A 72,089-nucleotide genomic window follows, 5' to 3' on the forward strand; every position below is an offset into this window, starting at 1 on the left:
GTCGTTGGATATAGGAACGGATGTCGCCGGAGAGAGTGATAGATGGAGATGGAATGAGTTGCGATTTAGGGATTTAGGTTATGAGTTGTTGCTGTTGCGTAGTTATATACCCAAAACATTTGTGTTACGAAACTAAAACATATTGTGAATTCAGAAATCGAGTTGCGAATTTGAAATTCAGTATTGCGATAGTCAGAATCTTGTTACGATTTACAGATTCGCATTGCGATTTACGTATTCGCATTGCAATTTACGTATTCGCATTGCGATTTACGTAATCGCATTGCGATTTTCCAAATTCACGTTTCGATTTACGTATTCGCATTGCGAATTAGGAAAATCGCAACGCGAATTTGGGAAATCGCAATGCGATAGTCAGAATCGCATTGCGAATCTGGAAACTAATTTGCGATACCGGAGATCGCGTTGCGAATTATCGATCGCATTGCGATTTAGTTGGTCATTTTGGCAAATCCAAAAAAAGTTTGTTAAAATCGTATATTATAAGACATTTTTTTGTCACTGAGGTTATTTTCTCTTTATTTTATGAGATATAAACTTATAAAATTTTAAAAGGGTGAATTTATAAAATTTTAAAGATAGAAACATATCATCAATGAAAAATACAAATAAAATATTTAAATTATATGATAATTTGGAATTTTCAGGAGACTGGCCGCCTCCACTTGTTTTCTTTGATTTATCTCTATCTATAAAAGAGCTCATGGAGGATTTAACTAAATTCGTGGACGGAGATTGGTTTACCATCTTGAGAGGTTGGAGGCCTCATGTTACTAATGATAGATGGTACCAGACCTTTTAACCCTAAATAGGTATGGATTACAAAGGAATATAGGACAACTACCTACAATTTCAAGGCATTCACTTTACCTTCAATAAAGTATATCTTCAAGAATTTAGGCATATTTCGAAGTGTATCTCTATCGAAGGATCCTGGGGAACTTTTGAAACTACACATGAAGGTACCCTTAGAATGTTATACTTGCAGATGCTTACATCCAAGTTCGGAAATCCTTTTTTTTAATAGAAGCCACTAATTTTATTAGAAAAATAAAATATTCAAAATTACAATAAATGTTTACGATCATAAACATAAACTAATCACATAACTAGGATATTTTCTTATAACCATTAACACAAAAACTATTTACTTAAGATCACACAAGAAAATATAAGGAAAAGGTTAAAAACCTAACCAAAGAACTCGAACAAATATAGATACTAACAAATTTGAATGCATCGACAAACGAAACACAAAAGAGAATAAATTTATTGAAAAACCACCGACAAACTGCAAATCATAATCGAGTGAAGTGAATAAATAGTCACGATCGCAAATGGTGTATCCAAATTTCAATCTGAGAATCCAAAGCAGGAAAGATCAACATGACAACAAATAAGTGTCATCTTGATTAGCGTGGCGATATCAAATCCAACCATAAGAAAAATATAAACTAAAACAACGGCCAAATGATAAAATGTGCCATAAAGACATAGAAAAGCATGCCTCAAAGACAAAGAAAAATATACCACAAAGATAGTTGACCCGTATTCCCATTTGTAATGGGGTAAGGAGGAGGTAGGATAGTAGGCTGCACCCAACGCCAGGTTGAGAGCAGCTTCCGTGGGAGACCTCCGAATTATGAAATGCCCTCCGTGAGACTCGATCCCACAACCTCAAGGTTAAGAACCTTGTGTTCTACCAACTGAGTTGGACGGTCATTTCATATACCACAAAGATAGAATTGTTAAAAACTAAAAAATAAAATATAACTGGTGATTGTCGGTGGTAGGCGAATAACACTAAAACTGATGCGACCATCGACGTTGCAAAAATTGAGAAAGAAAAAGTTTAACGGCGTAAAGATAAAAAAAAATTAGGGTTTTAAGAGACTGACTTTTTCCCTCAAGTTTGAAAATCTAAGAATGCTTGAATGGGAAAGTATTTATGAATTTCATGTTGAACATAAAAAGAAAATGTTCATACTTATACTACATCTTGCTTTGGTTACTATCTTTTTGATGTTTTTTCATCCATTTCAACTAATATCAAATTATATTAGTGTTTTATTTTGACATAAGAATCATATAATAATAAATCTATTTACTAGCCTCAATGGTTAAAGGAAATATTGGTTTTTTTCCTATATAAGAAACTAGAACCGCAACTCTTTCAACGAAAGGAATACACCATCTTTGAATCGAACACACCACGCTAAAAACATGATTGGTATAGAATTATAGACAGGTATATATTAAAATATAAAAATATTATAAATAAAAAATTTATACATTTGATTATCGTATAAATTTAGATTTTTCTTATCATTATTTTAAAGGAATATAAAGATATTTTATTATTATTTTTAATTTTAAAGAAAATCGAAGGATTTTAACATGATTTATTGATTTCGAGATATTTTTTAGTGAAACAAATATCATAATCGCATCTGGAGATCAAAAAGGAATGAACTAGAAATTTTCTACTCCAATAATTGTGACGGTCTGATTAGCGATGAGTGACAACTAGAGACATGAGACTTTGGTCAAATTCATGAGTTAAATTAATGTTTAATCTAACGTTTAGAAGTTAAATAAGTATGTCATCTAAAGTTGATGGATCAAATTAAAAATAACTCATTTTTTTAACATATGACATCATTAAATTAATCGAACTTAACTATTAAGTGACTAAAATTTAAATGTCAATGACAAAATGTATTTATTTATAATTTAGTGGGTGAAAATGTAAAAACATGAAAGTAAAATGATCAAGATAATTTACTCATAAATATTTTTATTCTAATTGAAAATAAAAGAAAAAGAAAGAAAGAAGAGGGGAAATCGGAACTCCATCGTTGATGCAAATGAAGAAAGGCTTTACAGATAGAAACTGTATTTTGGACAACTGATTTAATGCCTATAATTAAATGACGAGGACCTGAGAGTCTGAAAGCTTCCCTTCATACGCCAACAACAAGGACGTTTTACTCGATTAGTTGCCACGTCGTTTTATTAATTGAGTGGTTATGGCTGAGCCATCGTCGTCTTTATCGTCATCCACAGACGAGCTTATTAACTTATCAAGCGCCGCAAAACCTATCTCACCCTCAAGATGTCCAATCTCTTCTCAGTCTCTCTCCAAAAATTGGTTCTTTTCTTTCCCTTATAATTTCTCCTCTCATTTTTCTTTTTCGGTGGATCTGATATACTATGATTTAGTTGTTGAATGCGAAATTTGATTCTTTTTTTCTCGTATTATTTATTTATATGATTTAGGCGTTTATTAGTGATTGTGGATGAATATTGATTTGGTTTTTGATGCTAATTTCGTCATACTAAGTTTTTTGGGTGGGAAATTTATCTTGTTGCAACTTTAAATTTCTAATGTTTATTATTAAAAGTAGAGTAATTCTCTGTAAAACTCATGTATTTTATGTAAGATTTATTACATATTTATGTACAAGCTATACCTTAACTTAGGAAACTCTTAAGCTAAGAAAGTAACTAATTCTAGGGAAAGATACAATCCCTTAAAGTTAAGGATTGTAACTACTAAAATATATTCACATAATCCTATCTAATAACTCATAATATTTCTAATTTAGGAATATATTTTTGACTCTCCCCCTCAAACTGGGGAATGGATGTCCTTCATCTTCAGCTTGCTTGCTAACTTCTGAAAAAGCTTTCCAGGTAGCCCCTTGTTAAGTATATCTGCAACTTGATCTCCAGTGGACACATAGGGAGTACAAATTAGTCAACTGTCAAGTTTCTTTTTTATGAAATGTCTATCCACTTCGACATGTTTTGTCCTATAATGTTGAAATAGATTATGAGCAATATTGATTGTTGATTTATCATCACAGTATAACTTCATTAGGCCTTCTCATTCGATCTTTAAATCGTCCAAAATAATCTTTAGCCACAACAATTCACAAATCACAAGTGTCATTGCTCTAAACTCAGGTTTTGTATTGGATCTAGCCATAACATTTTGCTTTTTTGCTTATCTATGTCACTAAATTTCCTCCTATAAAGGTATAGTATCCTAAAGATGATCTTCTATCAACCATAGACCCTGCATAGTATGCATCAATATAGGCTTTCAAAGTCAAATTTCCTCCACTTTTAAATACAATTCCTCTATCTGGTATGCCCTTCAAATACTGTAGAATTTGAGTCACACACCTTAGGTGTGATTCTTTAGGGTTGTGCATAAATTAGCTCACAACTTCAATTGTATAGGTAATGTCTGGTCTGTGATAAGTAAATTAGTCTTTCAACAAGTCTCTGATATGAGCTCTTGTCAACTGTTGCATCCTTTATTGTATCTCTAAGCTTATGATTAACTTTTTATTGATATTTCTGTTGGTCTAGACCCTAGTTTGCCAGTTTCTTTTAACAATTCTAGGGTGTATTTATGTTGAGATATGAAGATCCCTTGTTATGAATGTGCCACTTCAATACCAAAGAAGTATTTAAGTCTTCCAAGATTTTTGACTTCAAACTCCTTCACCAAACGCTTCTTTAGGTCATCAATTCCTTTCAAATCATCCCATGTAACTATGATATCATCTACATAGACCAATAAAGCAGTAACTCCTCCTGTAGAAGAATGTTTCACAAATAAAGTATGATCACCTTGGCTCTATTTGTAGCCTAGTTTCAACATCACTTTGGTAAACTTTCCAAACCAAGCTCTTGGAAATTGCTTTAACCCATACAGAGCCTTTTCTAATTTGCACACTATCTGCCCAACACTTAAACCAAATCCAGGTGTGATTTCCACATAAACTTCCTCCTCAAAATCTCCATGCAAGAAGGCATTTTTAATGTCATGTTGTTGTAATTTTCATCCTTGATTGGCAGCTGAAGACAACAAAATTCTCACAATTTTTATCTTTGCAACAGAAGCAAATATCTCAAGGTAGTCTATCCCATAGGTTTGAGAGTACCCCTTAACCACTAACCTTGCTTTTTACCTCTCTAAAGAACTATCTGACACTATAAACACACATATGTACCCCGTTGTTTTCTTCCATTCTAGAAGTTTCACCAAGTCCCATGTATTGTTCTTTTCAAGTGCTTTCATCTTAACTTGCATGTCGCTTTTCCAATTCTCATTTTCTAATACCTCGGACAAAGTTTTAGGAATGGTAATGGTATTTAGGGCAGTAAGGAAGGCATTATGGTTGTGAGATAAGTTCTTGTAGGACATAAATAAGTAAAAAGGGTTTTTTTGTGGTGCAAGTTCTTTTTTCTTTTCTAATTGGATCGAAGATAGGTTCAGTAGTTACCTCAATTTGTATAGGAGAGGAAGAGAATGATTACATATGCACTAGTGCCTTCTTCCTTGAGTAAACTAGCAAAGGACGAGTAGTGACTTGATTCTTTGGCTGAGGGGTGTTAGGATTAGATTGTAAGGTGGTGGGTTGGTAAAAAACAAGTTGTTGAATAAGAATAGGTTGCTGAGCTGGTGCATGAAAGTCAATGAGAGGCTGAAGTAGGAAACAATCTATTTTCTTATCTTCATTGAATGAAATCTCCCCCTAAATATAAGGGCAAGTAAAATAGTTTTCCTTTCCTAAAAAATTGACGTCAGTAGAAATTGTAGGTGGATAATAGCACTTGTACCCCTTATGAGTGGAAGAGTAGCCAACAAAGATATATTTTAATGCCTTTGAATTAAGCTTACCCCTATTTTTAGAGTGTATATGAACAAAGGTAACGCAACCAAATATTTTAGGTTTAAGGTTAAGTGAGGGACTAAAATTTGGGAAGAAATTCATTAGGATTTGAAAAGAACTTTGAGATTCAAGAAATTTAGTGGGTAATCTGTTTATCTTATAGGCGACAATTAACACAACTTCTTCCCAATACTGTTTAGGGACATTTTTTAAAACAAAGGGACTCTTGTTATGGCAAGGATATTGTCATTCTTGCTTTCTACTACACCGTTCTGTTGAGGGGTATTCACACAAGAAAACTCATGTATAATGTATTTCTCTTGAAAATAGGGTAATAGGACATGGTTGAAATAGTCCTTAGTATTATCTGATCGAAACCTTTTTATGTTTGCCCCAAAATGAGTCTTAATCATGGTGCAAAATGTTTTAAAACTATAGCTTACACCAATTTCTATTTTAGAAGAAATATCCATGACACTTGAGTACAATCATCTATGAATGAGACAAACCATCAGGCCCTAGTTATATTTGGAATAGTGGATGGCCCCAACATCATTGTAAATGGCCCCAAACATCACTGTGAATGAGGGTAAAAGGGTTGGAGGCTTTTTTATCACTCACTGGAAAAGAAGTGTGTTTATGCTTTGCAAGTTCACATATGTCATAATGAAATTCTTCAATATTTAAGGATTTGAAAAAAAAGAAGGAAACATATGCTTTATAAATTTAAAGGATAGGTAACCAAGGCATAGACGTTGAAGCCATATTTGGTCTCTATTGGTTTTAGATTCTGATAAAAATGAAAGAGGTGGTGAGTTCAGGGCACTATCTTGTCCACCGGGGTCTTCAAGGTAAAATAGGTCATTTACTTCGTTAACAAGTCCAATTGTTAAGTGTATAAAAGTAATATATTTTCTACTCTTTTACTCATAATTGATGTTAGACTTAAGTCCATTTTAGTTGCATCATTAGTCATTCATGCATAATTTCATAGTTTTCCTTCACCGTTATGTTGATATTGCATTTTGGTTGGTTTTTTGTGGAAAAGATATTGTTGGTGTGTGTTAATTTGTGCAGGTTGGGGATTGTAATGGCAAGCAGGAATTACTGTGGTATTGGAAGTTGATTTCTGAAGGATCTGCTGAGTTGATTTCCACACGACAAATAAGGAAAAATTCTAAAAATTTTGATATCAACGTAGAATTTATGGAGATAAAGAAGCCTGATTTGCAAGGAGTTTGAGGATAAAGATAAGAGATTCATTACCTCTTTTATTCCAACTAAAACTCATCCTCATCAATAACCAATTTGACCTAATCATCTTCTATAAATATCAATCAAATCACAATCTACCGGGGGTGACTAGAGAGAAAAGTTCAGAGCTAATCGCACATCTTCTTCCTTGTTTATTTTCAATTCATGTTTGGGAATTTTTATCTTGTATTTCTTTTGAACTCAGTCATGAACTAAACTAAATTGTATTGGGTTATTAGATTTTTATGGTTGTAAAAATTCTTGGATTTGTTTAAGTTAATTGATTGCGATTTAAATTCAAAGTTTGTTCATTTTTTGTTCTTAATTTGATTTCGAGTGAATTGTGAGAGGATCTATAGAACTATACATTTATCTAATATTGAGAGAGTTAGATTCAAGAAACGAATGAGCATGATCTTCATTATAATGAACATTGGTGAAGGTTAATCTATCTTAAGGATAAGATTAAGATTTCAACGGCTAAAAGGAGCGCAAGATTGGTTGTTGTTCACCCATGGTTAACGTAGGGATGTATCACCATGGCATGCACAATTGATCAGTTCTTTTGGTTAGGGATCACAAGAAGGCATTGAAGAACGCTTCGTCAAGCTTTAAAGGGAGGAACCCAACTACTACGACAATTGAATCATTGTCACTGTACCAAGTTGCCTCGATAATCAATTACTCAGAGTATTCATACAGTCATCACACCATAGTTCACAATAACCTGGCCTACTCTCTTATTCAATCATAATCTTCTTTTAATTACTTGTACCTTTATTTTAATCGTTAATTCAACTTCTATTATCACCAATTTATTCCTTTTTATAGTGAAAAGAGTTAGAACGTAGAGTTACACTAATCATGTGGAGATGATACATATTCTATACTATAACTTGCGACATGTATACTTGCACCAATTGTGAAGCACTCAAATCACGCAACAAGAGTTTAGCGCTATTGTCCAGGATTGGAAATAGTGACTTTGATTTTTATTTCTTACACCTTAATTATTAGTATTATTTTTCTTATTGTTTTTTCTTTTCAGATTTAAGGGCTTATAATTTGTGGTTTTGCATATATATATGACCAAGTCGAGACCAATGTCACTAGAATATTCGTTTGAACTTGAAATAGAGTTAGTTCTTCATAGAAGAAGACACAAGCAACAAGTAATAATAGGAGACCAACTTGTTGATCCGATTGACGACCCAAACACAGAAGCAAGAGGAGGGGGAGCTTTACTTGAGCGACTTGTTCAAGTAAGGAACAGACACATTCAAGACTATTCAGAGGAAGATCTCAATGATATCAATCTAGGAGCTGTCACACTTGAAATAGAAGTTGCCTACTTCAAATTAAAACCAATAATGTTCAATATGATCAATATAATTGATCAATTTGGAGGATCGACAACAGAAGATGTCAAACAACATCTCAAATTATTTATGGAAATTTTCAACTCGTTCAAGCAACAAGTAGTCCATAAGGATATCCTAAGGCTAAAATTATTCCCCTGTTCACTGAGAGATAGGGTAAAATCGTGGTGGAATAGTATCTCATCTGGATCTCTAGAATCTTGGATGGATTTATGCCGTGATTTCCTTGCTAGATTTAGTTCTAAAAATATGAATGATAAATTGCGTAACGATATTACTTCTTTTTAGCATGCTGATGATGAATCCATGTACGAGGCTTGGGAGCAATACATGGAGGTTTTATGTAAATGTCCCATGCACAGATTCCCAGTATGGTCGCAAGTGACGATGTTCTACAACTCAGTTAATACGCCAACTAGGATGATGCTAAATGCTTCGACAAATGACATACTCCTCGTTAAGTCTCCAGATGAAGCAATGGAGATTTTGAATCATCTTTCCAAGAATAATTATCAGTTCCCAAATACAAAAAGAGAAGGAGTCAGATGTAATACCGCGATAAACAAGTTTGATTCAGCGAACATTATCTCTGCATAGTTGGCTACCTTAACCAACTTGGTTAAGAATATGCAGCGGCCAAATAATCCATAGGAGATTAAGATAGTAAATTCATTTTGCAAGTTGTGTAATGGTAACCATGATTATTTTGAGTTTCCACAAAACAAATAATCTGGCTTCTATGTTGGAAACTATAATCGAAATAACAATATGATGTCCAACACATACACTCCAGCTTTGAGAGAGCACCCTAATTTCTTATAGAGTAACCCGAACAATGCACTCAATTAGACCAATCAGAATTCACAAGCATCTGGATTCCATTAAAACATGCCAAGGTAACATATGTCACAATAACAATTAACAACATCTAGTTCTTTGGAAAATACTCTCAAATCTTTCATGTTAAAAACTAAATCTTACATGGTTGAGATTAGTATTTTCATGAAAATGACTGACGTTTTCATTAACAAGTAGTGAGATGAGACTGCAGAACCAAGAGGAAGCTTTGAAATCCTTAGAGACACATGTCAAACAACTTTCCCATAATTTGAACACAAAACCACTAGGTGGTTTACCTGGCGATACTAAGGTCGTAAAAGAAGTAGGCCACGAGTAGTGTAAGGTAATCACTGCCCAGAGCAAATGAAAGCTAACAGAGCAAATGAAAGCTAACCAAAACTCCTGAACAACCCACAAAGAAAACTCAACCAATAGAACAGACCCATATTTAGAAAGATTCATCTAGTAACAATAACTCAGTCGATATTAATGAATCAGTGATTGCCCATAAAAGTCCACATGCCTCGATAATTCCAGATACAGTGGCAAGTCCATCAATTAAATTCCAAATAGATGGAAATGTTGAAGAGATCTGAATTCAACCACAATTTCCTCGTTTAAGAAATTCTTGGACATCTTGAAGCAAGTTCACATCAACTTGTTGTTGGTTGAGGAGATTAAGAAAATGTCGAACTATGTTAAGTTCCTTAAGGACATTGTATGTAAGAGAACGAGGCTATGAGAGTTTCAAACAGATGCTATGACAGAGGGATACATAGCCATGTTGCACAATTGAATGCCACCTAAACTAAAAGATCTCAGTAGTTTCACAATACCATGTGCAATTGGAAATAGCTACGTCGGGAAGGCATTATGTGATCTTGGATCTAGCATAAACCTTATGCTTAAATTTATGTTCTGAAGATTGGGTATCGAGAAGGCGAGACCTATGACAGTTAAGCTACAGCTTGCATACAGATCCTATGTGAAACTAGAGGGAAAATTTGAAGATATACTGGTAAGAGTTGATAAATTTATTTTTCCCACCGACTTCATTGTTTTGAATTGTGACGCAGTTGAGTTCACACCTATTATCCTTGAAAGTCCATTCCTAGCAACGGGAATAATCTTGATTGATGTCGAAAGGGGAGAGCTCACTATGAGAGTGAATAACCAACACAAGTGAAATTAAATGTTTTTTCAACCTTAAAGCATGCTAATGATCCAGAATAATGCCAAGTCATTCACACCACCACCGAATCCAATTTTGAAGTAGATGAAAATTGTCATGGCAATTCTATTACCAAACCGTAGGAAATTGAAGAACCGGACGATGGAGAGCAAGATGAAGCAAATTGGATAGAAAGTTAAATGGGTAAATATTTTAAACTATTAGACTACTCAAGTAAGGAAGGTAAAATAAAAAAATCTTCTATGGAGCAACCTCCCATGTTAGAATTGAAACCATTACCAGGGCAATTAGTACTTCCTTTCAATTCTTGGTTAAAACTTTTTCTGGGAAAACTGAAATCGAGATAGTATGGGCCGTTCAAGGCAGTAAAACCATTATCCCATGGTGCCATAATAATCAAGTCCACCATCGACAAACATGAGTTTAAAAATCAATGAACAACAATTAAAGCACTACACTAGCATCCATGTTGAGCGCAAAGAAAATGGTTACGCTCGAGAAGCATGAATATGCTCTCATTCAGTATTTTTATTGTTAATTTTTTTTGTTTTATTTTTATTTTTTATTTTAGTCTTTATATATTTAATTTAGTTTATCTTATTATTTAATATTTATCTTTTTTTTGTTTGGATTTTAGGAAAAGAGTTCAAGAAAATGAGGAGTTTGATTCAAGGAGTGAGTTCATCCCAATTTATTACCCTTGTTTAATTCCTTTATCGCACACCTCACCCAATCTTTCTGCTTGTTTTTATTTCCACCTTTACTCCACTACATTCCCATCCATTTTCATCTTCTTTGAACTCTAGTTTTTTCCCCATTGTTTTATTTTCACTTTAAAACCCCACAAAAACCCATGACCATGAAATTTAAAGGCATAAATCAACCAATTCTTCTAAAGAACCATATCATCCATTTTGGCAATTCATGACACCAACCGTCGAAGAACAATATCATACTATTCAAGCAAAAAGTTTACATCATTAAAGAAATTGTACACGGGAGTGCACCAAGTTATGAGATTGAGAACATAAGGATTCTGAGTGCACCACCAGCAACACGCTCCCAACCACCGTGAGCTAGCAAGTGAATTAAACAAATGGCACGAAGGACATTCATCAGTCAAGATGATGACCTTTCTGACTAACCCATTCATTTTGCATGCATTGAGGACAATGCTCATCTCAAGTTTAGGGAGGTTGATTGTTCGTTTTGTCATATTTCATTTGTTAAATCATGCTTTGTAATTTTGCATTATGTGTGTTATCCAATCAAGCTTTCCATGACATTTATTGTTCATGGTATTTAGAAAGATAAACAATTTCTGAGCCTTTGTACTTACCTATGATGAGATAATTACAAATAGCATTTTAATGTCAAGAATATTTATACTTAGAGATAATTTGAAATTGCCTTAATAATTATTGTGATGCTATAACTATTTATTGAATGACGTGTTTGGTTGATTTGGGGGTATTTTAGTGAATACTTAGTTATCCTGTATTTTTTGTTTAAGTTCTATATGAATTGTTAAAGGTGCCCAACTGGCTCTAGCCAAATAAATTGTTCACAACAACTTTTTAGCTCCAGAACACTCCACTACTAAAGCGAGTTTGATATGCTTAGTGAATGTTAAGTAGGAAAGATAGTCATAAATAGAATAAGTGAATGAAAGTCTTCATGGGATGACTCTACCTAAAAGACTAGGGTATTCGTTGTTGATAACATCTTACTACTCAAGTACTCACAGGTAGTAGTGATAACTTGAAGCTCTAGTTAAGCTAAATTGTTCATGTTGTGACATCTTTTGCCTTATGAATTAAGTTAATAATTATGATATTCTCTGCAAATACCCATGGTGGTAAACCTTTTCGACTAAGAGCACACACTTACACGGGAATCATAGGTTGATTTGAGTGATTTCTTGTTGTCTTGAGGTTTGAAGGTGATTGGCAGAAAATTGCTAAGGTTTTGAGGTAACAGGTGCAAAGCAAGTGTAAGAGTGATTTTGTTTAATTTTTATGAGAAAGTGGATATCATGCATTACTTGAGGATAATCAATAATTCGAGTTTAGGGTGTGTTATATGTAAAAAAATATTATATTTTCTACCCTTTTACTCATAATTATTGTTAGACTTAAGCCCATTTTAGTTGCATTATTAGTTATTCATGTATGATTTCATAGTTGTCTTCACCGTTAAGTTGATATTACATTTCAGTTAGTTTTTGTGGAAAAGATATTGTTGGTGTGTGTTAATTTTTGCATGATAGGGATTGCCTTGGCAAACAGGAATTGTCGTGGCATTGGAAGCTGATTTCTGAAGGTTCTGTCGAGCTTATTGTTGCACAACAAATAAGGAAAGAATCCTAAAAATTTGGATATCCATGTAGAATTTAAGGTGATAAAGAAGCTTGATTTGTAAGGAGTTTGAGGATAAAGATAAAAGAGATTTGTTACCTCTTTTATCCCAACTAAAACTCATCCTCGTCAACAACCAATTTGACCTAATCATCTCCTATAAGTATCAATCAAATCGTAATCTGCGGGGGGACTAGAGAGAAAAACTGAGAGCTAATCGCACATCTTCTTCCTTGTTTCTTTTCAATTCATGTTTGGGAATTTTTATCTTGTATTTCTTTTGCACCCAACCATGAACTAAACTAAATTTGAATGGGTTATTGGGTTTTTTTTATTGTGAAAACATTTGGATTTGTTTAAGTTCATTAATTGTTATTTAATTTCAAAGTTTGTTTATTCTTGGTTCTTCATTTGATTTCGAGTGAATTGGGATAGGATCTCGAGAATTATCCACTTATCTAATATCGAGAGAGTTAGATTCAAGAAATGAAAAAGCATGATATTCATTCTAACGAACGTTGGTGAAGGTTAATCCATCTTAGGGATAAGATTCAAATTTCAATGGCTAAAAGGAGTGCAAGATCAGTTGTTGTTCACCCATGGTTAACGCAGGGATGTATCACCACTGCATGCACAATTTACTAGTTCTTCGGGTTAAGGATAACAAGAAGGCATTGAAGAACACTTCGACGAGCTTTGAAGGGAGGAACCCAGTTGCTACGACAATTGAATCATTGTCATGGAAATCGATTTGCCTCGACAATCAATTACTTAGACTATTCATACAGTCATCACACCACTACTCACAATAACTTGGCCTGCTCTTTTATTCAATCATAATATTCTTTTAATTACTTGCACCTTTATTTTACTCGTTAATTTAACCTCTACTAATTTATTCCTTTTTATAGTGCAATGAGTTAGAACACAAAGTTACGTCAATCCTTATGGAGACGATATCTATTTTATACTATAACTTGCGACGTGTATACTTCAACCAATTGCGAAGCACTCAAATCACACAACACCAATCCTCCTCCTCGTTCATTGTTCCTAAAAAATACATTGAGTAGGATGAAAAATAACATTTTAGTTAGTGCCTTTGGCAATTTTCTCAATGGACAGAAGATTAGTAAATAGTTTGGGTACATGAAGGACATTTTTCAATGTAAGTGTTTTACTTATAACAATATCTCATTGACCAACCATTGTTATCATAGTACCATCTGCAACTGTTATTTTTTTGTTGCTAGGACAGGGTATATAAGTGGTAAATCTGAGTGAATAATTAGTCATGTGGTTTGTAGCCCCTGAGTCAATTACCCAGAAGCTTTGGGTGGGTAAATATAAGGCCTTAGAGTCTTGAAAAGAGGATATACACGAGAAAGCCATACTACATGTACCTGTAGGGGAAGTTTTGTCTAGAGACCCTAGCAAGCTCTTCAGTTTCTCTATTTCTTCTCTGTTGAACTCAACAAACTGTTTTTTAGAGCCCTCAACCAACTGTTTGGTTGTATATGTTTTTCCTTGTCCCCTTGATGATTCCTCTTTCTCTGAAAAATTTTTACTTGTTGTTTGTGGCTTCCCATGAAGTCTCCAGTACTTCTCTTTTGAGTGGCGACCTTTCTTGCAGTAGGTGCACTATAGAGAGTCCCTGTTCACTATTTTTGCTACCTCTAGTTTATTATCTTTAGTAATTTGTTGTTCCAGGTTAGTTTTTCTCTCGGTTACAGCTTTAGTGACCAAGGCTAAATTCTCCTCTTGACTGCTTTTGATCATAACTCTTTTTCTCCCTTCCTCAGCTCGAATGATAACAATAGCTTTTTGGAACATATGCGTTTTCACTCATCTCATCTGGATACACTGATAGTAATCCATCTCCTACCAAAGGTTCTACAGTAAGTTAGACTATTTTGTGCTTGACTTGCTTCCTTGCTTGGTGGATGAAATCTTGGTCTTGATTTTATAGATATGGGCAGCATCTCTAACCTTTGAGTAAGTTTGTTTTACAGCCTTTCATATCTCTTTGGTTGTATTAAGAAACATGCATGTATCACTGATCTCTGGTACCATGGAATTCCATAATCCGGATATTACAAATGAATCTTGTTCATCCCAAGAATCAAACCTAGGATCTCCCTCCTTAGGCCCAAGTCCAAGAAGATGGCTTAATGTACCTTTACCCTTTAGAAATGTACGAACAAGCTAAGACCATTTAAGGTAGTTTTTTCTATTCAACCTACAGGCAATTTGTATATTCTGCAAGTCACCTATCGAGTTAGAATAACTCTTTTCATTCATTGTGACTCTCTGATCCGTCTCAGAACTGCTGAGACCGACCACCTTAACCATGTTTTTTCACACTCAAGGAAGTCTTTAGGAATAAAAAAAGATTGCTAAACCGAGATTAACAGAACCTAGGAATGAGCTTAAAAAACTCTGATACCATGTTAAAAGTAGAGTAATTCTCTGTAAAACTCATGTATTTTTTGTAAGATTTGTTACATATTTATATACAAGTTGTAACATTAACTTAGGAAACTCTTAAGCTAGAAAGTAACTAATTCTAGGGAAAGATACAATCCCTTAAATTTAGGGATTGTAACTACTAAAAGATATTTACAGAATCATATCTAATTGCTCAAAATATTTCTAATTTAGGAATCTATTTTCTGACATTTATGATGAATTTTCCTACTGATATACTATATGATAAACTGTTACTGGAAATGGTGTTAATTTGTCTCATATGCTGTTTCTTTTTCTACCTGGTTGACTTTTGAGCTAGAGTGTGGAAATGCTATGTTGAGGAAAAGAAACCTCAAACAAACTCGAAACATTAGCAATGATATGTATGTATATATGGTGAATGGATGGCTGAGTGGGAGTTTGTTTCCTTTTTTTTTTGGGGGGGGGGGGTACCTAGCCATCAGGTAACTACTCTTACTTTCATCCTTCATTTTCTTTCAACCTGGACAAGGTTATTATGTCTCGTGTAACTGAAATGTTTCCAATAAAAATGTAAGATTCTTATCACATCCATATTGCATCAGGATTCACGGTATGTTGGGGCTATTGCAGGGCTTGCTGTTGCAAAATTATCTTTACATATAGGTTGATGAGATCACCTTCACCACATCCAAGAAAGCAACCGAAACGTCAAGCTCCAACAACTAGTAGCACTGATATCAGTACCCAGTCAAACGTAAATTTGATGCCTTCTGGAGTTTACTCATCTTCAGAGGACTTAAGAGCAGAGAATGTAGTTGATGAGTTTTTCCAGCCAATATGAATTCCCCTCTTTTTAGAACAGTTTGGTATGTTTATCAATGTCAATTAGATTTGTTTGTTTGCAGTTCATATCTCTTTTCCATCTTTTGCAGCCAACATTGGAGCAAATAGTTAGGCAGAAACTGAATGATGGTAGAAAGGTTGCTTATAAATACTCCTTAATGCTGTAAGTAATGTTTAGTACTTAGATTGTTTGTGTCCCTTTAATAAGTATTAACAATCTATGCTCACCAAGAGCAACAGAAAGTTTTACCTTAAGAAATGAGATTCTTTTGGAAAGTATTTGTGCCCATTCTTTCTTAAGTGATTGTGGGTGTCATTAAAGTGATGTTTGCTTGAAAATTTGTGGTTTATACTTTATACGAGCCTTCTCATATATAGCCATACTATTTGAAGGGCTTTCTCTTCTTAGTATTGGGTTTGATAGAAAACTTGTTACTGTCAATTGGTTAAATGGCCCAATCACATTATTTAGTTTTTTTTTTTGGACGTTTTATCAGAATAAATTGCTAATATAAATGATAAAAATATAATTTCTACTTCCTGCCAGCAGTATTAATCAATGTTTTAACTGAATTGCTTTTACAGCTTCTTGAAACTTAACCTTTGGAAATTTTCCCTTGCACCTTGAATGTGCACCCAAGTCTCATATGACAAGGTTTAGTACTTCAGTTATTACTGAGGGCCATTACCTGGTGCCATACCACTGCTAGTGGCTGAACTAGATGAACTGACTCGGTTTTTTTTTTACTTGTTTCTATGATTTAGAATGCATGAGCTATTGGAAATAGTTAAAATGTTTCATATAACTACAAGAAACTTGAGCTCAACCTTTTCAGAAGCAAAGTAACCTCAAGTTCAGCTAACCTGATTTTTATGCTTAATTATGACCGACTTTCAAGTGTTGGATATGTTGGTATTTGATGCTTAGGCAGTTATAAGGCCATTGGAAGACCCCTTTTTTACTCTTTCTTCAACTTTCATGTTTCGACAACTTATTGGTGTAGGTAACATGTCGTTCACTTGGAGTGGTCCTTGAGGAAAGCAGTCCAGAGCAGCTGCAGGTGCGGAAACTTTTTTGGCAAGCTTCATTTTTTCAACTAGTGTTTGCGAATAATTAATTTGGTTTGTTTCATTCTGGATAGAAACAAGCAACCGTAACGTCCTCTGGGTGTTGAATGTGCTATTGGAGATTACCAAATTTTGATCTTTATCTCACGGAGGTGAGTTCAAACATGGTTTTATATTATTGTTTATTCTTATTTTTTCAACCCTATAAATAGATAGGGAAGCACTCAGAATTTGACAAGAATATATTAGGGGGAGAGAAAGGAAATTGGGGGAAACAAATAGAATTTAGAAGAAAACCAGATAGAATAGAGGGAGAAAATCTCGATGACCAAAATCACAATACCTCAAATAATCAATTTTTAATGCCCAATAGAAAGAGAAATAAATAGGTACTTGGAAAAGAGGATCTAATATTAAATAACCTTGATACATGTGAATATTACAATCAGACATGTAAAATATAACATTTAATCATAACATAATACCATAACTATTATATATGCGGTATTCCTCATTTGTTACATGCAATAGTAGCATAGTACTTCTTTATCATGGTTTTGCAATAGTTTATGGGAATGTTACATGGGAATTAGAGTTGCTAGATCAATCGGCTGGATCGGTTTAGGCCCTGTTTACATCACTTTGAGCGAAAGTGTTTTGGGGGTTAGAAGTATTTTTGAAGCCGAAGCAATGCTAAACAAATATGATTTCTTCGAAAAGAAAAAAAAAAGTTGGATCAGCATTTGAACAATATCTCTAAACCATAAATCCTTAATGAAAGAATGCACGAGGAAAAGACTACAGGGTGAATCCATGAAGAATGTTGATGTGAGTAGAAAAACTCTCAATACTCGTCCGTCAAAAGCTTCTCTCTGGTGAGGAAGACAAACACAAACACGTAGTGACAGTCGTGGCCGAATATGTCCCAGAAGGGATTGAACGCTGATCGATTTGAACCTGCCACGGTTCCAGTTACAACTGGGAAAAAGAGATCCACCAATGCACTGAAGAAGCATATAAACAAAATGATTTAGAAATCCCATGCAAGGATTTCACCAGCTTTGAGAAAAGTATGTGGTTAACATGTATCAAAAACTTACGGTAGGGGACAAGTTTTTCTTTTTGCTTAGATGGTTAGAAAGGCGGATGGTCGGAAGTGGAATCAGGGATTTAGGGTCGACATCAAGGGAGATTATCGGCAGTAAAGTCTAACAATCTGGTGGATACACGATCAACGATAACGGCAAGGGCAGAGGCAATTGGAGTAGATATTTTTGGATTAAGATTTTAGAGGATTTTTATATTTTAGAAAAAAATTAGATTTTTTTTAAAATAAAAATTTCAATTAGGTATCTAAATGTATCATACACTTGAATCGACTCCAACTATATTACTCCCTTTAGTTCAAACGGTCCTCCTTTGATGCTCAAGCTTCCCAAATGCTAAATCTAAACCCAAGTACTACTACTAGTGAAGAAGAGTGGAAAAATGGCTTCGTTTCGGCTGACTAGTTTTGCCTTACGCGCCCTCCTCAGACCGTCTCTATCTTCTTCACTCTCTAAATGCGGGGCACTGCTTTTGAGGGGTGCTGGTTGTACCGTCAATGACCTCCTTGATCGGGATATTGATGCTATGGTATCTTTAATTGTTTCTTCACCCTTTTTGTGTGCAATGTCACATGTTTTTGCTGGCTATGATCTTAATATATAGTTAAGAATAATATGAACTTGAAGGATCCTGATATAAGACAACTGCATTTTATTTTCTACTTATGCACATTTCTGAGTCTTGACATTTATATTTTCATTGTTCCAGACATTTGATTATTGGAGCATTTTGCACGCAGGTAGAACGTTCAACGTACAAAGCTAAGACCTGTTGCAAGTTGTCTTTTGACACCATTTCAAGGAATTTGTTATCTTGGTTTCCAACTGCTCTTGGGTTTTGGAATTCTCCTTCAACTTAATAATTATAGCTTAGAGTTCTTTCAATTGTTGCTTCCGGTTATCTTTCCAGTGATTTGGATGTATGCAACTTTCCCAAAGGACTTACATAGTTTTACATGAGATTTTCCATTGATGATATTGGGTTGGACCTAATCACAGGAGGTCTGTTTCATATGATCTAAATTTTAGTGTTGTCTTTCTCAATTTCCTTTGAAAATTTGGTGAAATCAATCTAGCTAGTTGTTACACTATTTTGATTTATGTAACTGACATTGCCTAACGTTTTCTTGCAGCCGGATATTAGGAGCTTTGTCCTTGTTGCTAGTCTTCTCCTATCCTCTCATGAAGAGGTTTACATTTTGGGTGATGATATTTTCATGTATCTTTTCTTCTTTTGCGCACAGTATTGTTTATTTATTAACCTTTGATTCATCTGGTCGATTCAGCCCCAAGCCTATTTGGGTCTGACCTTCAACTGGGGAATATTATTAGGTTGGTCGGCCATTAAAGGAAGCCTTGATCCAGCCATTGTGCTTCCACTGTACTTTTCTGGAGTATTATGGACTCTTGTGTATGATACAATATATGCACATCAGGTACAACTTTATCTCATGAAAGCTATAAGTTCTTCATGTTCTTTACAACTTTTACTTGAGTAAGATCCTAGCTTGAAATGATCTGTTATTGTTAATTTTGAGGAACTAGTATGATTCTGTTTAGCTAATCTCTTATTTTAATATATTAGATAAATGAGAATGTAGTTACTAATTTTTTATATTTTAACTCTGGTTGGTTTTAGTAGGGGGGATAGCTTGCAGTGATAATTGAGGCTGGTCTTTTCAGATGGTTACAGTTTAACAGGAATGAGGATTGATTTATGGAGCTAACAATGACTTTCTTGTGAACCTAACTTTTTATAGAGTGTGTGTGTGTGTGTGTGAAATACAAATTGAAAGGAGATAATTAAAAAAAAGATGAAAGGACGGGCACTAGTAGTTCACAGTATCTGTAAATAAGTTTGTAAGACCCAAAGCGAAGAAGACTTTATTTGTTAATTAATCAATCCTTCTTAAGTTGCTTTTTTCGTTTTTCCCCTTCCATGAAAACTCCCACCGAACAAAAAAATAAATTCTGTGAGGTATGCCATCTCTCTGGATTAAAGATTTGTTTTCCAAGATATTGGAACCATGAAACAATAGGAAATTATAGCTGCTTTGACATTGAGAACTGTGCATTCAAGATAAAGAGGATGATATTAAAGTAGGTGTTAAATCTACAGCCTTGAGGTTTGGGAATTCAACTAAAGAGTGGACTACTGGGTTTGAAATATCATTGCATAAGTAGTCATGCTCTCAGTGGATTCAATGCTGATATAGGTATTTTCCTGCCTGATATTTAAATTTTTCTAACCCGTAATTTGCCTATAAAAACCTTTTGTTTTGCTACATTTTCTAAGATACGTTTGAGCAGGGTGGTCATATTATGCCTTTCTCGCAGCAGCATCTGGACAATTGGCTTGGCAGATATGGACCGTTAATCTAACATGCCGTACAGATTGCCATAGGAAGTGTGTGATAGGTTTAAGTCATTTGGCTGCTGTGCTTGTCAATATATCCTAATACGCTTGTACTTTTGGATGTAAACAGAGAAAGTTACAAAGCCTACCCAAGGATCTTAAACTTCTTTAATGCCTTCTAGCTGGAGATTCGGTTTTCTTCTAAATGTGTGTTTTCTTTTGTACTTAGCTTTCGTCTTGCAGTTTGTCTCATTTCTTTCTTTTTTCTCTTGTAACAGGTTTTTGTCCAACAAGTGGTTTGGTGCACTTATTTTCAGCGGGATTTTATTTGGAAGAGTCTTCTCATAAAGGTATTCTTAAATTCTTTATAGCTAAGCATGCACCCATAGAGAAGATTTTGCTTTATTCTTTTTATGACGAGCTTAGTACTAGTTGATAAGGACCTTACTGGTATTATATTTGATTTCATATATGCTTGGTGAATTAGACATCCCAAACGATTGAATTTGCAAAAACATTTTTGAGTGCTTGTAGTTGTTTTGGTAAACTTGAAGAGAATATGGAACTGGAAAATAAGTTGTTCCATTTTCATTTCAATGGGAAAAGGGAAAGAGGGTAAACTACATTAAGTGGGAGCTACTTGAGTTGGTTCCATTCTCATTTTGATCTGATTCCACCCAATAACTTAACACACCGACTATATCCATATACGACTAAGCAAAATTCCTATTAGCTTTCTCGAAGGGACGTCTAACAATCCGAAAATCATTTGTATACCCTCATCTCCTTTTAGCATCTTGCCCTGCAATGCTAGTAGAAAGTAAGAACGCATGCAAGCGATAGGCAAATCTAATACCAAAACTCTTGAGAAGTGTCGTCCACCATATCCAAAATGTAAAAAAAAAGCATAACTACCTACATGTTTCGAGTGGACCGAGGAGGGCTGGCGGGGCAATCTCCTCGCATGAAAATTTCAAATTCTCATATATTTTAGATATTCTCTTTATATTTCATATTGATAATTTCTAAGTTTAAGCATAGGACTCCAATATATTAGTTTCCATTTCAACCATATCGCCAATATTTTCACCAATATTGTCGGCTATCACCTCAAAAACACCACCAATTCATCACCATAATAGAGCTTGAATATGTTGTTTCAAGCATAGCAACTTCAGCCCGTGGTTGACTACCAACTAGACCTTTTAGTGCAATCACGGATTCAGCCTGTATTGCCCAAAATATAAATATTATGAGGAATAAATTTTGGGTTTAGTTTCTCCTGTTTGAGCTGATAGATGTAAATATTAGGAAAATAAGAGGGGAAGCACCAAATTTTGATAGTAAACTCACAATATTTATAGGGAGGGAGTTGCAGATTCTATTTCTAAGCCATTAAGATAATTCAGTTGTTTTTATGGCTGAAAATAATAAATGTGGAAGTCAAACTAAACATATTGATATAAATATCTATTTGTAAGAAAATATGTTAAAGACATATACAAGTTTAAGATCATGTAGTCATTGTTAAACTTGCTCTAACCTTGTAAATTTTCGTTGTTCAGAACAACTATAAAGAAACTGTTAATTTTGATATTTTTTTTATATTTTAGTTGTGAACATATTCATTTTATTATTGTGAGAAATGTCATTAAAATCGGATCTAAAATAAATATTGGGTCCATTCATTACAAAACTTGGACTAACAATTCAAGTTCTAAGAAGAAATATCGTCATGATTTGTATATTATATTTTGAATTTAAATATTCATAGATAATAAGGATCTACTTCATATAAACTCAACCCGACCTGTGAAACAAAAACTGAAGTTTTTAATGGCGGGATATTAAAATGAAATAAAATCTAAACTTCAAGAATGGTTTCAAAAAAATTAAAAGTTTAGATATTAAAATGGACCAAAACTGATAGTTTAAGTACTAAACACATAATTTACCCTAATATTATGTTGTATTCTTGTGATTAACTAAACCTAACTTTGCTTCTCATACATGCTTATAATGGATTTGTTAAGGGTTTCTTTCTTTTTCTAATGATACATGATTAGGATTAGGGATGGGCATGAGACTCAAACTCGACGGGTTCTGATCTGAACCAACCTAATCGGATTTTTTTTATAAAAAAAACAAGTTCAAGTCAGATTCAAGTTTAGGTGCAAAATACTCGATCAGAAAAAATTATAATTTTACATTATATATTTAAAGGTAATTGCAATAATTCAACCGACCCGTCCAATTGACAAGACTGCGAATAACACATTACGCGGCTTATAGAGTTCAAAGACCTTCTCTGCTAGTATATCAAACAATGATTCCTCTAAAAATTAGACAGCTGAAAACAAATAATTTGATATGGTACAACCAAAAAGAAATTATATTGGAAAACCCACAAAAATATATTTCATTTACTAAATTTAAATTAGATAATAAAACATATTTGTAAAATATTTAAAATCTTGTTCAAGGAAATTGTCCAAGTCAAACGATTAAATTAAGTGGACCAATAACAGAAAAAAAAAATCCAACCTATTTGATCTACACTTTTTAACCTGACTAGAAATAGCAAGAAACATACTTTATCAATTGAAATTTTTATGTACTATTCACAGTGAACATCAGAAAAAAACATATATTAAAAAAATTTGAATGATGATATGACTATTTATGTAATATGTCTATCTATTGAAAAATAAAATCAGACTAGATTCTGCATCTAAGGGGATCTTCCCCACCCGAAATAAGGACAATGATGACGCCAGACAGAATAGTGATTATCCTGTAGGCTAGTTCCGACAGACGATTCATAAGAGAAAATTCGCCCAAAAACCAGAGAAAAAAAGTCTCTAGGGTTTAATAAAATATTATAAAATCAAACAATGCAAAAAGCAGTCCACAAGCCGGACTGTTATAGCAAAAAAAATCGTCTTTATTCGAATTTTGCCAAAAATAGCAAAATCCCGAAAATCACTCTAACTTGAAATTCGAAATAAAATAAGCAATCTCCCAAAAATCCGGCCTAAATCGGATTTAAATTGACTTCCTAATTAACAATCGAAATATTACCATAAATAGTAAAAAAATAACTAAATCTAGTGATTCGGAGGGGAAAACGGCAGAATTTGAGGTTGAAAAAAGGCCACATTGAGCATAGCTCATGTGGAGAGCGTGCGCGTCGAAAAGAGCTTTCCGGATTGGGGTCTTATGCGCGATTCTGACACCTGTAGCCAAAGTTATGGCCAAAAGACTGAAACATACTCAAAACGACCCCAATGAGGAACATGTCACAATCAATTCCCGCCTTTGCGCTGATCTGCCAACTCATGGTATCTCAGCGCCATCAACGTGCAATCTGACAGCTCAGCATCATCTGTCTCGGATCCCCCTGCATCAGTAACCCCGGGTTGGAAAGAACTCGTCCTCGAGTTCAGAGTAGTGTCATCAGGATCCACAAAACAATGACTCAGGTGCTTCACATTAAAGACATCAGAAGTCTTCAAGTGACTGGGGAAGTCGTAACCTGTAAGCATTATCATTGATCTTCTGCACGACCTCACAAGGTCCAATCTTCCGATCCTTAAGCTTATTATACTCACCAACAGGAAAACGATCACGAGTTAATACAGCCCAAACAAAATCACCAACATCAAAAAGTACCTGACGACGATGATTGTCGACCCGAGTCTTGTACTTGGTATTGCTCTCATGAATGGTCTGTTTCACCTGCTCATGGATACCCCGAAGATACTTTGCCATCTCATTGCTTTAGGACTGAAACGTCCTATACGTGGAATAGGGGCTAAGTCCAACACCCCGGATGGGTTCTGACAATAGACAATCTCAAATGGGCTTAAACCTGTGGTTCTGTTTTTGATCTGTTGTAGGCAAATTCTGCCTGAGGCAATGCCAAATCCCACTGCTTCGGCTTCGTTCCTGCCAAACACCTTAAAAGGTTTCCCAAACTTCGGTTCACCACCTCAGTCTGGCCATCCTTCTGGGGGTGGTAGGCGCTACTGAAATTCAACTGCGTTCCCAGTTTCCCCCACAGGCTCTTCCAGAAATGACTGATGAACTTAGTATCACGATCTGAAGTGATGGATCGAGGAACACCATGTAAACGCACAATCTCCTTGAAATAGAGATGGGCAATCCGGTCAGCATCCATAGTCTTTCTGCAAGCTACAAAATGAGCCATCTTGGAAAACCTGTCAACCACAACAAAGATAGAATCAGAGGCCCTTTGGGTGCGGGGTAAGCCTAGTACAAAATCCATGCTGACATCGAACCAAGGAGCTTCAGGAACAGGTAAGGGAGTGTACAATCCCGCATTGGTGAGAACTCCCTTAGACCGCTGGCACACATAAAAACGGTCCACATAATGGGCCACATCACTAGTCAACTTGGGCCAATAAAATTCAGAAGAGATAAGGGCCAATGTCTTATCTCGGCCAAAGTGTCCCTCATTATGGAGTTCACTTATAATTTGCTGCCTCAATGAACAATCTGGAATGCACAATTGTAATCCACGAAACAGATACCCATTATGCAAAACAAAATCATGACGGTGACCCTCAGTTACCTCCTGAAATATCCTTCCAAAGGAAGGATCAGCTGTATACATATCTGTGAACGTCTCAAATCCTGCAACTTTAGTACTCATGGTGGTGAGAAGTAAGGTACGACGACTCAGGGCATCTGCGACTCGGTTCAAACTCCCTGCTTGGTGCCTCAGCGTAAAAGTGAATTCTTGCAAGTATGCTACCCACTTGGCATGACGTCTACTCAGCTTGTGTTGGCCATTGATGTACTTCAAGGCCTCATGATCGGTAAACAGAATAAACTCCTTCTGTACTAGGTAGTGACGACAATGCTTCAGGGACTGAACTATGGCATAGAACTCCAGATCATAAGTGGAATAATTTTTCTTTGATCCCGATAGCTTTTCACTGAAAAAAGCAACCGGACGACCTGCCTGACTCAGAACACCACCAATGCCAACGCCAGATGCATCACAATTTACCTCGAACACTTTGTCAAAATCTGGCAGTGCCAAAACTGGAGCCTCGGTCATCTTCTGCTTGACCAGTTGAAAACTGGCCTCTGCCTCCTCAGACCACTGGAAATCACGCCCCTTGAGGCACTCTGTGATAGGGGCGATCAGAGTACTGAAATTTCTAATGAATCGACGGTAAAAAGACGCCAAGCCATGGAAACTTCGGATGTCATGTAAGGTTCTTGGTCTGGGCCACTCCAAGACTGCATCTATCTTTGACTGATCTGCATGAACACCATCAGTAGACACAACAAAACCAAGAAAAGTCACAGAAGTAGTGAAGAAAGAACACTTCTTTTGATTGACAAACAAGCACTCCGTTTTCAGCATCTCAAAAACAGCACGGAGGTGATCGAAGTGTGAAGTCCATGTTGGACTATAAACGAGGATATCATCGAAGTAAACTACAACAAATTTCCCCATAAAAGGCTGCAAGACCTGATGCATAAATCTCATGAATGTACTGGGCGCATTGGATAACCCAAAAGGCATGACCATCCACTCATACAACCCTTGTGGCGTTTTAAACGCCGTCTTCCACTCATCTCCAGGCCTTATTCTGATTTGGTGGTAACCGCTCTTAAGGTCAATTTTTGAGAAGATCTTAGAACCAGATAGCTGATCCAACATATCATCTAGACGGGGAATTGGAAACCGGTACTTCACTGTAATTCTGTTGATCGCTCAGCTGTCAACACACATACGCCAAGAACCATCTTTCTTTGGCACTAACAGAGCAGGGACTGCACATGGGCTCATACTCTCTCGGATATAGCCCCTCTCCAACAACTCTTCCACCTGTCGCTGCAACTCTTCGGCCTCCTTGAGACTGAGGCAATATGCTGGTCGATTTGGCAAACTTGACCCAGGAACAAGGTCAATTTGATGCTGAATATCCCTCATAGGTGGTAGTCCAGGAGGAAGATCCTCTGGCATCAAGTTAGAGAATTCTGCTAGCAGCCGCTGCACCTCTACTGGTAAATCTGTATCCACGTCTACTGCATTGTTCTCGCAAGGTAGCAAGGCATAGACCACGTCGCCATGCTCAATCTCATCTAAAAACTTGGACATAGAAAGCAGATTAGTATTATGGGTTACTGGGGTAGGAGTAAGTCCTTCCCGCCGGGGTGCCAACACAATCTTTTTTCCCTTGATGCTAAGGGAATATGTATTCTTCCGTCCATCATGAATGACACTGCGATCATACTGCCAAGGTCGACCCAACAATATATGACACGCATCCATAGACACAACATCACACCAGGCATTATCAAAAATATTTTCTACCAATTGAAAAAGACACGAGGCATCGCCTATCAACTGTTACCTCATTGTCTTTATTTAGCCATGACAACTTGTATGGCTTAGGATGACGGTCCGTCTTCAACTGCAATTTCTGGACAACCTCCTCGGACACTACATTCTCACAACTGCCGCTGTCAATGATCATTTTGCAGACTTTATCTGCAACTGTGCAAGTCGTGTGGAAAATATTGGTTCTCAACCAATCGTCCCCTGAATCGCCCTTGGGGGTAAGTAGACTCTTGCGAACGACCAGAGTCTCATGACCATCTCCATACAGCACATCATCAGTCTCATCATCGTCATACACGGGTTCGCCAATCTCCTCAGTCTCGTCTTCCACGTTTTTCCTCAATCAACAAATTTTTGCCCTTTTGACTAGCAGGCTTCCTGTAATCAGTCGCCCTATGCCCTTGTTCACCACAACGAAAACATCTAATAGTAGGGTTAGAATTACCCTGCGGTGGCTACTGAGCAGGACGGGACTCTTGAGGGCGAACTGGTCGACTGTTGTGATCGCTCCTGATCACTGGTCTCCTGTTTTGCTGTTTTTCAACAGCAAGTGCACGCTGGTATGCTTCCGAAACACTCCACAATGAATGAAGGCTGAGGACATCTTGCAAGGGCTGGCGTAAACCCCCCAAATATCGCGCCACCATCTGCTCCTTCGTCTCAGATAAATCGTTCCGGGCGACCAATTGGTAAAACTCCTCCGTGTAATCATCGACTGATCGCGCGCCCTGCCTCAACGCATGAAGTCGCTGAAATAAGGTTTGCGTGTAGCCGAAGGGAAGGAAGTGGCCCTTCATCTTCTTTTTCATCTTCTCCCAATCAGTGATCTTGGCTTTGCCCTGTCTTTCTCGTGAACGTCGTAACTGTTCCCACCACGCAGATGCTCTGCCCTTGAGTTTGATGGCGATCAGTTTCACTTTCACACGATCGGGGACTTCCTTATATTCAAAAATACGCTCCACTTCATTAATCCAATCCACGAATCTCTCGGCCTGTAATATACCAGAAAACTCAGGGAGATCGACCCGAAAACCGAGGTCTCCATGACGCTCCTCCCGACCACGGTGCTCCCGGAATTCTGCACCCCGGAATCCTGCGCGATTGTGATATGGGTTTTCGAAAGTGGAATTGGTATCGTGATCAGAGGCCTCACGATCCTCGAAATCTTGTGCTGCCAGGCGTTGGGTTAATTCTGCGACTTGCCTCTGCAAATCCGCAATCATCACATCCTGAACGCTGCGATCACGGCGTTGGGCTTCCTCATTCGGAACCTGCTCACGACGACCACGACCACGACCTCCAGCCATTGAAACTGGTGAAATTTCCCAAGAAGATGTTGAAGCTCTGACACCAACTGACGCCAGACAGAATAGTGATTATCATGTAGGCTAGTTCCGACAGACGATTCACAAGAGAAAATTCGCCCAAAAACCAGAGAAAAAAAGTCTCTAGGGTTTAATAAAATATTATAAAATCAAACAATGCAAAAAACAGTCCACAAGCCGGACTGTTATAGCAAAAAAAATCGTCTTTATTCGAATTTTGCCAAAAATAGCAAAATCCCGAAAATCACTCTAACTTGAAATTCGAAATAAAATAAGAAATCTCCCAAAAATCCGGCCTAAATCGGATTTAAATTGACTTCCTAATTAACAATCGAAATATTACCATAAATAGTAAAAAATAACTAAATCTAGTGATTCGGAGGGGAAAACGGCAGAATTTGAGGTTGAAAAAAAGGCCACATTGAGTGTAGCTCATGTGGAGAGCGTGCGCGTCGAAAAGAGCTTTCCGGATTGGGGTCTTATGCGCGATTCTGACACCTGTAGCCAAAGTTATGGCCAAAAGACTGAAACATACTCAAAACGACCCCAATGAGGAACATGTCACAATCAATTCCCGCCTTTGCGCTGATCTGCCAACTCATGGTATCTCAGCGCCATCAACGTGAAATCTGACAGCTCAGCATCATCTGTCTCGGATCCCCCTGCATCAAATGAGGACCATTCAAACACCTAATAAGTTACAACAACGCTACCTGTTGCCCTTCTCTCATCTAATCCGGTCCAAAAATGGATGAAAAATTAAAATTAAGGTGGGAAAAGTGAAGCAAAAAATTTGCATCAGAAACCAAAAGGTAACTTCCTTCTGCTACCACCTTCCCCATATTGCTCGTTCCATTTCCTCAACTCATTCATGCTTGCAGCATCATAAGCAACAGTCGGACCCACCTGTTTTTCTTAAACAAAAATGGATCATCATCACTTGAACTCAATTGAGCATCATATTCAATGCTACTCGGACCATACCAGTGTCAAACAGAGATACGTCTACATCACGAGGATGTTCGATTTTTAAAGCCTTTCCACAGCTATAGCACGGGAAGTTGTTTATGGATTTATGCCATACAAATACAAATATAGTCTTGCATTTCATATTAATAAACAAGGGTAATCTTACCTTGGCTTTTGACTGAATAAAGTCATCCAAATTAAGAGGCCTTAGTACTGCAGCTGCATCATTTTTGCCACCCAAGACAATAAAGTGAAAACTGTTAACACGAGAATCAAACTGAACATTTTATCTTCGTACAATGTTCATTTACCAACAGAATATAAGGATCTCTCCTTAAACATAGCGAACGAAAATAATAGTAATACAGTAGGTGCATAATAATTAACGTGAAAAAGATCAGACTACTAGCATAGAAGCACGATAATATTGATACAGCATTTAATGCACAAGAAAGTACTTTGTTTTCTTCTAGAAGTTCTTGAACAGGCCTGTATGCTGCAGGTATACAGAGGTTCTGCACGCAAACTTACAGAGAATTATGAGCCAGACAGTTTAAGAATTCAAGTGGTACTAAAAATCAGTATTTTACCTTCAAATCACTGCCAGAATACCCCTCAGTTGCATTTGCAAGTTCTTCGAATGAGAAATTAGGTCCTATATTCTCTTGTGCGAGAAATATTTTCAGTATCTTCATGCGGTTCCAGCATAGGGTAGGTCAACATATATCCTAAAATGACCATCCAGAGCATAGTTCATAAGCAATACTGGCGACTGCCATAACTGTTAGCAAACACGTAAGAGGAACTTGCTTGCAGAACCTCACGGGTGTTGGATTTACCTTCTTGGTAAGCAACGAATAACAGCATCATCAAGATCAAATGACCTATTTGTGGCACCAAGGATGAGGATTCTTTGGCTATCTTTTGACCTTAATCCATCCCAAGCTGCCATGAATTCATTTCTCATTCTCCTAGTTGCCTAATGTTCAAAACCACCACAACGAGCACCCAGCAAACTATCAACCTACGGTGCTAAAAGTTAATTCCAAAATTTAACCCCAAACATCATGAAAAATGACTCAAAATCCTAGAAAATTAAATATAATTGAAAAATACCCTCTTGAGAGCCCCACCTGATATTCATGTGTATATATTCAGAAAATGGCAATTCATTCGTGTGAACTTGCACATTATTACATGTTGCAAGAAATCATATGACACCATTGTTTTCAGTAAAATTTTAACACAGCTCATGAAATGGACCTCTTTTACTTGAGTCCTCCACAGTACATGAATTTTTTACAGCATATTTATTTATAGTATGGAGTATGTTGTTTTTTCCTTCAGTTTTTTTCTTTGTTGATTACCATATAAGATAGAGGACCTCGCAGGAATTGCTGCATTTCAGAAAGGATAATCTTCACTTAAGAATTTGGCAAATTCAATGTAATGATAATTTAAAAAGTCCATGATAGTTTAATGAAAAAAAATGTTCTTGAATTCCTTGAGAGGAACTCACCTCGTCAACAAAATGACGGGGCCAGCTTGCTAGCAAAGGAGAAAAGGGACTTGGTTAGCTTCTCAGCATCTCCAAACCACTGTGATGCAGATGAAAGAAGTATCAGAAATTCTAAAATTTTCAAAGCAAAACAGAAACAAAACTATTTAAGAACAAATCAGAGAGAATTTTCTTTTTCCATCTTTATAGTCCTCGTGTTTCCTTCCTTTTTACTTTTTTGGCCAGGATTACATATTAGCACAAAGATGGTTTTGATCAAGATGGTTTTCAATCTATTGCGCATTTATTTTAAGTCTGAACAATAAAATGGAAGAAAGAAAATAAAGATATGTAAAAGGAAATATGCAAACAAATCAGAGACGTTTAGACTCACAAGACATACGTGCTAATGCCTTCACAGACAAAATAGCACCACCTAGTATGAAAAACAAGAAATTTACTGAAAAATGTAGATAAATTCATCAGCTAGTTAATTCAGGCTGAGGTGGGATTTTCCTTGATCAAAGAATTTGCTTTGGAAATAGTGCCAGACAACAAATATGGGTCTACAAAATGAAAAAGGTACTATAATCTCATTGACCTGATAACATTAAATTTTACATACTTTTGGAGTGTATTTGGTTCACGAAATGTAAGATTATCAGTGGGAATAAAAGATTATCAGTGAAAATAAAAGATTACCAGGGAATGTTACATTACTGTGTTTAGTTGGTTTGGCAGGAATGTAAGATTATAGTATTTGGTTGAAGGAATAAAAAATTACTAGAATGTATATTTTACCAAATTGTCCTTGTTCTATATTTTTTAACAATTGAAATTCTAAATATTTAAATAAAAAATTATATATGTTGATAATATATTACTCGAGTATTTAAATATATCATGTATTATTTTTATTTTAATTAATATTAAATTTTACATAATTTATGTAAAAATATATTAAAATTTTACATCAACATTTAACTAAATGTTTACATTGTAGAAATTAGCTTCGGTTCATACGTGACGCGTTCACTGTGAGATTTCTTGTATTTTTCAATCGACAAGGTTTACATTCTTCTATATACAATAATTTATCATAGATACTCATAATAATAAAAAGTTGCAAATTATTTTTGTTATCTAAGATATAGTATTTATTATATCTTCTATATACAATAATTTATTTATTTATCTTTTATATTTATACTTAATTTTGCATACTTTATCATTATTATTTATCTCATGAATTTATATTACGATATTTCCTGCAAAATCAAATCATTTGCAAGTAGATAAGGAGGCATTTCACCATCCATTACAAATCTCAAAGTTGGTGGAACCCGCAATTGAATATGCAAAGAATATACCACCAAATTAATCGTAATTTTGTAAGTGCCAGCCTTCAACTCATACAAGTCATGAATATCCGTTTGCAAAAGAAAATGCCAAGATGGTCTACCAGATTAAACTATATGCCTAGAGCAACGGATATGAAGGACAAAACTATTCATCAAATAACTACAACTTCGTCGAAAATCCTTCAATGAATTTGGATAACAGAGTTGGACCACCTTAAATTCTCATTCGAAAAAGAACATCTATAATTCTATGGTGGGCATAACACTATTACGCTACGAACCTAAGGTAGCCAAATACTAGTACGAAACCAAATGAAAAATCAAAATGCACAAAAACAAACGCACACACATTTTTAATCAAGTAAAACATCAAAGAATAATTAACACGCCTTTAGCATAAGCTTCCCGGTGCCTAATACAAAGCCTGCATTTGTATGTCCAATTCTTGTAGCAAAATGACCGAATGCTCCGGCAGTGCAGGTGTGAGAATCCCTCCCTACTAAAACCTGAAGGCAGAGATAAAAGATAACTTAAATGAAAGGAACAAATGAAGCTAGAAACAAATGATTAGGTGAATCATTTGTCATTCTGAATCAATTGTCATTCTTTTAACTATCAAGAAGCCTCAAATTACAAGCTAGCAAAGCTATGAAAGGAAAAGTGATAACAATTATTACCAATCGTTCTCTTTCAGAAGGCTTCCCTGCAAAACAGCTGGCTTTAATTCTCTTGATTACTACATCAGAACCTTTCCATTTGCCATGATAAACTGCCCCATATGTTCCAGAGCTACCAAAGCTATGAGTAGAGCAATTTCATGCAATTTTGTCTTCATTTCAACAAGTACAGATTTATAATCAACGGTGGTTGACTGCATCATCCCTATTGCCTTCTCAATTTCTCGGGCAAACTTGTCTATAACTTCCTGGGTTTTAGAGCAAGACAGTTTTTGCTTCTTTACAACACGATTAACTGCATCTTTCAGGCTATTCATCTCCATTTTTAGTTCCATTCAATGTTTCAATTGTATAAGAATATTGCTACAACAACACCTGCAAATAAAGTGACGCAAACATCAGTCAATATTCTAATTCCAACAAGCATCTATGTGCGTACGCAGAATAAATAAATAAATAAATAAAACCAAGATCAAATCCAAAGCTAATAAATTCACAAATATAACAAATACCAAAGAAATAAGCACATTGACCGTGTGAAAGAGAGGTAAAGCATATGTTCCAAAACTCAGCAGAAGGAAGAAACTAGATGATCTTTAGAATGAAAGATCAGTCTACAAATGTAGATTTTTCCATTTGGATTAGAATTTGAGTTGATGAAAAGAATAGTTTTTCATTAGGTTTAGAAGAAGCATTTATTTTGGGTGAGGGGTTTGGGATAGAGTTACCGGTTATCGTATAAAATTGCCTTCTATATAACCTAGATGATATTGACCCATTGTCCATCAATTTTGAAGTTACAAATAAATGTCATAACCTAATTTAGTAATTGACTGAAAATGATTGAATAAATTTAAAGTAGCAGAAGTGTCAAAGTTACGACATAAACCATACATCCAAAATCAACAACCTATATTTTAGTACACTACATCTAGGATACATTTATTGAGCCTTGTTGGCTGTGCTACCACCTAATGAAACGCAACATTTTGAAGTATTCAAAATTTATTTCAAATACTCTTATTTTATTTTTTGCATTTCAAACAGTCAAATTTGTCCTTGCCCACTCAATTTCCCCCATACTGTATTGTTTGAGATGCTTATAAACAGATACTAAAAACTCAGCACAGCCGGAGATAGATATTTCACTGCCAATACAACAAGCTTACAGTCCATTCAATTCATAACTTCGTGTGAAACATTAGATCTGCTTTAAAAAATCAAAGAATTTCTAAGGGGAAAAACATGATCATCCCCTCAGATGCCAACTTCGTAGCTTTGGAACTGATATCGGCCTGAGCTGAATCAACATCTATGGTTAGAAATGAAAGAAGTTGAAGGAAAAAGAGGATGCATATTAATCTGAGTCTCAGATAAACAAATTAATATCCGATTAACAAAATTATCTTTTTCCAATGAGTTCAAAGCGTTTTTCTGTATATAGAACTCCTAATGAACCTAATTTCATAATAAAAATAAAATTTTTAAGTAAATATCGGCAATCGGTTTCAAAGTGACATTACATTATTAGTCACTCAACGAAATGAAAACTCTTCTAAGAAGCAACTAAACAATAATGGTTGTGAAAACTATGAAATAAATGAAACATAATAAACAGGAAAAAGAAAAAAAGAGCAGTAAGAAGTATGAACCTCAAATTACAAATCTTAAATTTTGGCTCGTAAAGTAAGACTTGAAAACGATTCCTGCACACAAAAAGAATAATCAAATTCAGTGTTCAAATCAATCTAAAAACTACAACATAGATTCATTCAATGCAAAATTCACAGAGATAATTTCAACTTTAGAGTATGAGATCAAAGAACTAAATCAACAATTTAATCGAAAAGACGAATAAAATAAAAAATATCAAATCATTTACAGAAAAATAAAGAACAACAATTTCATAATGATTTCGTATACATATACGTGATTGAATAAAAATGAAAGGGAAAAAAGGAAGAGACAAAAAGTAAGGAGAAATAAAATATTTTTATTAGATGATAAAATGATAAATGAAATTTGAATAAAGGAAAAAAATGAAAGGGGAAACGTACGAATTTGCAGAGGAGGGAGTCAGTGAGGGGAAACCATGGTGATAAGCAAACGATGCGTGAGGGAGGAGGAAGAAGAAGGGGATGAATCCCGATAGCCAGAATGAAGTGGGAAGAAGGTTATTTTAGACAACGGGGACGTGAATAATGAAATACCTAAGGAGATGGGGGGATAGATATTACCGGGAAAACAGGAGAAAAAATCATTGTTGGTATTAATTCATTCCTGGCATTTGGTAATGTGGCCATCCAAACGTGGGTATATTTTTCCGGGAAAAAAATATTCCTCCCATGAATGAATTATACCGTGAACCAAACGGGATGTAAGAGATGAACCGGTAATACTGATAAAGTTTGCTCCTGCTTCTGTTGCCAGAGCCTTAGCAAGAAGGGTTTTGCCGGTTCTAGGAGGACCAAAAAGTAATATTCCTTTGCAAGGCTGAGAACAGATTCACAGAGTTACATACAGAAAACCAAATTACATTAAAATCCATAAGAATATAAGGTCAAATACCCGCAACAGGTTTCCATGAGAAAAAAGTTCAGGTCTTCTCATTGGTAGAATGACAAGTTCATTCAATGCTTTCTTCACATCTTCAAGAGCACCTATATCATCAAATTTGACACCAATTTCACCTGGTGCTACCTCAGCTGAAACAAAGTTACTTTCATACTCATCCTTTGCAAGGTTCTGCAAAATTCACATTAAGTATCGATGATACATTAATTTTCAACATTTCTTTATAAACAACGGGGGTGTTATTCATGCCTTCAAGTTTTGTGCACCTTTCGAGATAATGTTTCTTGTTCCTTCAATCTCAAAACTGCAATTTCAAGGCTTTACATGAAATGAAGAATAAGTAAAAATCAAGCGGTGGAATCCTTGATATTGTTATGCGTATAGAAGACATAGATACTCATGCTCACTAAACATGAACACAAATCACCTTAGGGAGACATACCTTTCACGAGGCAAACATAATCTTCAATCTTTTATTGAAGGAAATGCGTAAGATGATAAGTGATGGTTTTTAGCCCAACCAACAACCTTTTCAGCTTCTGCCAACAAAAACTAAGAGGTAACTTAGTACCAAATAATTTTTTGATGGAGCAATTAATTGATCTCATTCCCTGCAAACAGAAAAAGTGGTATTCCCAGTGATCTAGCTCAACTTAACAGAATCAACATATGGTTAAGTTTTCAGCTTCTAAACTTATTATGGCCATAGTAAATATAGCTAATGGCACTTCTCGTTGCAATCACAGGAAGAAAAAGATGGTAAAGCCGATATCGCCATGTGACTAACCTATCAAAAGGGTTAAAATGAAATTTATTTTCTTGTACTGGTCAAAGTGACCAGTTCCTATTGCATGAAAATTATCTGTTCTTGACAAGCAACTTTTACAGAGAGGAACATGAAGATTAAACATTACTTAAATTTACTCTGAGAGGGGCAAAATTAAATTTACAACCATCGTATTAAAGTAAAAATAGATATAGGTAAATTTATCTGAATGTGAATCCTTATTGCATGTAGTCAGTATCACACCATCGGTATTTGTATGTAATAGGTCGAAGCAAGACAATGCATTTTCTTCAAGAACCTACAAGAAGATAGTTTCAGCAATAAAACTCCCACAACAAACAAAATGTTACAATGATGTTAACAGTAAGCCTAAGCTCCATCTGCACTCCACAACTGAAAACACTTTCTATCCCTTTAAACATAAAATTGAGCATGAAAGTTGCCAAATAATCAAATTGAAACCTAGTGCATACCTTATGTAATTCATTTATATTGCTTCTTGACATCACAATTCTCCAATCTTCGTCAAGTTGTTTCTTAAATGTTCTAAGGAGATCTTCCTCCTGGATAGAGTAGAAAAAGATTAAAAGAGAAACATTTGAACGATTAAATCTAGCCTTAGGTCTCCTCTTTTCACATGGAATTACCTTAGGAGGATGAATGCACAAAACATTAGTAAAGAGATTGTATATTTCATCATCAGTAGATTTCTTAGTTGCTTTAAGACCCCTCCATAAGGCGCTTCAAAGGGAGAGGCTGCAAAATAGAAGAAAATCATATTAGTATTGCTTACACAGAATAAGATTGAATTTAAAAGTAATTGAAAGCCATTACCAAAAAAAAACATTTTAGAAAAAAAGACATGAAAAAAAAATCACATTTTTTATTTAAAAAGAAAAAAAATGATAATACATATGAAGACCTAGAGATTCTGACCCCGCCCTCTAGGCATTGAGCAATTCAATCACCAAGGAAGTTTTCTTCAAGGACTCAAACTTCGAATATATATAAATGTGTGTGTGTGTGATACCACTTGAATTACAAAGACATTAATGTTGCTGAGTTAACTGATTGAGATTGAAGGAGAAGAGTCATAACCATGAACCAACAAAATGGAAATGCATTAGAACAGAAAAAGTAGATCCCTTGAAAAATATTAATGTATACTTCAGAAGCTTATGTTAGCTGTATACTATAGAGTCTAATCAAGAAGTAAACAATAGTTAAAAGAAAAAAAACTTGAACCCGTCCAAGATAAAACTACAGCTCAACACTCGTATAAAAAGATGGCTTCCATGCAAAATAAACTACAATAAAGTTAGCAAGTTTACCAGTTTTGCAAGGCAACAAAATTTGGGAGTATCATCGTCTGTTGAAGAAGGCACAGAAAAAGGCAAAATGTCAATGCTAATAATTACGAAATGTTTAAAATAAACAAGAAAAAACTTATCATCTGTAGGGTGATTTTATGAGTGCAAGGATTCTTCAGTTATCAAAATACACTGAATACTTAAAGCTCCAGATGTTAGCTCTCAATGCTTACAAATTTCTCTCTCCTTTCACCCTGTTTCAACTTTGTTCTGCCCGCAAATCAAAACAACAGGACCTGATAATTTGTCAAACATTTCATGAACCCTGTTAACAAATTCTTTACGATTCGACTTGGGAACCGCCCTAGACAACCACTGTGAAGAATCTTGAAAATATACAATAAGAGGTTGCTTTGAATGCAAAACCTGAAAAAAAGGCCAAAGCAAAGATCAAGGATCACAGAAGCTTGGGTTAAAACTCAATTAAAATGCCAAGAAACGGCTTTACTTGTAGATTAAGCAAAAATATAATTCTTTAAGATGCTTTTGGGGACTTAAACTTGGATGAATTCGGGATTGAAGGTTCAAGACTTCAAACCTATAGAATAGAGACAACATTAATTGGCTTGAGATACTTTCAAAAGTAATATTTCATTCTAATTATACCTCATTTGTTGGTTAGAGTAATAATAGATTAAAACTTATTTACTAAACTACATGTGAATATGTGATAGCATCATGTTAAAACAGTTCAATGTTTGGTAGACAATTGTTAAACAAGTAAAGCTAAGGTACTACTTTCTGAAATATTACTTTTGTCTCCATTTTATGGTAAGGTTTTCTCTTTTCATTTGAATAACTCCTATTAAATTCTATCAGGGTATGCTAATGGAAGTTGGCAGAATATATCTGAAAATTTTACCTCACATAAAGCTTCCATGGCAATATAGCAGTCCTCTGCCTGAGTCTCATGATCATGCTCAACATCCTTAACTTCAAACAAGTTGCAGTTTTTTTAAACTTGTAGGAACAATGCCTCTCTGACACTAATAGAAGTAAGCTAGATTCATATAGAGTGTGTGCACACAAAAATTATAGATCAGTGGAGACCAAACAAATTCTCACATAATAAAAATATATAATATCTAAAATATGTAACCGAATAGACTAACATCTCGAAGGCATAAAATTACAAGTATAGAAAATATAAGAACCTATGCAGTGCAGAGGATCCAAAAGCCTAGGAAGACAAAAAGTTCCCCTTCAAGCAAGTTGTGTATATTTTTTTTTCAAGAATATTGAGCCTACTTAAAACAAATGGAAAAACTATCAATGGAAAAATGTAAAATATCAGCTCAAGCAAGACAATATTGAGAACATTCGTGTTAATTTATCTATAACCCGTTTTTACTTCAGTTACTAACATAATTTATATTTGGTTGATACAGTTAAGTGCTTCAGGCGGAGAACTTACAAAGCTTTTTACTTAGAAAAGCACCTTTTTTATATAAAGAAAGGCCTCATTAAAAAAAAACCCTTCATAACCGTCAAGCAACAAGAGTGGCTCAACGGACATTGGAAGGAGAAAAAGAGTGTCTCAAAATTTTATTGCATAAATCCAAGTACAAAAAGAATACAATACCACCAAACAACCTTGACTACCACCTCAACAATGAGCTACAAAAAACTACAAAAACACAGCAATTACCAAGGTGAACTCATAAAAACTATATCCTAAAGACAATCGACCAACCTTCAAAAATTACCAAAGTTCCCCAAATATAACACACTCAATGCAACAAAAATACCCCAACCAATTAGCCTATCCCCAACTTAGCAAATTCATCCGCTTCCCATTTTCACATGCCTAACAATAACACATTTATCAACCACAATCGAGGCGACATCTTTAACTATGGACAAGAAAAACGGAGTGGTGGCAGCAAGATTCTTGATCCAATCCACAGCCACAACACTATCGGATTCTGAAATAAGTATACGATTCACCGACATCTCTGATTCCAAAAAAAAAGTAACAACCCTCTCTTAATTGCCAACCGTTCTGCCAGAATAGGAGGGCCAGAACCAACTCTCTCAGAGAACGATCCTAACACCACACCTTTCTAATCTCTAAGCAACCCTCTGATGCCACCTTTCAACCACATTCTATCCATAGCTCCATCCACGTTCACTTTAACAAAATCGATTGGAGGCAGAGACCAGCTCACCAAATTTGAAGGGATCATATCAGGATTCAAAACACGATCAGCTAATGAATGATCCCCCACTAGGCTATCAAAAGAAATTAGCAATTTTGGAAATTTTGAGGTAAACCATGTTGCTACTCTATACCTCGAAAGAAAGGATAACAATGCAAAATCCATCTTCCCTTTGTTAAATATGATATCATTCCTCATCTTCCAAATTTACCACAAAACTACTCTTGGTATGAACCCCCAAATGGTTTATAGAGACACAAGGTCAAAGCAACCAGAAATCAGTACTACAGGACACTCAGTAATAGCAAAAGAGACCTCCCATAGCCGCAAAAAGCTCACCTATAAACCCCAAGAAACTTTACATGAAACGAACAAATGAAAAACAATTTCCTAAGCCAAACCACAAAACGGACGAGATTGATCTTCAATCCCTTGCACCCCACGTTTAATTAAATCCACTTTGACTGCTACCTTCTTGTGCACCACCTGCCAGACAAGAGATTCAACCCGAGGAGGAGCCACACCAGACCACACATGTCTTGACCATAAAAAATTGTCATCTGAATTGTCGAGAAGAATTCTAAGACAAGATTTAATTAAATAACGACCATCACATTCACCTAACCACACAAAGTTGTCATCAATCAAAGGCAACAGATTAAAATTATACAACAATGAAATAAGTTCATTACATTGCAATATCTCCTAATCGGCAAGATTTCTTCTTATTGGAATGTCCCAAAAACAGCCTGAAGAGCTTAATTTCCTGAAATCAACAATCTTCCCCTCCTTGTTAATCGAAAGAGTGAACAACCTTGGAAAACTCTCTTTCAATGGAACTCCATCAAGCCACGCATCATGCCAAAACAAAATTGAATCCCTATTACCCACTTTCATTTTAAAATTACTTCGCAAACAAACTCCAAATTCATAATTCGAACAATAATTTTTAACAACCCCTTCTATATCCAAGATGCTTTATAAGAGGCCAAATTTCCCAACCCTATTGAATTAGGATCAATTTTGTTATTACAACAAATAATCCTTTTCCACCAAGAGTTTTTTCTCGTTAGCAAATTTCCACGTCCATTTTCCCAATAACGCTCTATTCATAAGCTCTAAGTTTGGAACTCCAAGCCCTCCCAAAACCTTGGGCTTACAAACGGTAGACCAGTTAACCCAATGAATTCTTCTTTTGGCAACCAAATCCCTCCAAAGAAATTTCACCATAATTGAATTAAGCCTCTTCAATACACAACTTGGCATTCTGAAAATTGACATGAAATATGTCGGCAGAGAACAAAGAATTGATTTTATCAACACAACTCTACCAGCAATAGACAAAGAAGTTGCATTCCACCCAACCAATTTCTTGTAAATTTTTTTAATAACCGGGTCCCATAATGATGCTGAATTTTTCTTTTCCCCAAGATATAACCCCAAATAATCTATTAGGAAAGAACCCACTGTGCACCCTATTATAGTAGCCCACTCACTAAGGACCCCTTTATTCACATTGATTCCAAATAACCTACTATTGGATAAATTAATTTACAAGCCAAACATCATCTCAAAGATCAAAAGCACCCTACTCACTTTCTTTAACTCTCAATTGAAGCGTTACAAAAGATTAATAGATCATCTGCAAATTAGAGGTGAGAGAGCTTAAAGGAAATACCCAAACTTCCATTATCAAATCCTCTAAACAAGCCTAAAGACACAACCTTCGAGAACATCAAGCTCAATAATTCACCATCCAAATTAAAAACAAAAGGAGAAATATATCAACCCTGTCGAAAACTCCTCGCAATTCGAAACTCATTCGAAGGAGAATCATTCACTAAAACCAAAATTGAAGCCGTAGACAAACACATTTTTATCCAAGATCTCCACCTCTGCCCTAACCACATACTATCCATGATTTTCAACAGTATACTCCAATTAATTGAGTCATACTCTTTCTTTAAGTCAACCTTGAATGTTATTCCTTCAAGGTCTTTCCTTATCCAATAATGAATCCCCTCGTTCGTAATAAACGAAGAGTCCATAATTTAGAACCCTTGTTGTATTTCAATTTCTGAGTCATGAATATATTTTTCTAGTTCCGATATGAACCCTTGCATTTTGATAAGACTAACTTTAGAACACTTTTTGATTGTCGCTTTAGAGCAATTTAGAACACTAGAAATCCTTTTTCACCTGCTTCTCATCCTTGCTTTCTGAAATTCCTCTACAATTTTCTCTTTAAAATCTTCATCCTCTAATAAATAATTAAACAATCTAAATGGCTTCGGCGCCCAATCCGACCCTTTACTTTCAAGAATAATTGCATTATGATCGGATAAAGATCTCAGAAGCAAACTCTGATTTAGCATTGGAAATACTGATAAGAAATTCATATATATCATAAACATATCAAATCTAACAAAAGTAGGAATTTCCCTGTCGTTACACCAAGTGTTGTTACCACCCAAAAAAGAAAGATAATTCAGATTAGTCATATGCACGAACTCGTTAAAAATTCTCTTCGAGAACCTGTTCTGATTTCTCCTCATTTTCTCCTCTTGTGATAGGTATGCATTAAAATCACCTCCCAAACAAATGGGATAATCCAGTTATAGCACAAAAAACAACAACACCTCAAAGAAATATTCTTTCTCCAAATCCACTGATGGCCCATACAAATTAATAAACTAACATTTAACGGACAATTCCTTCAAGTTACCTTTAATTGCAATAAACCTCTCCTGAGCACATTCGGTTTTCACCTCCAGCTTACTTTCGTCCCATAACGTTAACAAGCCCCCTGCTGATTCAACCGCATGAGACACCACATATCCTCTCAACAAATTCCCTCCTAATCTCCTTAGTAAGGAATGATTGACAACCTCCACCTTTGATTCTTAGATAAACATCAACACTGGTTTCTTCCCCTATAATAAAATTCCTCACAGCCCTTGCCTTTTCTCTTCTCCCCAAACCTCTCACATTCCAAGGTAAAATACTTAAACTTGACATAGGAAATAAGAAAATAACATGACAACCATCGGAGATCAATTCTCACCCCCTTCCTCATTTCCTCTATCACAGAATTCGCCTTTTTCATAAAGGTTTTTTTACCTTCTCAGAAGGTTACACCCATCATATTGCTAACTTCCCATCTTGCCCGAACTTTTTCTTCCACATCCAAACACAGTCTTGGAGACTTCGAACAATCCTTCTTTTCCTCTCTCAAAAATTCAAAATCCCCTTCATCTACTTCTGCTATAGACTCTAATAAAGGATTTGCACCCAGTTCTACCCATTGACACACTCCTTCTTGAGGTGCAACTACGATTTGGAGAAATAACCCTTCAATGAGAACAAGGAGAAATTGAATATTTGCCCAATATAATATTTTTGTTTCGAGAACTGCCTGAACCCCTTATATGATTACCATTACTACTTAGAGAATCCAAAGAATTGGATATCCTACGAGACTCACGTTGAAAATGTCCACCTTTTCTTGTTCCTGGATCAGCCTGCATATTCTCCACATTCTCCCTACCATAATTGGGCTTATTTGACCTGCTATTAATTCCCCTTGCCAAATCATAATCCACTTCATTAGTCCCCGATAGAATCTGTTGCATAGGAACTGTATAATTAACCTGCCTCTCTTCATCAATCCTCACCGAATTAATTACCCTCGTATCAGTTGCAACATTAACTCTAGAAACGAAAGCCTCCATGTAATCTATAAAAATATCTTGAAGTCGTGTCTCTACTTTCTCCTGGGGCACCACTCCTTCCTTTTGGATTTCCCGATCCCTCAAGACCTTTCCATCATTGGACTAGTTCTCCGATGATTTGTCCTCCCATTCATCTGAAGGCTTTCCATCACTTTTTCCATTTGATATCTTAGGAAAACCATTAATTGATATCTCCACTTTAATCTTTATCACATGCAACCTACCGTTAGTGTTGGAGAATGATTCCAAGAAATCAAAAGGACTAGCCACCCTAACAACCATCTGGGTTACTCTTCTCCAGTCCAACTTCAACAGTGTTTCCTTCTTGATCTCCACTAACACCCCATACCTTGAAGGCAGAATGTAAAAAAGGCTTCATTCCAACAATTCAATGGTACTCCAATTAATAACAATTCGCAAAACGTCAAATGAACACCTTCATCTGAGGAAATTGGCCTCAACCAATCAAACCATAAATTTAACTCCAGAGCTTTTTCTTTTAAAGATTTCATTTTCTCTTCTTCAGACAGGAAAGTGACTAAACATGAATTCCTGGCGTACCCCCAGCTCACCACTTTTGTATTTATACCATCATTGTGCAGAGCTTTCTGCATTAGTTCCACATCATACGATTGTTTATGAATGCCAGTCAGCAACCTCTTTAACCAATATCGCTCCTCCACAGAGATGAAGACATAGTAGGGATTCTTTAAAGCAACTCTACCACTCATCAAACTATTACGAGTCCCTAATGGTAACCTCTTTTTTCCCAACAGTTTATCATGATAAGAGCTCCCATCATGAAACTTTTTAAACATCGTACCTTTACCTTCAAGGCTCTTTGTTTGAGTCTCAATCCTTTGTTTAGCCCCTTCAGCTTCTGAACCAATCAGATTCTTTCCTTTTTTCGACTTCCCTCTTGGCGGCGTCTAATACTTCTCCTCCCTGACCGAAACTCTCTTCCCATCAATCATTGCATTATCGACCTTTGCTACTGATTGCAAAAGATCCTCCTGACTCTCAAAGTGAACAAATGCAAAAGTTGAATCTCTGTACTTCGGTCTCTTGTTGACAATGGGAATAAATATCTTAACAACCTTGCCATGGAGCTTGAATCGTTCCCACAACGCTCTCTTACTGACTCTTTTACTCAGATTATCAACAAAAGCAGCCAAGGGGCCTCAGTTGGGAGAGAACCTTGAACTGACTTTTCTCTTTCCATAAGAGTTTAGAGTTTTAATATTTTGTCTTAAAATATTTCTTATGTCAAGTTTAAGTGTTTTATATTGGAATGTGAGGGATTTGGGAGAAGAGAAAAGGCAAGGCTGTAAGGAATTTTATTATAGGGAAGAAAGCAGTGTTAATGTTTATCCAAGAATCAAAAGTAGATGTTGTAAAACTTTCTTTACTAAGGAGATTAGGAGGGAATTTGTTGAGAGGATATGTGGCGTCTCCTGTGGTTGAATCAGCAGGAGGCTTGTTAATGTTATGGGATGAAAGTAAGCTGGAGGTGGAAACCGAATGTGCTCAGGAGAGGTTTATTGTAGTTAAAGGTAACTTAAAAGAATTTTCCATTAAATGTTGGTTTATTAATGTGTATGGGCTATCAGTGGATTCGGAGAAAGAATCTTTCTTCGAGGCGTTGTCTTTTATGCTACAATTGGATTGTCCCATTTGTTTCAGAGGTGATTTTAATGCATACCTATCACAAGAGGAGAAAATAGGGAGAAATCAGAACAGGTTCTAGATGAGAATTTTTAATGAGTTCGTGCATAGGACTAATCTGAATGATCTTCCTTTGTCGGGTGGTAACTTTACTTGTTGTAACAACAAGGAAATTCCTACTTTTGTTTAGACTGGACAAGTTTTTGGTAGATCCGAATTTCTTATTAGTGTTTCCGATGATAAATAAGAGTATACTCCTGAGATCTTTATCCGATCATAATGCAATTATTCTAGAAAGTAAATGGTCGAATTAGGGGCCGAAGCCATTTAGATTATTTAGTTATTTGTTAGAAGATGAAGGTTTTAAAGAGAAAATGGTAGAGCAATTTCAAAAATCAAGGATGAGAAGCAGGAGAAAAGGGATTTCCAATGTTCTAAATTGCTCTGAAGCCGCAATCAAAAAGTGGTCTAAAGTCGGTCTTATCAAAATGCAAGGGTCCATATCGGAGCTGGAAAAATATATTTATGACACAAAAATTGAAATGCAGTAGGGGTCCTCCTCCTTATCTTTGGAGTCTTGGGGTATGACTAGAAAGAAGCTTTGGGATCTGTATAAAAAAAAGAGGAGCTGATTTGGATGCAGAAATCATGAGTGAAATGGTATTTAGAGTGCGATTGTAACACTATATTTTTTTTCATGTGTACTGCAAACATCAACCTTGCCTTTTCTTACGTCAACACTGGTTTCTTCCCTATAATACTTAAAAAAGCACTTAATAAACTGAGTTTTAATAACATAAAATATCGAGGCAAGAACAGTATTAAGAAGTTTTGAAACCTGATGAATAGAGAAGGAAAAAAGTGGATTTGGATTGAAAGCCAAAATATAGTCCCTAAAGACAAAAAATGTATACCATTTAACCAATAAACTGGTGGGCTTTCAGGCTCGGTGGGTTTCTCGTCCCTCTCTTCTTCCCCTCTGTTATCAGCACTAACATCCAAAATTACTGCAACTCTGTCTCCGTTCACCTCATATACCTCACCACGTTGACCACTACACAGGGTCCTGTGGACATCAAAGATAAGTAAAAGGGCCACAATATCAAAATTAAAATGTTTAAAACGGGAAATATACAGTTCTAACTTCAAGCACAGTTTCCATAAGATAGAAGTTCATTCTTTACTGAAAAAAAGGAAGCAAAAGTGAACTATGCCAGACTAGAAAGAACCATACACAGAAAACGTATTACAGTTAGTATAACAATGGTCAAAGAAAAAATAGATATAAGAAATTCCAGAGAATCTAGGTTTTACATAATTCGCTGCCAAGAATTTTGCACCTGATCAGACCACTCACGATATAACCACATTAAGATAATAATACTTCAACCATATCTTGTAGTCAAATTAGATGCTGCGACATCAAAATAACACCTTCTTACGTTCTAAACATATGACATGGATAACTACATATGGCATGTCTAGTTATCCATTCCACACTTGTATGATAAAGAAACCCCTAAACCTATATATATACAGTTTTACCCCCAATAAAAACCTAAAACTTCGAACAGGAAAATGATTCGGCCACTTTCCCTCCAAAAATGCCCACCTATCTACTATAGAATCTCCGATGAATTAATGACTAATGCAACCATATGTGTCCTTGAAAAGCTAAAACTTCTGAGACAAGCAGATTTAGTTTGAACCATAGTCACATAGATCGCGGTACGCTCGGTACGGGAACGTGGAACAGGATCGCAATTCGCTAGGTCTCTAAAATTCGGTACGAGAGGGTAGACTTCTTTCGGATCGCTCCGATACGATATACCATATAAATTGGTACGATGTACCAGTTTCTTAGATAGAGATCAATTATGCATGACTCCTTTAGGAACAAAATAATTCAAAACTCAAAATCTAATATGTATAAATCCGATTTAAGGACTAAAATAAATTGAATCAAAAATGAGGATGGCTCCTTTAGGAATAAATCCACGCGAACAAAAATGGACCACCCTGGACCCTAATTAAACGACAGTGTTTAACCAAACTATCTAAAGCCTTTAAAATTTAACCTAAAAATATATCAGAATTTATGCTAAACCTAATCCCTTCCCCCTGCGCCGTTTTAACCTCTTCTCTTCTTCATCCTCTACTCCTCACACCCGCATGGCCGAATGTCTTCACAGCCCCAGACCCGAGCAACTTCAAACCCTCTTCTCTTCCATCACCTGAGAAGGAAACCCAAAAGGCTTCGATCATCAATCATCAGTCCTGACGAGGAGCTATTTTGAAACGGTTTCCCCCCTCCCTCTTATTCTCCTCTGATTTTTTCTCTCAAACCCCCAATCCCTTTATTTTTCTGATTGTATCTCCTCTTATCCCTGCTGCAAAACTACGATGTACCGAATCGCGATTTTGAAACGATCCGATCGCGATTTTGAAACGATCCGAACGCGTTCGTACCGCGTTTTGGATCGCAACGTTCAGTACGTAATGTAACTATGGTTTGAACTGCAAGTAATAGTAATAACAATAACAGTTAACAATCCCTCAACTCAGTTAATCAAAAAAAGAAAAGAAAAGCAGGGAGTGTGTCAAAAAAGTGTAATTGCATAAAAAAATCTTACTCATAACGCACTCTTTTGGAAAATTTAAAAAAATGTGGACAAAGAAAATTCCTCATATGTAACCAATAATATCTATCAAACAATTGGCTGTCACCCACTTTGAAGGACATGGCATGAGTCAACAAAAGAATTTTCATATTATATGATGTTCCATGTACATATGGTTTGCATCATGTTTTCCTTTATATTTGGTTCTCTATAAGGGGAACATTAATATGAACACTTTCTTACTCCAACAGTTTTCGGAGTTTCCTTCTAACAATTGACATTGCAAATAAGCAATCAAGCAGACGAAGTTGTTCAAGCATGCGAAACATTGCAAATATTCACATTGTATTTGTAGTTCAAACTCATCAATCACCAAAGAGCAACAGTAGAGATACACACAGTCCAAAACACAAACTACTAGTGTTAATCCTCATCAAAGCTTTCAATAGTTTAGACTAATTGAAGAACAAAATATAGTAACTCTTAATGTTGAAAGCCTTGTAACAAGAGTGGCAACAAGAACAACAATCACTACCTCAAAATCGTAACAAAAAATAAATAGTTTTGATAAGCAAGAAGGATTGAAATTAAAACTATTGCTCAACATAATCTAATCTAATATAGATCAACTACACCGCCATTAATTGTTTAGCACTAATATGAGCATATTGTAGTTTAAGGCTCACAAAATCTCATTCGGACATTTTGTCAAATATCTTGAGACTACTATAATTTGTTAAAAAAATTACTTTTCACTTTAATCAGGGCATCTATGGAGTTATAAAAAAATAAAAATAAAAATATTTTCTTTCTAAAAGATAAATAAAAAATCAAATGATTCAAAGAAAAATAAAAAAAAATCACAAATAAAATAAAAAGTATATAAGAACAACGTGATATTAATCAAAATGAAAGAAGAATAAATGATATGTTTGTAATGATTATTTTATTTTAGGAGTATTTTCGTCGAAATGATGGAAATTGTTAAAGACCTAAGAAATATATAGGAATATTATTTGCGGTTTCCAAAAAAAATCGACTGTTGATAATATTTCATTACCTCCTAAAGGAGATGTTCTTAAACCAAACATGAGAATATTATTCCAAAAAAAATTATTCCCTTTAATAATAATATTTTCCGTAAATCAAATACCCCTCAAATCTTTCATGCTACTAGGCTTGTCTTTTTTTTCCACCACAATCATAGTATCGTTAAGAGAAGGGACCAACTGACCTCTATTCATCCATTCAAAAACTTGGCAGAAATCATCCTGACCAATAATTGCCAACAACGATGATAGAATATTGTATTCCAATATGTTTTATTTGTATAAATAAATAATTCCATGTCTAGATTTTATAGTTATTTACATATTAGTTGTTATTTGATTTTATAATCTTAAAATAAATAATTTAATAAATTTGACAACAACAACAACAACAAAACCCTATTCCCATATGTAATGGGGTAAGGGGGAGGTAGGGTAGTAGGTTGTCCCCCAACGCCAGGTTGAGAGCAGCTTCCGTGGAAGACCTCCGGCAGTCAAAAAATTAAAAATAAAGATAAAAAGCAATGCATGTTTAAATAAATAAATAAAATACGTAGTTGGACAATCTTCATATGCAGTCTTTATATGCACGTCTGTAATGGGAAGTAATCCCTGCAAATACACCCCTGCGTAAAAATATCTGCATATAGACAGAAAAGTAAGACCCGTCCAAAATTATAAAGAGGAAACATGAAGAACAATATACAAGGAATTCAACGATAGCAGGCTTCGAGAATGGATAAAGTCAAATGGGTTAAAACCTAAACTAAGGCAACACTACTCCGCTACCTTAGTTCTAGGCCTTCATTAATTCCAATGACATAAACGAATAAAAAGTATAAGTAATGAAATTACTACAAAGGCATTAAAAGAAGACAAAGATGATACACCCAATAGATGTGACTCGCCCTACTCGACTACCCTGGTCTTAAGTCGCCATAATTTCCTATCAGAGGTCATGTCCTTAGTAAGGGCTAAATCCTTTAAATCAGATCTCAAGCAGTCTTCCCATTTTTGCCTTGGTCGACCTCTCCTTCTGGTACCGTCGACTGTAATCGACTCTACCCTCCTAACCGCATTCGATGGTTGTCATCTTTGGACATGCCCAAACCACCGTAGTCTTCCCTCCCTCAATTTTTCGGATACAGGCACCACCCCCAAGGACATCCTAATAGAAGAGTTTGGTGTCATGTCCCATAGAGTCCTACCACACACCCATCGAAGCATTCTCATTTCTGCGGCCTCCATCTTCCTTACGTGATCCTTCTTGATAGTCCAACATTCTGATCCATACAGCAGCGCTGGTCTTATTGTCATTCTATAAAATTTTCCCTTAAGTTTTAGAGGTACCTTCTTGTCACACAAAACTCCAGTAGCAGCCCTCCACTTTAGCCATCCCGCCTTTATACAGTGTGAAACTTCTTCATCTACACCCCTATCTTTACGTATCATAGACCCTAGGTACTTGAAACAATCCTTTGAGGGGAGAATGTGTCCTTCTATGCATATTTCTACGTCTTCATCATTTTGGTTCCCACTGAAGTTTGAACATAAATACTTTGTCTTTTCAATATTGATCCTTAGTCCTTTTTCTTCCAAAGCTGTTTTCCAGGTAGACAATCTACTATTCAGCTCAGTTTTTGATTCAGCCACTAAGATAATGTTGTCAGCGAAAAGCATACACCATGGAACACCGTCTGGTGTCGCACAATAGATGTCATCCATAATCAAAGCGAAGATGTAAGGGCTAAGAGCTGACCTTTGGTGGAGTCCGATTTCCACCGGGAATGCCTCGGTGTCGCCAACTGTAGTCCTGACGTAGGTAGTAGATCTACAATACATATCACGAATCGCACGGATATAAGCAGTTGGGATCCGTCTCGTTTCCAATGTCTTCCAGATCGTATCGCGGGGAACGTTATCATACGCCTTCTCAAGGTCAATGAACGCCATGTGAAGATCTCTATTTTTTTCCCTATATTTCTCCATAAGCCGTCGAAGTAGATGAATCGCCTCCGTAGTAGACCTGCCTGGCATAAAGCCAAATTGGTTTTTCGAAACCCTAGTAACTTGTCTCAACCTAGCCTCTATCACCCTTTCCCATAGCTTCATGGTATGGCTGAGTAGTTTAATACCTCTGTAGTTGCCACAACGTTGGGGATCTCCTTTATTCTTATAGATTGGTATCACCGTAGACTCTCTCCACTCTTTTGGCATCTTGGCAGTCTCTAGAATAATATTAAAGATGTTGGTCAACCACTTTACTCCCTCTTCTTCTAGGGCCAACCACACAGTGATAGGAATTTGATCTGGACCGACAGCTTTGTCCCTTCCCATCTTTCTAAGAGCCATTTTGACATCCTCAAACCCAATCTTACTTGTGGGGCAGTCAATGACCGTTGTATGATGGTCAGCTGACCCATCAATGGTACTATCTCTACAGGGAGAGGCACCGTCATTAAATAAGACAAATAAGTAATTACCCCACACCCTCTTAATATCATGATCTTTCACTAAGAGGACACCATTGTTGTCCTTAATAAACCTAATGCGACCTAGATCATTTTTCCTATTCTCCCTGGATTTTGCAAGCCTGAAGATGCCGTTTTGTCCTTCCTTAGTGTCTAATTTCTTGTACAATTCCTCGTATGCCTTATCCTTTGCTTTGGCCACCGTTTTCTTGGCTTCCCGCTTTGCCTCCTTGTATCTTTGTTTAGCTTTTGATCTTTCTTCGTCGTCAGTGCATTGTAACAACTCCTTGAAGCAAGTTTGCTTTGTCTTCACCTTAGTTTGGACTTCGTCGTTCCACCACCACGATTCTTTATGTTCCTTGCCCTTCCCTGTCGATAACCCAAGGGTGTTTTTGCCTACCTCTCTGATGAAATCTGCCATATTTTTCCATAATATATCTGCATTTTTTGAGTTTGAAGTACCAAAACTTGTATTAGACAAAACCTTACTCCTAAAGTCATCAGCTGTCGCTCTATGTAAGTTCTTTCAAAGGATCCTATGTTTACCAAGCTTAGCCCTCCTATGCGTGCTCTGACCGTGGCGTACGCAAAACACCAAAACCAATAATCTGTGTTGTGATGCACATGCCTCTTCAGGGAACACCTTACAGACAGTGCAAGCCCATCGATCCCGATTTCGAACCAGGATGTAGTCGATTTGGGTACAATGTCCACCGCTATAGAACGTAATAAAGTTCACATCTCTCTTGTTAAAGAAAGAGTTTGTGTCCACCATATCGTGTGCAGTTGCAAAATCAAGCAACGTACGCCCCTCCTCGTTCCTACTACCAAACCCAAAACCCCCATGAACACCGTCATACCCGTCGGTTGCCCTACCTACATGGCCATTGAAGTCTCCCCCTATGAAAACTTTTTGGTACTCCGGAATGCTTCTAAGTACATCATCTAACTGATCCCAGAAGCAACGTTTCTCCACCTCCCCTAGGCCTACGTGTGGGGCGTACACTGAAAGGACATTCACCACTTCCGCTTCTATAATAACCTTAATCATCATAATCCTATCCCGATATCTACAAACTTCAACTACATTTTCCTTGAGCCTAGAGGATACCAACATACCCACCCCATTTCTAGCGTTATCTACGCCTGAATACCACAACTTGTACCCATTACACTCTCTGGCGCGAGCCCCATTCCACCTAGTCTCCTGAATACATGCCAAATCTATTTTCCTATTACTAAGTACGTCGGTCAGCTCCAGCAACCTAGCATTTAATGTGCCTACATTCAACGAACAAACTCTAAGTCTAGTCTCCTTGACACCACTTTGTCGAGCCCTCCCCCTATACGCCCTGTGGAGTCTAAAAGAAGGACATGACCTCAAGTGATCATCTAGAGCCGAAGCTATGAGAAACTATAAAAAAGGAAACAAAAGAAGACAAAATATACACCAATAAAGCTCTAGAAAATTGAGGGGTACTAAGAACCTAGTTGGTTACTAAATATTAAAACACTATCTTACTTAACTTTAGGGAAAACAAAATATTAAAACAGGTCCTCAAACTATGATGAAACCTAAAACTTTCCGATTTCTGACAGATCGTAAAAGATATTTTCTAATCCTTAGATCCCAGTAGTGAAATCGAGTAATCAATTAGGGTCTTTAAAGAAAAGAGAAAAGAGAAAAAAATAGATTTTACCAAATCTATATGAAAAAACAAATCCCACCACAAAAAGAATTAGCAGAGTTGATGATCAGTGGATATATCAACCAAACAAACGTCAAATTCAAAATATCTACCCTCAAACAATAATCGAAACCCAGATCTGTAGAACAGTTAAAACAAAAAGAAAATACTTACAGTTGAGAATTATTTTGATAAATCTTTCGAATTATTTGTTCAGAATACGAGTTTTTGGAGTACTTAGAAGAAGACAACAATGTTCCCCCGAAATCAGAAGAGATAAAGCTTACTGAAAATCAGATAAAGGATGAAAACTGAAAATTAAAGAGATAAGAAGATAGCTTACAGATCTAGAGAGAGACTGGAGAAACAGTTAACGGAGAGAAGAGGAGGAAAAAAAATTGCAGGCGATTCTTTTAAAGAACTAATTCCAAATCAGAAACAGAAAAACTAGATCTATAAATCCACAAAAAATGAACTGAACTGACAAGAAATAACTAGAAATTATAAAACAGATCAAATATGAAGAAATAAGTGAAGTAAAGCGAAAAAGAAGAAGTCGGGTATTTTCTTTTGTTAAATTAGCATATTTAAAGGGAAAACACAATAGTATTGATATTTATTCAATTGGTTAATTTATATATATATATATATATATATATATATTATGGGATGATTTTTTAACTTAATTATCACATGGAAAAACTCGAGCTAGGAAAATTAAATGGAGTAGGGGAGGTGTACGGATATTGAAGAAATTGGGTCGAAGCAGCTTTATTTTGTCAAAAGCAACTATGGCATTGATGGCACAACCTATGGCCTTCCAAAATCTACATCAATAACGACCGACGAAAACAAGCTTTAGGTCACGGAAGTGGTATTTTTCATATTCATTATTTAATTTGAACATAGTTTTAGATTGCTGCGTTTGAGTTTTAAATTTGTCGGATATTTTAAAAATTAATTAATTAATTAATTTCATGAAGAAAATATCAAAGAATCAACTTAGACGAAGATACATTTCAAGAATTCTTGTCAATTTTATTATTATTATTTTTTGGTTTATGTTAGGTGACTGCTGAATGAGATAGAAAAAATATTGATCATTATGGTCGAGTTATTAAGTTAAAGTTAAAGTTAAAGTTCATCTTTTATTCCCAAAAATTATATTATTAGACTATTTTTATCGTATTAGTCATGAACTCAGTTGAGGAATTATTCATTTTTAACAAACAAATCTATGTTCATATATTTTTTCTTAATTTAAAATAAACAATTTTTAAAAAAATTATGAGTGAATTATTGATATTGAAAAAATAGTAAAATAAATATATTTTATTAATTGCAACCATGACTTGTGTGGTGAAAAGACCCATCCTATACTGTCTACATTAACGTGCTTCATACCACAAATGGTGATTAAACAAAAGAAAAGAGCATTCATTTGGAGAGGAAAAAACCTTTGAACATCGACCCACACTTATTTTGTATTATTTTTTTAATTTTTAAAAATATTAATATTTAATATTTTGATTTTTATAGAAACCACTAGTTTTATTAAAAATATGAAATATTCAGAACTACAATGAAAGTTTACAAGAATAACCATAAACTAATTATATAACTAGGACATTTTCATATAATCATTGACACAAAAATTAGTCATTTAGATCATACAATGATCAAACAAGAAAAAGGTTAAAAAAACTTAACCAAAAAGTTCGGACAAAAGATAGATACAAACAAATCTAATTGTATCGGCAAACAAACCATAAAAGGTGATGCAACTACTAAAAGACCACAAACAAATTGCAAATCAGAGTCAAGCGACGTAGGAAAACTGTCCACGAGCACAACTTGCGTATCCAAATCAATTTGATGGTCCAAAGTAGAGAAGATCAACATTACAACAAATAAGCACTATATTGATCAATCGTAGCGATGTCAAATTTAAGCCTGAGAAAAAAGATAAACAAAAACATCGATCAAACCAAACGACAGAAAACATGCCAATAGGTAGGAAAAAGTGCTATAAAAGTAGAGTAAAGAGTGTCATAAAGACAAAGTTATTAAAAAGTAAATGAAACAAAGAAAAACAAGGATATAATATAAGAAAATAGATGAAAAGAATACAAGCAACGTCGACCAACACTAAGATTAATGTTACCGCCTACAACAAAAGAAAAAAAAGGGAGCAAGTGGCAAATAAATTTAGGGTTCCAGTCAAATATCACTTATAATATTTTGATTTTTAATTTATTGAATAAATTTGACTAAAATAAATGTTATTCTCTTTTAAAATATTACATTTGAATAGTTATATTTTTAATATAGGTCATCAATAATTAAGAAAATCATATTATCTCACTATTAAAAAAGAAGACTGTCATACTTTTACAGATAAGATTTTTCCATCGATTTTTCGATACTAATAACTTACACAAAATGCCCATCGGGCTCACTTTAGCAAACCAAATACAATTACATCTAACATGCACATGATCCAAACCGAAAGAGAATTTTGTTTTTTGCAAAAAAGGATTTCATAAGGTAAACGGTCGGTTTCTCCAGAGCAACCCTTCCAGCATCACCTTCTTCTTATACTCCTTGGAGCTCAAGTATAAATCGTCGGCGTTGGCGGTGGTGCTTTCGATGCTGATATTTCTGTTTCGGAAACGAGGGCAAAAATATAACCATGCCGACGCACAAAGAATGGCGCATACTCGACCCCATATTGCCATTATTATCAAGGTCACCATGATAATCGATATACCCATCTCCGGTTCGAATTTCTGCACCAATTCCTTGTTTTCCAGTCGGAGATCCTTCGAGCATTTCGGAAATCCAAAAGCATAGATCACTTTTTAACCAACGTAATAATGCAGTAAAGAGCTAAAATAAGCTTATCAATTAGGGTTTCATTTCAAGTTTCAACTCGTTAACACAAACCTCTTTAGGTGTTTCTCGTTCAAAATGGTTGGTGGAGGGCAGTCGCTTGGTGCTATCTGGTTTCTTCTTCGTCTTGCTACGATCAGCCTCGGTCTTGTCTGTGTTGTTTACGGGCACCGCTTTGTTGCTTGAATTCCTCGAGCTTAAGCGAAACCTTGCCCAAGAAAGCGATCGGGTGTTGTTTTGCTGGGTTTTCTTCTTCATGGAAAACCCAAAACAACCGAGAAAGCAACTGTTTCTGGGGTTGGTGTGATGGGGTTGGACCATGGAAGATGATATCATTAGAGGAGGAGGGAGAACTTGACATGCAGGAGCAGGAAATTGAATACTCGAAATGGTTGGCTCTCGCAATAACTAATTCTATTATACTATTGCGTTTTGTTTTGTTTTGTTTTATTTGATTTTAAGGTTAATTAGGTAATTGATCAAAAATATAATATAAATCATTTTCGTTTTTATTTAATTAAGTATAGTTATCATAAATTAAATGTCGTTAACAGTAAATATATTAGGTGACGTGATATTTTAATATAACCATACATTTGGTCTCTAGTATTATAAATTCTCTCAATTTAATTTTACTTTTAATAAATTAAAATAATCTCAATCATACTTTTACACATTCTCTCAATTTAGTAATACTTTTAATATATATATTTTTAAATACTTTTTACATTAACTTATTAAATATATTTTATAATTAACTTAATTTAAAAATATTGTAATTTTATTTTTAATTTAAAAATATATATATTATTTTATCTAAACTTTTAAAACTACATTTTATTATTATTTTAACTTTTCAAAGAATATATTTTATCTTAATTTACTAAATAGATTATATTATTACTTTAAATTATTAAATATATTTTATTTTTATCTTAACTTCAAAATATTTTAACATAAATTATATATTTTTAAATAAAAATAATAATAAAATATTTTTAAATTAAGTTAATAATAAAATATATTTAATAACTTAATATAAAAATATTTTTTAAAGTTAATATATATAAAATATTATGAATTTAAGTTAAGTATTTATACAATGAGAAACAAAATATATACATCATATTGTTTATTTTAAACTAAGTATTAGTTTTGGCTCAGTGGTTGGATAAATGCTTATTAAAAGTATAACTAAATTAAGAAAATATATAAATAACATGTATCAAATGTGTAATTATATCAAAATATTTAACTTTAATTAACTTATGGTGATCACACTTAATCAAATTAAAATGAAAGTGAACATATATTATATTTTTTTAAATAAATGAGAAAAATGAACAAAATACAAAAAAAAAAATTAATCATGTAGTTAACCCTTAATTTATTATTGTAATGATGGAGGAGACTTGGATTTGGTGTTGGCGTATTTGCTGCTACACGTTTTCCGTAATTGTACTGTCAGATTCCTTAAAATACAAATTAATATGTGCTATTTTGATTTGGTAAATTTCTATAATACTTTGCCCATAAGAATAATAGTTATTCACTATAATATTATACATGTAAAAGCTGCGAGATAAGGTACGAAATTACAAAATGTTATTAAATAATAAATATTAGTATGTTTATAGTGGCAAGTTATATATATAAAATCAAGATTTAAATTTTGAATATGCATGAACTAAGTTACTTAAACGATTAAATGGATGATTGTTAATTTTAGAGATTTTGAGTTTCGAGCACCAGCTGTAGAATATTTGAATATTTATTGTTAAATGATTGAGAGTATCTAGAACATGTACTACTACTTGTAATCATATTAGATTAATAAAAAAATTGAATATAATATTATTTGGAAGATAACTATGAACTTCAACATATTAGTTATCTAAATGTTTTTATTTTATTTTATTATATCATATTTCTACTTTAGTTTTTAATTTTTAATAACTTTGTCTTTATGACACATTTTGATGTTTTTATGGCACGTTTCTCTCTACCTTTAATTAATATGCTTTCTGTCGTTTGAGTGTAATTTTTGTTTATCCTTTTTTTAGAGTTGGATTTGATATCACCATGATTGATCAAACACTTTTTGATAGACATGCTTGTTGAGTTAATCGATTGACGGAATTGGCCAAGAGGGGGGGTGAATTGGCAATTAAAATTTTGGTGGAAGCTTTTGCAGAAAATTGAAAGTAATTGCACAGCGATTTAGAGTGGTTCGACTTTCTCAATCAAAGTCTACGTCCACTACCTTAGCTATCCACACTAAGGATTTTCCAACAAATTCACTAATTTGTTCTTTCTTTTGAGGCCAAAGAGATAACCTTACAACACCCTGAAGAATATACCCCAATTCTTGAGAACACTCTTTCCCAAAGAGAAGATTACAAATTTACAAACTTATAAGGAAAACCTCACAAGGTAAGATGTTTGCACAATTCTAGAACAAGAAAAGAACACTCACAAATAATTACAAATGAGCACAAATGGTGTTCTTTGAAAGCAAAATGAATATTGAAAGGAAAATTGGTTTTATTTGCACAAACTTGGTGTTTGATGCTTTCTCTCTTGTTTCTCTATGATTTCTTATTGCTTGATGTTTCTTGTTATTGATCAATGGCTTCTAATTGCTTAAATACACCTTGAATCACTTCTGAACGTTGGGGATAATTAGAGAAAATAATATAGCCGTTTTAGTGTGAAAACAATTAATAAAGCAGTTTGGAGCGTGGGGGAATCGGTACCCCCTATGGGGAATCGGTTCCCTAAGTGTAAAATTAAAATATTTCGACCGTTATACAAGGGGGAATCGGTACCCCCTGGGGGGGAATCGGTTCCCTCCGAGCATACTGGAATTCTCGGAGCCAAACCATTCAGGGGGAATCGGTACCCCCTTGGGGGGGGAATCAGTTCCCTCTGAGCAATCTGGAATTTTTGGCTTTGAAATGGTTCGAAATACTTTGTAAAATTATTTTGAAATTGTTTTAAGATTAAAACTTAATTTTACACTTTGAGTAAGGATTAAAAATGATCTTTGAAAGATTTAGAGTAATGTTTTGATATTCGAATAATTCTATCGAATATACTTAGAAAATCATTTGGAAAATCTTAAAATTCATTTAACTTAATTTGTTATATCGAAATATCAAAATGTTTTCAACAATCCCCCCTTTTTGATATAACAAAACATTTTAGTAATTTTAAGATTTTGAAATCAAGTTTTGAAATTACTCCCCCTTACTTTAACACTTCTCCTATTTATCATTTAAAAACACTTTAACACTTCTCCCCCTTTTTGTTAAATCAAAAAGACATTTTAAAGAATTTAAACAAGGTTTTGAAATCATTTAGCCAATTGATTATATATAATATAAGCTGCTAAGATCACAAGAAAGAGAAACGTTAGCCATTAGTTTCATAATCAATATTCATAATTAATGTGAAATGGCAAAATTGGTCATATATCTAATCATGAAGTAAATGATGCAATAATGAATAAATTTAATCACACCAAATAGATAATTTCTAACCATTCATAAATCCAAACAAATTCAAAGTCAATCAATCCACAAATTCAAACATTCCAAAATATTCAAAATGTTAAAACAATAAGTTTGGAGTTCAAAGCAAAAATATTGAATCACATATCCAGATCAGGAGGAGGAAAACGAGCTCGCATAGCGGCCATTTCGTTAGTGAGGTCATTAATACGTGCGTTGGTTGCTTCATTATTTGCACGCATTTCCCGAAGAATTTCTAATTGTTGAGCTCCCATTGTGGATAAATGGGACTCTATAGAAGTAAAGCGCGAATCCATAGTAGCGTATCGAAAATCGAATGTCTCCATAAAGGATTGAAAATATGGAGGCATTGGATGCGTTTGTTGTGCTTGCTCTTCGGGCTGCTCAGGCTCATCTTCGGCTTCATCCATGTCTCGCAATAATTGCTCAAGCTCGAGATCTTCGTCAGCTTCGGGTGGAGCTTGTGAAGAACTAGCTCCCGGAGTATTTGCAGAAGATCGAACCCATTCACCGGTTTCCTTATCCTTAATCCATCCCGCTCTCGTTAAGGAAAGAAGATTAATTTGTTTCTTAAGGGGAAAAACGGCATCTAGACCGACTCTAAGCCCAGCTTTGGAAAACAGATTACTCAAAATGCAACCGTAAACAAGAGATGAACAGAGTTTTTTTGTTAGGAACAAGATTTACGGTTTCAACAATTTCAGCAAAAATAATCTGAGGTAGGTTGATTTTAATATTGTTTTCGAAACAATGTAACCACCAAAGATCTAAGGCTCTAAGAGTAGAATAACGACCTCCGGATGGTCGAAACCACCAAGAAATCATTAGATGAAGAAAACGTTCATGAAGGTCTAGGACACTTGCATTATCCCTTCTTTTATAACGAGATCCTAAAACCTGTTTTTCATTTGAAATCCCATCATTATCTAATCCAAATGTATTGGCTATGTAAGCCGAGTCAATATATAAGAATTGTCCTAGAAGGTAGGAACGAATTCCTATGGTTTCGGTTTTAGTTTGGTTTTTAACACAAACGACATTAGAATAGAAAATACGAACAAGTTGATGGTAAACGATGGGTTCAAGGTCAAAGAGTTTATCAAATTTCTACTCTTGTAAAAGAGGAAGATATTTAAAATTGATAGCTAACATAGCTTGACGAGAAGGAATATGTTCTTCCCGGATTTTGTAAGAGTCAAAATATTGATAATACCAAAAACGATGATTTCTAGGACCAGGATGATTGAAACACGAATTTTGGATAGTCAAATTAGGATCAATAGGATTAGGATTAGAAATTGGAATAGGTGGAGGATTTGAAGGTGGATTTGGTTGACGGTGTGAACGACTAGATGAAGGCCTAGCACGTTTAGGATTGGACATGGTTTAAGAAATCGGAATAGAATTGATAACCTGCAATTTAGAAAACTCATGTATGCAATTCAATCAATCCCACAACTCAATTGAGTCCTCAATATTTCAAGGTTCTCTAAATCAATCCTAATGGGCAAAGTTTTTGAAAAACTTTTGAAAAATATGGTTTTGAGAAACAATATATGTATAGTTTTCATAATAACAACATAATTTAATCAAAACACAATAATTTGAAAATTAAATTTTTTTTTATTTCGAAAATTTAGAAAATTTTGAAAAAAAATCTTGTGTTTTTGATGAAATTAGTTGTAATATCTAGTTTCCAATTACTAACTAATCAATGCCCGATCAAAAATTCAACCTAGAACTAATTAAAGCTAGTTCTATGTTCATAAATTGATAAAAAGAAGTTTTGGAAAAATACCTTGAATGATTTCGGATTTGAGTAAGATTAGATGAAGTTTGCACGTTTTTGATGATTCTAACAGGTTTAGAGGATGATATTTGAAGTGAATTCTGATTAAAAACGTTGATTTGAGGCAAAGTGGAGATATGGAGAGCGTAGAGAGGAGAAACGGCGTAAGAGAACAGAATAGAGTTTTGGGTCAAAACCAAGGGTTCTGCCCGATAAAACCAGAACCCAGGGGGGTATCGATTCCCCTGTGGGGGGAATCGGTTCCCCTTCAAAGGGGGAATCGGTTTCCTCAAGGGGGATCGATTCCCTCTGCACCAAAATGCTAAAATCCGATTTTAAACACCCAAAATGCTAAATTAATTTCCTCTAGTGGTACTGGCAACTCATATATTGAAAATTAATCATGTTCAAACAATTCAATTAATCTTTAAACGACATTTGAACATAAAATTAATTTTTTATCAAGAATCATAAACTCCCCCTAACTAATAGCAATGAATGCAATCAAAAATTACTATTATAAGCATTTTTCATTTATTATTAAAAGTGCTCAAATTATTTTAAACACTCAGTGAAGATAGATTGGTCAAACCTAATTCTCTCCTAAGTGTCCAAAATCGTTCCTTGTCTAAAGGTTTTGTAAAGATATCCGCTAATTGGTGCAAAGTATCAACAAATTCTAGAACTACATCTTCCTTAGTGACATGGTCTCTAATGAAGTGATGTCTTATTTCAATATGCTTAGTTCTAGAGTGTTGGATGGATTTTTAGTGAGACAAATAGCACTAGTATTGTCACACTTGATAGGAATGGTACCTACTTCAATTCCATAATCAAAAAGTTGTTGTTTCATCCATAAAACTTGTGCACAACAACTACCAGCTGAAATGTATTCGGCTTCAGTGGTAGATAATGCAAAACAATTTTGTTTCTTTGAAAACCAAGAAATTAGCATATTTCCAAGGAATTGGCAAGTACCGGAGGTGCTTTTCCTATCTAATTTGCATCCTCCATAATCCGCATCCGAAAAAGCATGCAAGCTAAAGCTAGAGTCTCTAGGATACCAAAGTCCTAAACTAGGAGTGTCCTTAAAGTATCTAAAGATTCTCTTAACAGCTAGTAAATGTGATTCCTTAGGGCATGATTGAAATCTAGCACATAAGCAAACACTAAACATAATGTCCGGTCTACTTGCAGTTAGATAAAGTAGAGATCCAATCATTGACCTATATAATTTAACATCTACACATTTACCTCCTTCATCTAAGTCAAGCTTTGTTGAAGAGCTCATTGGAGTGTCATGAGGTTTCCCATTTTCCAGTCCAAACTTCTTGAACATATCTTTGACGTACTTAGCTTGATTGATGAAGATGCCATCTTTTCTTTGCTTGATTTGGAGTCCCAGGAAAAATGAGAGCTCCCCCATCATGCTCATCTCAAACTCACTTTGCATTAGCTTAGAAAATTCTTGGCAAAGAACATCATTAGTAGAACCAAATATTATATCATCAACATAAATTTGAACTACTAATAAATCTTTACCTTTATGCTTCAAAAACAATGTAGTGTCAACCTTCCCTTTTGAAAAACCTTTTTCAATTAAAAAAATTGACAATCTTTCATACCAAGCTCTAGGAGCTTGCTTTAAACCATAAATAGCTTTTGTAAATTTTAAAACATGATCCGGAAAATTTGAATCTTCAAAACCTGGAGGTTGTTCCACATACACTTCTTCTTTTATAAAACCATTTAAAAATGCACTTTTAACATCCATTTGATATAATTTAAATTCATTGAAACATGCAAATGCTAATAACATTCTAATTGCTTCCATCCTAGCTACGGGAGCTTATGTTTCATCATAGTCTATGCCCTCTTCTTGAGTATACCCTTGAGCAACAAGTCTAGCCTTGTTTCTCACTATATTACCACTCTCATCAAGCTTATTCCTAAATACCCATCTAGTACCTACAGTAGATTTATTACTAGGTCTTTCAACTAATGTCCATACTTTACTTCTCTCAAATTGATTTAACTCTTCTTGCATAGCCATAATCCAATGTTCATCATTTAATGCTTCTTTAATATTCTTAGGCTCTATGCATGAGATAAATGCAACATAATTACAAATATTTCTAAGAGAAGATCGAGTTGTTACCCCTTTTGATGGATCACCTATAATTTCACCATCCTTGACATAGTTGTACTCTTTTGGATAAGATACTTCCCTTTCTTCAATGGTTGGATTCTCAAGAGGATCATGAGTTTCCTCATTTTTCGTTTCTTCTTTTCATGATGGTTCTCCAACGTCATGTCTAACGTCATTTGTATTTATAACACCTACATCATCATTCACCAAGAATCCTTCCTCGGAAGGGGATTATCATCGAAAACAACATGTATAGACTCTTCTACAACTAAAGTTCTTTTATTAAATACACGATAGGCTTTAGAATTTAAGGAATAACCCAGAAAAATTCCTTCATCACTTTTAGCATCAAATTTGCCAAGGTTTTCTTTACCGTTGTTTAAAACAAAACATTTACATCCAAAAGGATGAAAATAACTAATGTTAGGCTTTTTATTTTTGAAAATTTCATATGGAGTTTTCTTTAAAATTGGCCTAATCATTACTCGATTTACAACATAACAAGCGGTATTTGTGACTTCCGCCCAAAAAATATTTTGGCAAATTATTTTCACAAAGCATGGTTCTAGCCATTTCTTCTAAAGTTCGATTTTTCCTCTCAACAACTCCATTTTGTTGAGGGGTTCTAGGTGCTGAAAAATTATGGCTAATACCGTTAGAGTTACAAAATTCAGTAAATCCAAGATTTTCAAATTCAGTTCCATGATCATTCCCTAACACTAGTTATAGAGTAACCTTTTTCATTTTGGATTACTTTTGAAAACGTGATGAATTGTTCTAATGCTTCATCTTTAGTATTTAAAAATAGAACCCAAGTATATCTAGAATAGTCATCTACCAAGACAAATGCATAATGTTTTCCACCCAAGCTAGTAGTTCTAGTTGGCCCAAAAAGATCTAAATGGATCAATTGTAAAACTCTACTAGTTGATACATCATTAATGGATTTAAAAGAAACTCGCTTTTGTTTTCCTTTAGCACAAGCATCACATATTTTATCATTATCAAATTTAAGCTTAGGCAACCCTCTTACTAGGTCTCCTTGAATTAACCGTTGCAAAACACTCATACTAGCATGTCCTAGTCTCCTATGCCATAACAAATCATCATGCTCATCCCTAGCAACTAGGCACAAAATAGTCATATTACAACAACAAAACCCAATTCCCATGTGTATGGGGTAAGGGGGAGGTAGGGTAGTAGGCTGCCCCCAACGCCAGGTTGAGAATAGCTTCCGTGAAAGACCTCCGGCAGTCAAAAAATTAAAAATATAGATAAAATGCAATGCATGTATAAATAATTACATAAATACATAGCTAAACAGTATTCATATGCAGTCATTAATACCATATGTGCTTCTGTAATGGGGAGTAATCCCTGCAAAATAATCCCTGCGAAAGAATCTCTGTATATAGACAGAAACATAAGACCCAGCTAAATTTATACAGAGGAAACATGACGAGAATGATACACAGAAGACAACGATATCAAGCCCAGTTCTAATCATTCATAAATACCAATAACAGAAAAGTATAAAAAGTAAAAGTCATGGAAATTACTACAAATGCCTTTAAAAGAAGACAAAGATGATACACCCTATAGATTGGACCCACACTACTCGACTACCCTAGTCTTAAGCCTCCATAATTTCCTATCATAGGTCATGTCTTCGGTAAGGCCTAAATCCATCAAATCAGATCTCAAGCAGTCATCCCACTTCCGCCTTGGTCGTCCTTTCCTATTCTATGACCAACAAACATAATATGATTAGATGCAATGTCAATAACTTTACAACCATTAGTTTCAAACATGACATTGAATCCCTTATCACAAAATTGACTAATACTCAAAAGATTATGCTTTAATCCATTCACATATAAAACATTCTTAATTTTTATGGAAGAGGTATTACCTATAGTGCCTATACCTTTAATGTGACCTTTTGAGTTATCACCAAAAGTCACATCTCCTCCATTTTTGGCGTTGAGCTCTATGAACCGACTTTTGTCTCTGGTCATGTGTCTTGAGCATCCACTATCAAGGTACCATGAGTTTGAGTTTGTTTCCCATGCCTTGTAGCAATGCTCCTTTTCCTACAAACATAGATTAATTTTTTATTTTTGGTACCCAAATTCTTTTGGGTCCATATTCATTAGTTTCCAAAATCCTAGTCCCCTTAGGTATCCATTTGTGTAGGATATCCTTATCTTTAGTAGTAATGAGTTCTTTATGAACCCATATACTTCTAACGATCTTTGCATTAGAGATTCTTCAGGGACCTCTATGATTGTAGTTTCTAAAACTTTTTCTAACAAAGTTGGTTTTTAAATTTTCTCCTTTTTCAAAACGTTTTGATCCAACTTTATCGAAAGAAGCTTTAAGATCATCAATTTCCTTTTGATGGTCATCATTGACTCTTGAAAATAAATTTTGCAAATCAGTATTTTTCTTTTCAAACTCTTCTAGTTTGATTTGTAAATCTTTGATTTTACTTTCAAGATCATTGTTGGTCTTTTATATGAGATTATTTTTATTTTTCAATTTTGAAATATCATTTTTGTATTTTAAAAACAATTTCTCATAATCCGAAGCCAACCCATTATATTCCTCTAATAACTCATCATAAGATAAATCATCTAAATCAAATAAGTTAGAGGTTACCTTAGAATCTTCCCCCAATACCATCAAGAACAAATTTGCTACTTCTTGTTCCTCTTCATCGAAAACTTCTTCATCGCTCCATGTAGCCACGTGAGCCTTGTGCTTATTCTTTGATTGACCCTTTCTCTTTAATTATGGGCCGTCATATTTGACATGCCCCGGTTTTTTGCATTCATAGCAAATGATCGGGTCTTTTTTCTTTTGGTTCATTCTTGAAGCCTTCATTTCGTTTGAATTTTCTTCCTCGATTTGGCCTCATCATTTTTCTGAACCGTTTGGCAAACAATGCCATCTCCTTGTCATCATCATCTTCATCCGAATCACCCTCATCTTTTGTTGATTTTATAACAACTCCCACGTTCTTCTTATTCTCCTTCTCATTTGGTGTCTCGTCAATCTTATCGAGGTCCACCTCATCTTCAAGCATCATTTCATGAGTGAGGAGAGAACCAATTAGCTCTTCAAGAGTTAAGGACTTTAGGTTCTTAGCCTCGATGATTGCCGTCTTCTTTGATTGCCACGATTTTGGAAGTGAGTAAACTAACTTCCTCACAAGCTTTTTGTTTGGAATGATCTCTCCATATGATTTGAGACCATTGACAATCGTTGAGAATCTATCCGTCATAGCTTTGATATCTTCATTTGGTTTCATCCTGAAATTTTCATAGCTATGTGTTAGAAGACTAATTTTAGATTCTTTTACCTCGTCCGTTCCTTCATGAGTGACTTGTAGTTTATCCCATATTTCTTTGGCGGTTGTACAAGATGAAAACTCTTCCGTATTCATCTAGTCCAAGAGCACAAAATATGATATGAATGACTTTAGAGCTGAGTTGGAACATTCTTGTCTCTCCTTCACTCCACAATCTTGGATGAGTAAGAGGCTTGATATATTCATCTTCTACAACATTCCATGCTCCCATGTCACTTGCTTGAATGAAATACATCATTCTATTCTTCCAATAGGCATAGTTAGCTCCATTGAAGAAAGGAGGCTTGTTGACGGGCATCGAATCGAGACCGAAGTCGAAGTTTGAAGTGGAGGCCATTGATGACTTGATTATCGATGTAACTCTTCTCGAATCAACTCAAGAGACGATTAAACCTTCAAATGAGTAAGGCTTTGATACAAATTATTGAGTTAATCGATTGATGGAATTGGCCAAGAGGGGGTGAATTGGCAATTAAAATTTTGGTGGAAGCTTTTGCAGAAAATTGAAATTAATTTTACAGCGATTTAGAGTGGTCCGACTTTCTCAACCAAAGTCTACGTCTACTACCTTAGCTATCCACACTAAGGATTTTCAAACAAATTCACTAATTTGTTCTTTCTTTTGAGGACAAAGAGTAACCTTACAACTCCCTCAAGAATTATACCCCAAATTCTTGAGTACACTCTTTTTCAAAGAGAAATACACAAATTTATAAACTTACAAGGAAACCCTCACAAGGTAGATTGTTTGCACAATTCCAGAACAAAGAAAGAACACTCAAGGATAAATACAATAGAGCACAAATGGTGTTCTTGAAAGCACAATGAATATTGAATGAAAAATAGGCTTGAATTGCTCAAACAATGAGTTTGATGCTTTCTCTTTGATTCTCTCTCAATTCTTATTAATTGTTATTGATCAATGGCTTCTAAGCTTGTTTAAATACTCCTTCAATTGATTCTGAATGTTGGGGATGATTAGTGGAGTCAATAGAGTCGTTTAAGTGTGAAAACAATTAATAAAACAGTTGGGAGCGTCTGGTGCATCGATGCATAAGGCTAGTGCATCGGTACACTATGTGTAAAATTCAAATATTTCAACCGTTGGACCCTTAGTGCATCGATGCATAAAGTGCATTCAATGTTTCAAACAAGCCCGAGTGTATCGATGCATGGCTTGTGCATCGATGCATAAAATGCATTCGATGTTTTCATAAAAATATGAGTGCATCGATGCATGGTATATGCATCGATGCATATAATGCATTCGATGTTCAATTTATTCAATGGTGCATCGATGCATGGATTGGTGCATCGGTACACTCTTTTGAAAATTTGATTTTAGGCTCATTTTTTGTTCGAAATACTTTGTGAAAATTGTTTCAAAAATATTTTAAGATTACAACACAATTTTACACTTTAGTAAATATTGAATTTGATCTTTGAAATACTTGGAGTAATATTTTGATATTCGAGTAATTAAATCGAACATACTTAGAAAATCATTTGTAAAATCTTAAAATTCATTTATACTTAATTTGTTATATCGAAACATCAAAATGTTTTCAACACTTTGTCTATGTTGATTTCCTTTGATGCAAGCCTCACATAATTGATTTGAAGGGTTGATCTCTGGTAGTCCTTTCACCATTCTTGTTTTTTATAACAACTTCAATCCAAAAAAATCCAAGATGTCTATTTCTTAGATGTCATAGCCATGAATCATCTTTGATCGCGGTCTTCATGCACTTGACTTCTCCCGAATCGATATCAATTGTAAAGAGATGATTTCGAGTCATATCAACTTGGGCAATCAATTCTCCTTCTTTATTTTTTATGGCAAGCGAGGGATTCTTCATATGCACTTCATATCATTTTTCCAGGAGTTGACCAAGACTGATGATATTGCTATTCAAAGTAGGTACATAATAAACATCTGAAATGTATTTATTTTCTCCATTTCTCTGAGTAATCATGACTTCGCCTTTTCCTTTTAGTTCTGCGTGTGAGTCATCTCCGAAAGTTACTCGCCCATGGACTGTTTCATCTAATTTCACAAACAGTTCCCATTGACCACACATATGGTTGTTGGCATAATTATCAAGTTACCAAATATTTTTCTTGAATTCTTCATTTCCTTTATAAGTGAGGAATACATGAGATTTTTCATTTTTTTTCTTCTTCAGCTGCTGCTACAATATTTCTTTTTTCTTGTTTAGGATCAGATCTACACTCATAACTATAATGACCATGCTTATTGTAATTATAACATTGTACCTGGGATTTATTTTCTTGTTGATATATGCCTCTACCTCGGCCTCGACTTCTGAATCCTCGTCTACAGCCTGATATTGGATTGTTTTCACTTATTTGATCGATGATATATGATCGACCACCACGTCCACGAGTTCCTCGTCCTCCTCTGTATATTCCACGATAACCACCACGATTTCCTCGACCTCGTGTGTAGCTGCTGCTAGCTTCTCATTCGTTGACATTCATCTTGCTTTGTAGAGCTTGCTCCAAATTTTCAAAATCTTCATTTTGTTTTATTTTCTGCTCATGGGCTTGAAGTGAACCCACAAGCTCACCGATTGATATTTGGGATAAATCTTTTGATTCTTCGATTGTCATAACCATATAATCGAATTTTCTTATTAATGACCACCAAATTTTTCCATCACTTTAACATCGTAAAGTGATTCACCATTTCTTTTCATTTCATTCACGGCCGCTTTCACACGGCTAATATAATCATTGATGGTTTCTGTATTTTTCATTTTTAACATCTCAAACTCAGCTCTGAGAGTTTGTAAGATTACCTTCTTTGCTTTTTCGGCACCTTGTAGATTGTTTTGCGGTCTTCGCATCAAAAAATTTTCAAAGGTAGATTCGTCCACTCCTTGAAAAATAAAGAACAACGCACTTTTGTCTTTTTCCCGGTTTTTCCCGGGATTCCTTCAATACCTTCTTTTCTTCATTGGCCAGGGCTGCTTCTGCTGCTGCATTTTCAGGCTCGGTGTAACCATCCTCGATGATATCCCAACAATCTTGGGAGCCTAGTAACGCCTTCATTTGAATGTTCTAATTGCCATAATTTGTCTTTTTCAATCTCGGGATTTGTGGTTGAATCATGTTGGCTATCTTCTCCACCACGTTAAACTTGAACCAAGCTCTTAGGCCACTTGTTGGAAGCATAGATGGGCTCTCGATAATCTATAATTCGAACTATTATTGATATGAAACAAAATACGTTACAACGGAACTACCTCAATAATACAATACTAGTTGCGGCTAGTTTACAATCACCTTATAGCTTTGCTAAGCTCTCTCTTAATTCTCTCTAATATTTTTCTTTCACTCGTATGTTACATGTTCCATATTAAGCTAAACACCCATATATATATATAATAAACCGCCTCGAACTTGCTTCTAAATTCTTCTAGCCGCCTTATAATTCCTTACTGTGATTGAATTCCTTAATTGCCAAGGATTTCAAGACTTTTCTAGACATATTGCTATTTTAATTGCAACGTTGGATCTTCTTGCCGACATCCATAATTTGTTTTCCACATTGCCACGTTGCATTTCATCTTTCAAGTGATAATATTTTTATTGTCGCCATGCACTTGTGTCTTATATTGCTCCACTTCATTAAGCTTCTACATACTTCCAAGATGTTGGGTTTGACTTCCAACAGGTAAGACGCAAATCCGATAAATGAGCAAAATCGATGTGTCTGATCTACCTAATTCAAAAATGATCGGTGGCGACTCTATCACGATTCCAAGTCTGAATGAGAACCCGAGACCACCCGAAGGACCGTTGCGAAATGATGCATAAAGCTTGTGTTTATTATTTCTTGGATACATGAATTTTTCATGTATACTACTCTTTCCATCTCTATCGATTTGAATTCGGCCATGAGAGTAAAGTTGTGTACCTTCAAAAAATCATCAATCAATTAATAAAGTATGTATTAACATCTTGAACGGAGTAACTAGCAACCAAACAACAAAGAATGCCCCCCACTTGTTAATCAAATAACCTACAAACACATAACAAATTAGTATCCTTCCCCTAAACATGATTGAAGAATTGAGGATCGTGTATTTGAATCAACAGAAACTTTTTACATTTCCAAGACTGATCCTTTCTTCCTCCTTTCATCAAGATGATGAAGACGGATGATACATATTCGTGACCGTAAGCCACCTAGAAAGTGACTTGTACGTCGTCTAGTCTTTGGGAGATTGCCTGTTGAAGATACTTGAAAGCTTTCTTGTAATTCAAGAAACCCATAAACCAGAAATCGAAGCTGTCGACTGTCACGATTTCCATGTACTTCTGCCTTGGTTTCTTCACGTTTTCACTCTCTTTCACTCCCTTTATTTTCTCGATTGGAATCAGAACCTTGTAATGCACTCTGAGAGATTCTCCATTTGGGGAAGATATTTTAATGGATCTATCGCTGCAGAAGGCCACCTTTGCAGTGGAGATGAAAAGAAGGCCTGCAATAGGACCTGATGTTGTCGATAAATAGCATTGGCAAGCCCTAACCAGCTTCTCTCCTTCTGTAACACTAAATAATTGTTTGAAAATTTTCTCCACACCTCCCACTTGAAGAATTCTTGCCCCCAAACTCAATTTTCCCTTCACTGTTTCACTCATCTTTGGCCCCAATCTCACTGCAGTTTCAAAAGTAACAAACAAACAAATTTAGCTTCCATTTTGCCACATGTGAATGATAAATACAGTTAACTATAGTGATGGCATAAGAGTGTTTCTTACCATGCTTTCGGATTCCATGAGCGAAACTATCAGCTTTCTTCCCTAGCTTTTTTATCCTTTTTAAGGTCAAAATTCCCTTTGCCTGCAACTCCAAAACTTCCACATTAGCACTGAAAGCATCTCCGTTATGAATTTTTCATACAAATTACATGTTACAAGCATAACCTACCTGTTCTCAATGTTGCAGACCCTTCGGGATCAGGTAAGTATCGTCTCGGGGATCTCTCGACTCAATATACGGTTGATTTCATTGGAACTCCGATAACTTGCTCAAGTAACTGATTCTTCATTTTCATTGAATCTTGTTGAATGGATGTTATATCAAGGAGACGATGGGTTGTGGCGATGGAAGAATTTTGTAGATTGGCAAATGGTATTTAAAGTGATCTAAATGAAGTGGTTGAATGATCTAACTTTATTGATGATAAGATTTGGTTTCTTTAAGAAAAAGAAAGTTGAGTCCAACTCCAAGAATTGATTTTGAACTAAATACCTAACCAAATTCCTCATATTTTGATTTGAACTGCTAACGGAAACAGACCTGGAGAGGACGTGGGATTGAAACTTTGTGAGTTGGCATGATGTCTACTGCTAAGATAAAGGGAATATCCATTTGCCAACCAAAAGTTATATAATTTGATAAATGCAGTGACTTGAAACTGACTCACTGATGCATCA

The 72,089-nt window shown here is 35.2% G+C and overlaps 2 protein-coding genes and 1 pseudogene across 2 annotated transcripts in view; 1 reads left to right on the plus strand and 2 right to left on the minus strand.

The window, feature by feature from the left end:
- The first annotated feature begins 18,583 nt into the window (after positions 1-18,583).
- LOC120114436 (4-hydroxybenzoate polyprenyltransferase, mitochondrial-like) lies at positions 18,584-20,953 on the plus strand. Its single transcript, XM_039135360.1, is given in 8 exon segments — positions 18,584-18,730; positions 18,946-19,076; positions 19,335-19,404; positions 19,488-19,633; positions 20,277-20,373; positions 20,375-20,417; positions 20,512-20,608; positions 20,836-20,953. Coding segments are annotated over 8 exon segments (801 nt in total). The 3' UTR covers positions 20,906-20,953.
- Positions 20,954-28,938: 7,985 nt separating this feature from the next.
- On the minus strand, positions 28,939-56,034 carry LOC120114437 (annotated as a pseudogene).
- A 13,839-nt stretch (positions 56,035-69,873) lies between these two features.
- LOC120114438 (putative GEM-like protein 8) overlaps positions 69,874-72,089 on the minus strand; it is a 4,397-nt gene continuing 2,181 nt past the window's right edge. The window contains exons 3-5 of the mRNA XM_039135362.1: positions 71,581-71,585; positions 71,412-71,493; positions 69,874-71,308 (exon numbers count right to left, since the gene is read on the minus strand). Coding sequence (XP_038991293.1) covers positions 70,836-71,308; positions 71,412-71,493; positions 71,581-71,585 — 560 coding nt within the window. The 3' untranslated portion in view covers positions 69,874-70,835. The remainder of the gene's footprint in view (positions 71,309-71,411; positions 71,494-71,580; positions 71,586-72,089) is intronic.

Source organism: Hibiscus syriacus, unplaced genomic scaffold, assembly GCF_006381635.1.
Source record: "Hibiscus syriacus cultivar Baekdansim isolate YM2019G1 unplaced genomic scaffold, ASM638163v2 tig00110223_pilon, whole genome shotgun sequence".
NCBI lineage: Eukaryota > Viridiplantae > Streptophyta > Magnoliopsida > Malvales > Malvaceae > Hibiscus > Hibiscus syriacus.